The sequence below is a fragment of the Silene latifolia genome, chromosome 9 (assembly GCF_048544455.1).
Source record: "Silene latifolia isolate original U9 population chromosome 9, ASM4854445v1, whole genome shotgun sequence".
Lineage (NCBI taxonomy): Eukaryota > Viridiplantae > Streptophyta > Magnoliopsida > Caryophyllales > Caryophyllaceae > Silene > Silene latifolia.
In genome coordinates, this window is record NC_133534.1 from 218,357,988 (window position 1) to 218,430,076 (window position 72,089).

The following is a 72,089-nucleotide window of genomic DNA, read 5'->3' on the forward strand; positions in this document are numbered from 1 at the left end:
CTATGGGCGAATACAATGCTAATCCGCGTTCACTTTAACGGGGTTCAATTGTCTTTACAACCCGTTTGGATGTAACAAAGTATAATAAAAGAGTTTTGAAGTAAAAACTCGAACGACAAATGTGATTATCACATATGAATAGTCAATGCCTGATTACTATTTCATGTTCTATAATCTAATTTGATCTTGTATGTAGTTGCTCATTTCACTTCGATTGAAATGACATGGCTCATCATGTTAAGCCTATGAGAAGGCTTTGGATAGTAGGTTTTATCAATCTTCTTGTACCTTACTCAACCTTACTACATACTCGTTTTCCTTTGTAATGTATACATTTGCATTACAACACTTTCTGAGTACGTGTCGAGATCCAATCAAGACATAGGTCCTCTAGCCTAAGAATAGCTCCCACTGTTTTCGCAGTGTGCGGGACTCTTCCTTCTTGCACATCCCATGATTGCAAGTGTACTCAATTTCCGTTATAAATATCTCTCATTGTTATTAATTGCCTAGAACGATTCTAGAAAATCTACTTCTTAATTAACATTGCCACAATGGTATCTTAACCATCCTAATGTGTTTTGATTATGGTATTGTCGGAAACCATGCGCAATCTCAATTGTCAATTGTCACTTGTGTATCACCCTTACACAAAATTGCATCATAAACACTTTGCTTTACTTCCTTAATGCTTCTGCAAGCACTTAAGGGTAATCTTTACAGCTTACTTGGTAAAGATTACTTAAATTCGATTTTTTTGAAAACAATTCATCATACTCAAAGCATATGAAGTGTTATACATCATTTCTTTTTAATTGATTCGGCAGCGGAAGCAAATGAAATCAATCAAATATGTTCAATTTAATTGAACTAGTCATGAATCTTATCAACATAAGACTTCTTAACGACGCTAATATCATGTGGATTTATCTTCATAAATCCGGATATTCAAGATGTATTATAATACTCCAAAAGTCTTAAATCATTCTCAATGATCAATATGTCATCCACATATCGGACTAATTAAAACTTCCGTAACTCCCACTAAACTCCATGTATAAACACAACTTCTCGACTTATCGAGAAACGTTTTATAACATGATCAAATCATTGATTCCAACTCATTGATGTCCTACTTAAGATTCTCTCTTAAGTTTCACATAATCTTAGGATTGCAAGAATCTACAAAACTCAAGACATGTATTGAATACATTCCTTCTTTTGAAGAAGCGGGTTTTAGATTCACTTGCTACGTATTTCATAACCTCATAATGAAACACAATCCTTAAGAAGATCCAAATAGACTTAAGCATTTTAATTAGTGCAAAACCCTTTGCAACCAATCTTGCTTTGAAATATCTCTTTATTAGTGCAAAACCCTTTGTCACTAATCAAGCCTTTTTGTTTCGGATTTTCATGGCTCTAAGCCTTGTATTGAGTTGTGACTTTAAACACTCTTATGTAAGTCATATGTTCATTACTTTCTAGAAGTAATCAACTTGAATCAAACAATTTCTTTTGTAAGTTATAAGCTCTTTACTTTCTTAAAAGTAGCATGAATTCATCAGTTTTAACAAGTGACAAATTTAACCTCCTAGGTTTTGAAGAAACAACGTCTTACACAAAACGTCTCATGTAGCCAAGAAAGACCAGTTTCTTGCGACATAATATTCTTTGTGGCATTCTTTGTGGCTCTTGAAAAATTTCTCCCACTCTGTCTTCTAGAAATAAACTTGTATTTTAGAAAGACAGCTTCATGAGCCGCAAACCCGTCGTGCTCGTGATAATTGAAAAGGGAAAAATGAGCATTTGTTTCTTGTGAAAACTTACAACCATGGTACCCTTACCATTTCATATCTCATATGATTCGATTTAGTGGAAAAATAATTTAGACAAAAATGATAAAATCCCCAAAAGGATCAAGTAACTCAAAGTAACTTGATTGAAGTTCAAACCATATCGAATAGCGTTTGATTTCTTATCCAACCACACATTATTTCATAATGCGTGATAAGAGAGATTAACTTGTGATACTATATCACATTTCCTTTGGCTTATATCAAAATCTTCACTTTGATAATCCCATCACGACTAAATCGTGATTCCTTGAACTCTTTGAAATTCTTCAAAGATTTCTCTATTTACCTTATTAAGTGAACATATTAGCGTCAACTTAAATCGTTGATAAAAGAGAATGATCAACCTATTTTGGATCAATGATTTACAACCTCGGTCTCCTTTTCAACCAAAAGGCACGAGACATCTTGCTTTGAATACAAGATACGCATATACCATTAACAATCTAATGGTTTCAAGAGTACTCGATAACTCTTTACGTTCATCATTCCAAAATTTAAGGTTTAATCTTGGGTTACCAATTTGAATCTTACATCATCTACATGATATATCATTCTAGTTTGTTTTAGAATATAATCACCTTGATAATGGGCTAGCCATACATCAAATCGTGGTGTATAGGGTCACAAAAGTGAAAACCCTTTTTGTATCTTAACAAGTTTATATTCTTATTTAGAGTTTATGCACTTAATAGTCACAATTAAGTACAACTTTAAATCAAAAACTAGATTGAGTACACAATTACTCTATCTCTCGACATTATTGTTGCTAGTCGTCATATTCTAATCATCCTATGTATCAAGTACAATGATGAAAACCTCCACTGGTTTCTAATATTGACGAAGTGGTACTAGCAAAATTTATGTTTAATCAAATAAACATTTAAAGAAGAAGGTCCCATTAGATGTCCCACAACTAACTTGTTGATTCTTCAATAATTTGGGGCAGTTTCCTTTCTTGTGTCCAACATTTAAGACAATGGAAACTTTATTGGTCGGGATTGATAGGTTTAGTATCGTCATTCCTCAATGACTTTACTTTCAACATTACCTTGTATCAATTCCATTATTATCTTTACTTCTTGAACCTCATCCTCATCTTAACGGTTTAAGAGAATGCTCCCACTTATTTCAATGAGTCTTTGCTTTGAGAAGCAAAATTGAATTCATGAAGATTACTCTTCATTTGCTCGTTTTAGTCTTAAAACTTTCGTTGAAGTGGTTGCGTTATTTTGGTCAATTATGAATTCCAACAAATCTAATTACCAAAACAATTTATCATTTCAAGGTACTTAATTCAATTAAGTATATGAAACATAACAATCCATTGTAAGTAGATGTGTTAGTCAAGAATCAAAAACCTGTTTGATAATGAATAACCTTTATCTATACTCTTTACAAGAGATCCTTAGCAATGGTTCACTTGAGGTTTTAGAAGCAAATTCATATTTGTCTTTAGTTACGATGTTTTAATAGAGATTTGAATCAAAAACGAAATGATATCGTATATGAATTGTGGCAAAGAAATAGAACAATATAAAAACGGAATAGTGGAAAACTTTTACATTTATCGTTTTATTAATACTTGTAAATAACAAGTAAAGCATTTACATAGTGACCTCTACCCAACTATGATAAATGATTCCAAGACCCAAATTCATACTGACTTAGGCACGGGGTAGCCGATGCAACCTTTATCAATATAACTCGGTGGATTAACCTTTTAATCGATTCTACTTTTAGAACTCTTGGTCGATAAAATTACTCTAATGTTTATCTATAGCCCAAAACACATCAACAAGGGCACGGGGTAGCCGATACATCCCTTATCAATAACTTTTGTTGAGTTCAATCCAAATTTTGAATAAATGTGTCCATTATTGAAGCGTATACGGAGCGGAAGACTTTATTGTGGATTCAAGTGAGGCGAAAGATCCGAATGCACTAGGTGCAACCCGACCAGTTCGTGTCACTTGGCGTGATATGGGCGAAACGGAAGTCTTTTTTGTTTTGTTTTTGTGTTTATGTTGTGCAAGAATAAAAGGATATTTGCTTCGATTTCTTGTGAAGAGATCGAACCAATGGGATATTTGCTATCACTAGACCTATAGCGATAACAATGGGGAATTACTCGAAAACGCGTCAAGTAATTCAAAAATCTGCGAGCACGTCCTTAGTTCAAGGCAAGACTCGAAAGCATCGACTCTTTGAAAAAGATTGAAACACAAGTTTCTCTCTCTAAAAGGTTTTCTTAATTCTTGGATCATTTACAAATGAGGAGGCTAGGTCCTTTATATAGGACAAAAGCCTTGGCCTCCAAGCAAGCATTAAATGCTAGTTTGTAAGTTTCTAGGATGAATGAACATAGAACTCACAAACTAGACTATTTTGTCAACTTTTATTCTACCTAGTTTGAAAATGCAAAAAACTAAGAATAGGATTCTTCTCCCCTTGTTGGATGCCGCCACTTCCCTCTCCCCTTGCTTGATGCCGCCACTTCCATTGTTCCCACACGGTTTCAGCGTTCCCACGGCCTTGAGCTTTAATCGCACATATTTCCTATCTTTTATTTGAGCCCATCCAATTTTGTGTGCGAATATGCATTACTTGGGCGTGGTTTTGCTTAGTCCTCCAAATTGAGCACAACCTCTTTCATGTGGTCGATATCCGCATCAGGTCGTTTATTAATCGTCCCGCCATACGCATCAAATTCTCTCCCTTAAAAAAGAATTGTCCTCAATTCTTGCCTCAGTATGCCGGGATCAAAGATGAATATTATAAACCCGAACACCCCGAACACGTAGTCAAATCTTTGGTGCCACCGGGTTCAAAACAAATCTGGAAGTTAGATTCAAACTTGATTAAGAACATGAAGCGTTTACGCACCCCGTTGAACTTTTCTTCAGCTCATCATCTTCAATGTAGTCTTCACGTTTATCCATCTCCGGTGATTTGAATTTGTAATGAGTATTGTAAATCACAACCATTTTGTGCCATCTTTGCTTGTGCTTTACTTTCTTGTGATTTCCTTCCCACCACCTTCCATGCACAATTCTCCCAAAATCCAAATAATGGTTGCTCGAAGCAACAAGATCATCATGAGCTTCCATGAAAATTGACTTTAATAAGAAATTAGAGTTCCCACCAGGTAGCTTCTCGTCAATGTATTTGTCATTTGGTGATTGATACGGTTCTTTGACTTGATACGGTACCCACCTTCGTATCACATCCTGCACGTCTTTCTGCAGTTGGGGCCAATGAAAATGCTCTTTGAGAATATCTACAGTTTTGTTTACCCCGAAATGTCCTCCAAGTCCACCTTCATGAGCTTCTCGAATAAGGAGTTCCCGAGTTGGAAGTTTTGGAACACAAAGTCTATTATCCTTGACGAGGACACCATCTGGACTAACGAACTCATCATGAGTTCCGGACTTGCAAATCTCGAAGGTTTCTCCAAAGTCGGGATCATGCTCGTAGTAATCCTTCAATGTCTCAAATCCAAGTGATTGGACATCGAGCACGTTCAATAATGAGTACCGTCGTGAGAGAGCATCGGCCACCATATTACTCTTGCCACGTTTACACTTTGATGAAAAGTGAAAGGATTGTAGGAACTCCACCCACTTGGCATGCCGTGGATTTAACTTTTGTTGTCCATTGATGTGCTTCAGTGATTCGTGGTCCGAGTGGAGGATGAAATGACTCGGCCAAAGGTAGTGACCCCAATGTTGAAGAGCTCTCACGATAGCATAAAATTCTTTGTCGTACGTCGAGTAATTGAGCCTGGCTCCATTCAATCTCTAGGAGAAATAAACGATGGGTCGTTTTCCTTGTATTAGTACGGTTCCAATTCCAACACCGCTTGCGTCACATTCCATCTCGAATGGTTGAGTGAAATCTGGGAGTGCCAATAAATGTGCCTCGCAAAGTTTTTGAATAATCGTCTCGAACGCCCCTTGAGCAGCCGGGGTCCATACGAAGGTTCCCCTTTTCGTACACTCGGTGATAGGACTAGTAATGGTACTAAAGTCCCGAATGATCCTCCGATAGAATGATGCGAGTCCATGAAATGATCGGACCTCCGTGGTGGTCTCAGGAGTAGGCCATGCCTTGATTGCTTCAATTTTGATTTGTTCCACCGAAACCCTGTCTTTAGATACCATATAGTCGAGAAAGATGACACTCTTGACCCACAACGACCACTTCTCCTTCTCTCCATAGAGTTTCTGCCCTCGAAGTATGTCGAACACCTCTCGAAGGTGTATGAAATGTTCTTCCTCAGTTCGACTGTACCCCAAAATGTCATCCGAATAGACGACAACAAATCTGCTCAAGAAAGGTTTGAGTACCTCGTTCATGAGTCGCATAAAAGTACTCGGAGCATTGGTTAATCCGAATGGCATGACGGCCCACTCGTATAACCCATGTCTATTCTTGAACGCGGTTTTCCACCTATCCCTTTCTCTTATTCGCATTTGGTGATAACCACTTCTCAAGTCGGTCTTAGAAAAGGTTTTGGATCCATGTAACTCATCAAGCATGTCGTCAAGCCTTGGGATAGGAAGACGATACTTGATAGTTATGTTGTTCATGGCTCGACTATCAACGCACATTCGCCACGTCCCATCCTTCTTTGGGACAAGTAGAGTAGGGACGGCACATGGAATCAGGTTTTCACGAACATAGCCTCGATCCATTAGCTTCTCCATTTGTCATTGCAACTCTTTTGTCTCCATAGGATTGCATCGATAGGCCGCTTTGTTCGGTAAAGAAGTTTCGGGAATGAGATCAATTTGGCGTTCGATCCCTCTAATAGATGGTAAACCAGCGGGTAGTTCCTTGGGAAAGACATCCCTGAATTCCTCATCCGAGTTTGGCACAAGATTAAGATTATCTTGAGTTGCATCGTCATCACTTGTATGATCACCTTCTTCCATGAGAGTTTCATCATAAACTTCTTCCAATTCTTCATCAAAAACAATTGGTAGATTTGGATCAAATAAAGAAGTACCTCCCGCATGAGGTTCATCCAAGTTGGCAAATATGTCATCTTCAATCACATCTTTAATTTGATCATCGTCACTCAATGGCTCTATAATCTCGTCCTTTTCTCTTTCTTCGAAATTGAACACATCACCCAATAGTTCCTCCTCATCAAACAACTCATCCCGATAAGCAATAGCGTCTCTCAAGGTATTCAATCGTTCATTTGGACACGCGCTTTGATAGTGCCCAAACCCCGGACACTTTAAACATCGTACTTTGGGGAGACTTGTTTCCTTAGAATCGGGCGCTCTTGCCGTGGAACTAGGGGTGGCAGCCGACTTGGGTTCGCCAACACTATTCGTCGTGCTCCATTGTTTGAGATTGGCGATCTTTCGATAAGTCGTAAGCGTATAAGTTGCTGGAACATATTTCTTACGCAACTTGCGTTTAAGAGAATCCCAAGAAGATAATTTCCTTTTCCCGTCACGAGCACGCCTTGCTTTCAAACTCTCGTACCATAGTGAATCCCCTCCACTAAGTCTTTGAATAGCGTACTTGCAGCGTTTCGCGTCATCCAGAACTTCAAAATCAAACATTCGTTCGATTTTCTGTTCCCATTTGAGGTAGTCCTTTGGGTCCGTGCCTCCCGTGAACTCGGGTAGTTCACTCACTTCGAACTCTTCAACGGTTCGTTCTCGTCTAGGCAACCACTTGGAATCGTTTTCTTGTAACTTTTTCAAGGCTCTTTGAAGATTCTCAAGAAAGTTGGGATCGTCGAAGTTCATTTTGATGTGAGTTGTTTGAAATTTCGAAGCTCTTTTTTTTTTCTTTTTTTGATGGTGAACAGTACCGTGAACAGTACCGTGAATAGTTTTTTTTTTTTTTTTTTGTTCAAACCGTGCCTTTAAGATCCAATCGATTAAACCTCAACTACCTCGCCGAGTTTAATCTCTGAATACCAAGCGCGTTGGATATTCAACTATCAACTGATTGGGACCTCCTTAGGACCGTCTTGATTTTTTTGGGGTGATCAAGAGCCGAAGCTCTGATACCATTTGAAGCGTATACGGAGCGGAAGACTTTATTGTGGATTCAAGTGAGGTGAAAGATCCGAATGCACTAGGTGCAACCCGACCAATTCGTGTCACTTGGCGTGATATGGGCGAAACGGAAGTCTTTTTTGTTTTGTTTTTGTGTTTATGTTGTGCAAGAATAAAAGGATATTTGCTTCGATTTCTTGTGAAGAGATCGAACCAATGGGATATTTGTTATCACTAGACCTATAGCGATAACAATGGGGAATTACTCGAAAACGCGTCAAGTAATTCAACTTAAACTGCGGAGCACGTCCTTAGTTCAAGGCAAGACTCGAAAGCATCGACTCTTTGAAAAAGATTGAAACACAAGTTTCTCTCTCTAAAAGGTTTTCTTAATTCTTGGATGATTTACAAATGAGGAGGCTAGGTCCTTTATATAGGACAAAAGCCTTGGCCTCCAAGCAAGCATTAAATGCTAGTTTGTAAGTTTCTAGGATGAATGAACATAGAACTCACAAACTAGACTATTTTGTCAACTTTTATTCTACCTAGTTTGAAAATGCAAAAAACTAAGAATAGGATTCTTCTCCCCTTGTTGGATGCCGCCACTTCCCTCTCCCCTTGCTTGATGCCGCCACTTCCATTGTTCCCACACGGTTTCAGCGTTCCCACGGCCTTGAGCTTTAATCGCACATATTTCCTATCTTTTATTTGAGCCCATCCAATTTTTGTGTGCGAGTATGCATTACTTGGGCGTGGTTTTGCTTAGTCCTCCAAATTGAGCACAACCTCTTTCATGTGGTCGATATCCGCATCAGGTCGTTTATTAATCGTCCCGCCATACGCATCACCATTTGTCCTTGTTCATTAATCCTTGTGAGTCGTTGTGTTAAACAATTGTACTTGTTCATTAGTCCGTGTGACTCGTTGTTTAAACCATTTCTCCTTGTTCATTAATCCTTGTGACTCGTTGTGTTAAAACAATTGTACTTCTTCAATAGTCCACGTGACTCGTTGTGTGAATCATTTGTCCTTGTTCATTAGTCCTTGTGACTCGTTGTGTAAACCATTTATCCTTGTTCATTAGTCCTTATGACTCGTTGTGTTAAAACAATTGTACTTGTTAATTAGTCCATGTGACTCGTTGTCTGAACCATTTGTCCTTGTTCATTAGTCCTTTTGTCTTGTTGTCTTAAACAATTGTACTTGTTCATTAGTCCATGTGACTCGTTGTGTGAACCATTTGTCCTTGTTCGTTAGTTTTGTCACTCGTTGTGTAAACCATTTGTCCTTGTTCATTAATCCTTGTGTTAAAACAATTGTACTTGTTAATTAGTCCATGTGACTCGTTATGTGAACCATTTGTCCTTGTTCATTAGCCCTTGTGACTCGTTGTGTGAACCATTTGTCTTTGTTTATTAATAAATGTGACTCGTTGTGTGAACCATTTGTCCTTGTTCATTAGTCCATCTGACTCGTTGTGTAAACAGTTTATCCTTGTTCATTAGTCCTTGTGAGTCGTTGTGTTAAATAATTGTACTTGTTCATTAGTCCATGAGACTCGTTGTGTGAACCATTCATCCTTGTTCATTAGTCCTTGTGACTTGTTGTGTAAACCATTTGTCCTTGTTCATTAATCCTTGTGAGTCGTTGTCTTAAAACAATTGTACTTCTTCAATAGTCCATGTGACTCGTTGTGTGAACCATTTGTCCTTGTTCATTAGCACTTGTGACTCGTTGTGTTAAACAATTGTACTTGTTCATTAGTCCATGTGACTCGTTGTGTGAACCATCTGTCCTTTTTCATTAGTCCTTGTGACTCGTTGTGTAAACCATTTATCCTTGTTCATTAGTCCTTGTGAGTCGTTCTGTTAAACAATTGTACTTGTTCATTAGTCCATGTGACTCGTTGTGTCAACCAGTTGTCCTTGTTCATTAGTCCTTGTGACTTGTTGTGTAAACCATTTGTCCTTGTTCATTAATCCTTGTGAGTCGTTGTGTTAAATAATTGTACTTGTTCATTAGTCCATGTGACTCGTTGTGTGAACCATTTGTCCTTGTTCATTTGTCCTTGTGACTCGTTGTTTAAACCATTTGTCCTTGTTCATTAATCTATGAGCCGTTGTGTTAAACAATTGTACTTGTTCATTTGTCCTTGTGACTCGTTGTGTGAACCATTTGTCCTTGTTTGTTAGTCCTTGTGACTCGTTGTGTAAACCATTTGTCCTTGTTCATTAATCCTTGTGTTAAAATAATTGTACTTGTTAATTAGTCCATGTGACTCGTTGTGTGAACCATTTGTCCTTGTTCATTAGCCCTTGTGACTCGTTGTGTGAACCATTTATCCTTGTTTGTTAATAAATGTTACTCGTTGTGTGAACCATTTGTCCTTGTTCATTAGTCCTTGTGACTCGTTGTGTTAAACAATTGTACTTATTCATTAGTCCACGTGAATCGTTGTGTGAACCACTTGTCCTTGTTCATTAGTCCATATGACTCGTTGTGTAAACCATTTATCCTTGTTCATTAGTCCTTGTGAGTCGTTGTTTTAACTAATTGTACTTGTTCATTAGTCCATGTGACTCGTTGTGTGAACCATTTGTCCTTGTTCATTTGTCCTTGTGACTTGTTGTGTAAACCATTTGTCCTTGTTCATTAATCCTTGTGAGTCGTTGTGTTAAACAATTGTACTTGTTCATTAGTCCGTGTGAATCGTTGTTTAAACCATTTCTCGTTGTTCATTAATCCTTGTGACTCGTTGTGTTAAAACAATTGTACTTCTTCAATAGTCCATGTGACTCGTTGTGTGAATCATTTGTCCTTGTTCATTAGTCCTTGTGACTCGTTGTGTAAACCATTTATCCTTGTTCATTAGTCCTTGTGACTCGTTGTGTTAAAACAATTGTACTTGTTAATTAGTCCATGTGACTCGTTGTCTGAACCATTTGTCCTTGTTCATTAATCCTTTTGTCTAGTTGTCTTAAACAATTGTACTTGTTCATTAGTCCATGTGACTCGTTGTGTGAACCATTTGTCCTTGTTCGTTAGTCTTTGTCACTCGTTGTGTAAACCATTTGTCCTTGTTCATTAATCCTTGTGTTAAAACATTTGTACTTGTTAATTAGTCCATGTAACTCGTTATGTGAACCATTTATCCTTGTTCATTAGCCCTTGTGACTCGTTGTGTGAACCATTTGTCCTTGTTTATTAATAAATGTGACTCGTTGTGTGAACCATTTGTCCTTGTTCATTAGTCCATGTGACTCGTTGTGTAAACAGTTTATCCTTGTTCATTAGTCCTTGTGAGTCGTTGTGTTAAATAATTGTACTTGTTCGTTAGTCCATGTGACTCGTTGTGTGAACCATTCATCCTTGTTCATTAGTCCTTGTGACTTGTTGTGTAAACCATTTGTCCTTGTTCATTAATCCTTGTGAGTCGTTGTCTTAAAACAATTGTACTTCTTCAATAGTCCATGTGACTCGTTGTGTGAACCATTTGTCCTTGTTCATTAGCACTTGTGACTCGTTGTGTTAAACAATTGTACTTGTTCATTAGTCCATGTGACTCGTTGAGTGAACCATCTGTCCTTTTTCATTAGTCCTTGTGACTCGTTGTGTAAACCATTTATCCTTGTTCATTAGTCCTTGTGAGTCGTTCTGTTAAACAATTGTACTTGTTCATTAATCCATGTGACTCGTTGTGTGAACCATTTGTCTTGTTCATTAGTCCTTGTGATTCGTTATGAAAACCATTTGTCCTTGTTCATTAATACTTGTGACTCGTTGTGTTAAAACAATTGTACTTGTTCATTAGTTTATGTGATTCGTTGTGTGAACCATTTGTCCTTGTTCATTAGTCCTTGTGACTCGATGTGTAAACCATTTATCCTTGTTCATTAGTCCATGTGACTCGTTGTGTGAACCACTTGTCCTTGTTCATTAGTCCTTGTGAGTCGTTGTGTTAAACAATTGTACTTGTTCATTAGTCCATGTGACTCGTTGTGTGAACCATTTGTCCTTGGTCATTAGTCCTTGTGACTCGTTGTTTAAACCATTTGTTCTTATTCATTAATCCTTGTGACTCGTTATGTTAAAGCAATTGTACTTGTTCATTAGTCCATGTGACTCGTTGTGTGAACCATTTGTCCTTGTTCATTAGCACTTGTGACTCGTTGTGTTAAACCATTTATCCTTGTTCATTAGTCCTTGTGAGTCATTTTGTTAAACAATTGTACTTGTTCATTAGTTCATGTGACTCGTTGTGTCAACCATTTGTCCTTGTTCATTAGTCCTTGTGACTCGTTGTGTAAACCATTTGTCCTTGTTCATTAATCCTTGTGAGTCGTTGTGTTAAACAATTGTACTTGTTCATTAGTCCATGTGACTCGTTGTGTGAAACATTTGTCCTTGTTCATTTGTCCTTGTGACTCGTTGTGTTAAACAATTGTACTTATTCATTAGTCCTTGTGAATCGTTGTGTGAACCAGTTGTCCTTGTTCATTAGTCCATGTGACTCGTTGTGTAAACCATTTATCCTTGTTCATTAGTCCTTGTGAGTCGTTGTGTTAAATAATTGTACTTGTTCATTAGTCCATGTGACTCGTTGTGTGAACCATTTGTCCTTGTTCATTAGTCTTTGTGACTTGTTGTGTAAACCATTTGTCCTTGTTCATTAATCCTTGTGAGTCGTTGTGTTAAACAATTGTACTTGTTCATTAGTCCATGTGACGTGTGAACCATTTGTTCTTGTTCATTTGTCCTTGTGAATCGTTGTTTAAACCATTTGTCCTTGTTCATTAATCCTTGTGACTCGTTATGTTAAAACAATTGTACATGTTCAATAGTCCATGTGACTCGTTGTGTGAATCATTTGTCCTTGTTCATTAGTCCTTGTGACTCGTTGTGTTAAACAATTGTACTTATTCATTAGTCCACGTGAATCGTTGTGTGAACCACTTGTCCTTGTTCATTAGTCCATGTGACTCGTTGTGTAAACCATTTATCCTTGTTCATTAGTCCTTGTGAGTCGTTGTGTTAAATAATTGTACTTGTTCATTAGTCCATGTGACTCGTTGTGTGAACCATTTGTCCTTGTTCGTTAGTCCTTGTCACTCGTTGTGTAAACCATTTGTCCTTATTCATTAATCCTTGTGAGTCGTTGTGTTAAACAATTGTACTTGTTCATGATGTGTAAACACCCACCCCTTACAATATTTGACACTTTGTGAAATTGCAGGAAAAAGGACCAACTTCTAAAATTGGTTTGAGCACCCTATTGGACTCCTAAATTCGTGAAAATTTGCAGTAATTACTCTTGACACCTTAGCTCAATTCTGTGAAAATTATAAGATTTTAGGAGACTCAGAAGTAATTTAAATAAATTACTAAACCTGAACTGACAGAGAAGGAGCAGTCTGACAGTGTGGGTGTAATTGTGAAGTAAATGAAGTAAATTTGAGATATAATTGTTCAACTACCTTCCACAGCAAGCACATGAAGTTAACTAAACGATTTGGGATGTTTAACTCAAGAAAACCACAGCTTAACATAGGAGAACTCGAGTTGAAACAGACAATAAAGCTCAAACAATCCACAGCAAGCACAGGGATTTCTCACCCTATTACCAGGTTCTTATTCAATACTCACAAAGAAGCACAGAGTATCAATAAGCCTGACTCTACCCTATGTTTCTAACATAAGATTGAAGAGATTTGAATTGAGAGTAAACTCGGGTTTTCATTCATAAAATCAGTTTGCCTCTATAAATCGATGCAAGGGTCCTTATATAGGCCTTGCTTTTAGGTTAAACATGAAATAAAAGGTTTATCTAAGGGCCAGGATTGTCCCATAAGTCAGGACAAAAGTCTAGATAATATATTACAACGGCAAAAAGATCATAAATGTAAACTAGAGTGAAAACAAATTGAGTTTGCGAGAGGACAAAGATAGTGACATCTTTGTTGCCTTTCAAGCTTTTCTGTGGTAGTTGTTGCTTTTCCTGCTTTTGTGAGGACGAGTGGTCTCCTTGGTCTTGACTTAGTGTCCAAGCACCCTCAGATATATGGAAACTTAAGTTAAAGAAGCCTCACACACAGCTTTTCCTTGGTTTGTCCAGAAATGGCAATGTACTTTTTGGAATCTCTCCTTTCCTGCAACTTGCTTTCAGACTGGTTTTTCAATACTTTGCAATGAGAATTTGACCTGGCTCCCTAGGACTTTTTGATGCTCATATGAGTGTTTTATCAGTGGCCATGGTGGCGGTGATGATTTGCCTTGTCTTGGTACTTAGGAGCCTGCAAAGTAGACGATCGGTGGCTAGGTAGGAGTGGTTATGGCCTGTTGTTGCCTGAGTTGCTTGACTATGGAATAGTTGGTTGTCCTGGTTACTAGCTCCTGCATCAACCCCTCCTGGTTGAACAGGGTTTGTCCTCAAGATTGTAACCTCCTCATCTCCTGAATCTGCATAGTATGGACTGAGATCACCCACATTAAAAGTCCCATGCACCCCATAGTCACATGGCAGATCAATCTTGTATGCATTTGGCCCAATCTTTTCAACAACTTCAAATGGACCATCTGATCTTGGCATGAGTTTATTTTTCCTTTTTGCTGGAAACCTTTCCTTCCTCAGATGTATCCATACTAGATCTCCTGGTTCAAACTCCTTCTTTCCCTTAGACACCTTAAGATGTTTCTGATATTGCTCATTTGTTCTTTCAATCTGTCTTTTTACTGTCTCATGTAGTTTCAGCAGTTGCTCAGCTCTTTTCTTGGCATCTAGGTTGATGTTTTCCTTGGGTACAGAAGATAAATCCAGGGGCATAAGTGGATTGACCCCATAGACTACCTCAAAAGGACTGTGCCCAGTTGCAGTTGATGGTGCTCTGTTGAATGCAAACTCTGCTGCTGCTAGCTTTAGGTCCCAATCTTTTAGGCTCTTGCTGACAAGACACCTTAAAATCCTTCCCAATGTTCTGTTAGTGACCTCAGTTTGGCCATCTGTTTGTGGGTGGTGAGAGGTGCTGAACAAGAGCTTGGTTTTAAGCAACTTCCATAGAGTCTTCCAAAAATATCCCATGAATTTTGTGTCCCTGTCTGATACAATGGTTTTTGGAACTCCATGGAGTCTCACAATCTCCTTCAAGAATAGCTCAGCAACACTTGCTGCATCCTCTGTCTTTTTGCAAGCTACAAAGTGAGCCATCTTACTGAACCTGTCCACCACAACCATCACAGAATCTTTACCTCTCTGTGTTCTTGGTAGGGCCACAATGAAGTCCATGCTTAAGTCTTCCCATGGTTTGCTTGGCACTGGTAGGGGAGTGTATGGGCCAGGTTGGAAAGAACTCTTGGAGAGCTGGCATTTTGAGCACCTTCTGATGATAATCTGAACATCACCCATCATTCTTAGCCAATAGAATTGGTCCTGTAATATCTCCAAGGTCTTTTGGACACCAAAGTGCCCTCCCATTCCCCCTGAGTGGACTTCCCTGATCAAGAGATCTCTGTAAGACCCCCTTGGAACACATAGTTTGTTGCCCTGGAATAGGAAACCTTCCTGTAGTAGATACTTGTTTCCTTGGTTCTTATGCCCTTCAGTCTGAGTAATCCACTCTTCTGAGAAGTCAGGATCTTCCTTATACAATTCTTTCATGAATTCAAACCCAAGAACCCTGTTGGACATAACTGAAAGCAAGGAATGCCTTCTTGACAATGCATCTGCCACCACATTTTTCTTACCTTCTTTGTATTTGCTGGAAAAGGTAAAGGATTGCAAGAACTCCACCCATTTGGCATGCCTGAAATTTAACTTGTGCTGGCCATTGATGTACTTCAAGGCTTCATGATCAGAGTGTAGTACAAATGGCTTAGGTTTAAGGTAATGATTCCAATGCATCAAGGCTCTGATGATTGCATAGAACTCTTTATCATAGGTGGAATATTTCAGTTTGGCCCCATTTAACTTCTCACTGAAATATGCCACAGGCTTCTGGCTTTGAATCAGTACTGCTCCAATTCCTACCCCACTAGCATCACATTCCACTTCAAATAGCAGATCAAAATCAGGTAGCTTTAGGATAGGAGTGTTACACATGAGTTGCTTGATTTTTTCAAAGGACTGCTGAGCTTGTTCAGTCCATTGAAACTCCCCTTTTCTCATACATTCAGTGATGGGTGCCACCACTATGCTGAATTTCTTGATAAATCTCCTGTAGAAGGATGCTAACCCATGAAAACTCCTTACTTCAGTGACTGTAGTAGGGGTTGGCCAAGATTGCATTGCTGCAATTTTCTCTTGGTCAACTGAAATGCCTCTTCCTGATATCAGGTAACCCAGGAATGCAACCTCCTCAACCATAAAGGTGCATTTCTCCAGCTTGCCATACAGCTTCTGCTCTCTGAGGATTTTAAACACCACTTCCAGATGTCTAAGGTGTTCTCCCTTGCTCTTGCTATACACCAGTATGTCATCAAAGTAGACAACAACAAACTTGCCTAGACAGGGCCTCAGCACTTCAGTCATCAATCTCATGAAGGTACTGGGTGCATTTGACAGTCCAAAAGGCATTACAAGCCACTCATACAGGCCATGTTTTGTTTTGAAAGCAGTCTTCCATTCATCCCCTTCCCTAATCCTCACTTGATGGTATCCTTGCCTTAGATCAATCTTAGAAAATATGCTGGCACCACTCAACTCATCAAGCATATCATCTAATCTGGGGATTGGGAACCTATACTTGACTGTAATGTTGTTTATAGCTCTGCTATCTGTGCACATCCTCCAGGTGCCATCTTTTTTTGGTACTAGGAGTGCAGGGACTGCACAAGGACTAAGAGATTCCCTCACAAATCCCTTTGTCATTAGCTCCTCAATCTGATGTTGTAATTCCTTTGTAGCATTTGGATCACACCTATAAGCTGGTTTGTTTGGGAGCACTGAACCAGGAACAAGATCAATGTGGTGTTCAATGCCCCTTAATGGAGGTAATCCACCAGGCAGCTCATCTGGAAACACTTCCTGGAACCTTTGAATCAAAGGGGCAACAACTGTGGGCACAACAGTGTTCTCCTCTTGGTTTACTTCCCTGGATAACAAAGATAAGAATTGGTTTTCTTGCTCGATCTCCTAATCATGGCTGCCTCAGATAAGAACAGCACACCACTCACTTCTTCTGGGACATTAGGACTGCCATAGTCCCTCTGGTTTGGTGGCAATGGGGTCAAGGTGACCTTCTTGCCTTGATGCTTGAATATGTATACATTGTCCTTCCCTTGGTGTGTGGTATTCCTGTCATATTCCCAAGGTCTTCCAAGTAACAGGTGACAGGCATCCATGGGTACCACATCACACAACACTTCATCCTTGTATATTTTCCCAATGGAGAAGGAAATAATGCACTGCTTGTCAACTCTCACTCCTGAATCCTTACTTAGCCATCTCAATTTGTAAGGGTTAGGGTGTTCTTGTGTTGGTAAACCCAGTTTGCTAACCATGGTGGTGGAGGCAACATTAGTGCAGCTACCCCCATCAATAATGAGGTTACAAACTCTTCCCTGGACAGTACACCTACTCCTGAATATCATAGATCTCTGGTCAGCTTCTAAGGGGGCTTGCTGAGAGTGCATGACCCTCCAAAGGAACAAACTGTGCCCTGTATCAGGATGAGCAACAATCTGGTCTGGACTGGCTTCTTTCTCAGGCTCCACCTCCTCTAAAACAAGAGCCTCATCCTCCTCATACTCTACCAAACCTTCCCTTTCCCATTCTGCAACCTCTATTGCAGTGAGTGTCCTAGCAGAAGGACAATCCTTCCTGAAATGGCCAAATCCCTGGCACTGGAAGCACTTAATCTTGTCTCTGGATAAGGGTGGGTTGATTTTGGGGTTCATGGGTGCCTTCCCTTTATCCACAGTGGGTTGGGGGGTTGTTCTGGGTGGGTCATTGATTTTGACACCAGAATAAGGTCTGAAAACAGGTTTGGGTCTGGTTGCAACTGGTTTGGTTTTCCCCATTTTCTCCACTCTTAGTGATAGGTTAACCACATCATCATAAGACCATAAAGGTTGCATTCTAACCTCTGCAGCAATATTTTTGTCAAGACCCTCTAAGAACCTAGCAATTCTTTGTTCAGGTTTTTCATTGATTTCACATTGAAGTGTTAATTGCTCAAATTCTCTTAAATAGGCTTCAACAGTTTTCTCTTTCTGTTTAAGGTTAGACAGTTTGATGAATAAATCCTGAGTATAGTCTTTGGTGACAAACTTAGCCAACATTTTCTTTTTAAGTTTGGACCAAGACCTAAGAGGATCCTTACCCTCCTTTAACCTTTGATGCTTAAGGTTATCATACCACAGTGAAGCATAACCTTTCAATTTCAAGACTGCAACTTTACAAGCCTTAGCATCATTATAATTTTTATACTCAAAGATTTTTTCAACATCTCTAATCCATTCTAGTAGGTCATCAGGGTTCAAACTACCAAAAAATTCAGGGATATCTACCTTTATGTGCCTGTCTGTCTGCTCAAGATGTTCTTCTTGTGTCCTGTTGCTTTCATCAGAGTCTGATCCATATTCTTCCTCTGGTTGTGGGTACCTTCTTCCTGCTCCCATGGCAAAACCTCTCCCTCTACCCCTTCCTCTGGCAGGTTGCCTCCTAGGGTCTGGGTTTGGGATTCTCTCCATGACAGCATGCATAGCATTCACCAGTGTATCCACATTTCTGGCTAGATTTCCAACTGTGGCTTCAATGCCAGCTAGCCTCTCTTCACTCATGGTTATTTTTGTGTTTTTAATGTAGGTAGGTTGATGAACTCACTATTCTCTCAATTCCCAAGACAAACACAAGATGGAATTGTGTTTAGCCTGGCTCTGATATACCAAGTTGATGTGTAAACACCCACCCCTTACAATATTTGACACTTTGTGAAATTGCAGGAAAAAGGACCAACTTCTAAAATTGGTTTGAGCACCCTATTGGACTCCTAAATTCGTGAAAATTTGCAGTAATTACTCTTGACACCTTAGCTCAATTCTGTGAAAATTATAAGATTTTAGGAGACTCAGAAGTAATTTAAATAAATTACTAAACCTGAATCGACAGAGAAGGAGCAAGCGATCGAAAGTGTGGGGTGTAATTGTGAAGTAAAGGAAGTAAATTTGAGATATAATTGTTCAACTACCTTCCACAGCAAGCACAGGAAGTTAACTAAACGATTTGGGATGTTTAACTCAAGAAAACCACAGCTTAACACATGAGAACTCGAGTTGAAACAGACAATAAAGCTCAAACAATCCACAAAGAAGCACATGACTGTTCTCACCCTATTACTGGTTCTTATTCAATACTCACAAAGAAGCACAGAGTATCAATAAGCCTGACTCTACCCTATGTTTCTAACATAAGATTTAAGAGATTTGAATTGAGAGTAAACTCAGTTTTCATTCATAAAATCAGCCGCCTCTAATATCCGATGCAAGGGTCCTTATATAGGCCTTGCTTTTAGGTTAAACATGAAATAAAAGGTTTGTCTAAGGGCCAGGATTGTCCCATAAGTCAGGACAAAAGTCTAGATAATATATTACAACGGCAAAAAGATCATAAATGTAAACTGGAGTGAAAACAAATTGAGTTTGCAGAGGACAGTCAGGTGATAGTGACATCTTTGTTGCCTTTCAAGCTTTTCTGTGGTAGTTGTTGCTTTTCCTGCTTATGTGAGGACGAGTGGTCTCCTTGGTCTTGACTTAGTGTCCAAGCACCCTCAGATATATGGAAACTTAAGTTAAAGAAGCCTCACACACAGCTTTTCCTTGGTTTGTCCAGAAATGGCAATGTACTTTTTGGAATCTCTCCTTTCCTGCAACTTGCTTTCGGACTGGTTTTTCAATACTTTGCAATGAGAATTTGAACTGGCTCCCTAGGACTTTTTGATGCTCATATGAGTGTTTTATCAGCTGGCCATGGTGGCAGCTGATGATTTGCCTTGTACTGGTACTTAGGAGCCTGCAAAGTAGACTGATCAGTGGCTAGGTAGGAGTGGTTATGGCCTGTTGTTGCCTGAGTTGCTTGACTATGGAATAGTTGGTTGTCCTGGTTACTAGCTCCTGCATCAGATCATTAGTCCATGTGACTCGTTGTGTGAACCATTTGTCCTTGTTCATTTGTCCTTGTGACTCGTTGTTTAAACTATTTGTCCTTGTTCATTAATCCTTGTGACTCGTTGTGTTAAAACAATTGTACTTGTTCAATAGTCCATGTGACTCGTTCTGTGAATCATTTGTCCTTGTTCATTAGTCCTAGTGACTCGTTGTGTAAACCATTTATCCTTGTTCATTAGTCCTTGTGACTCGTTGTGTTAAAACATGTAACGCCCCGTAATTTCGAACCATTATTATTTTGCGGAAGTAATTTATTAATCAAGTAAAATTTGATATTAATGCATTTGAAGTAATAATAATTCAAAGAAATATAATTTTATTATATTTTGAAGAAAAGTATTTATTTTGATAGTTTCGAAATGTTTAAAAATAGTTTAAACCGTGTAAAAACTTTTTATTTTGAAATAAGGGCATATCGGGAAAAATGACAACTCTTTTGAAAATTGGGCAAACGATTTTGGAAATGGGTCATATGAATACTCAATTTTCTTGTAATCTCGTGTTTAAGAACTTTGGTCTTGTCGGAATTTGTATTTGACAAACGGTTCTAATTATTGTCGAAACGAGCCAAAACCGACTCATAAAATTTCCGTCTCATCCCGCTCCTCCTCTCCCTTTTCCGCGGCACACCCCCTTCCCCCTTTCCTTTTCATTTTTCTTTTTCCAACTTCATCTTCCTTAATGTTCTAAAGCTTTCCAAATCAAAAACCACCATTTTTATACAAAATCCAAGCTAATTTCACCATAACTCACTCGTTTCTAGTCCGATTTTCACAAAATTTATATTTTCGGAATCCTCTCTTCAAGATCTACATCCTAGTATGTTTTAATTTCAGTTTTCTTGATGTTGATTTAAGACGAATTTGGGCATATTTCGATTTTTGTGCTTATTGTTGTGTTTTTATTGTTTATTTAGGTGAAGATTTGGAAGACGAGTTTGGGGACTCGTATATTGTTGAAGATAGTGGTTAGTTGGCAGATTAGGGTTTGGGTTCAAGGTGCTAATTGCTCATTTTGTTGCTAAAGGTAACATATTTCGAGTTACTCGACGAATAATCGTCACATTCTTTGCTTTTTGTATGATTTTGGTGATTTTTATTTGAGTAGTGATAATATGGGTTAAATGCATGTCTAATTCATGTCTTTTGCTAGTTTAAGTTAACATATTAGTATAGGAATGATTAATTGATGCTTCAGACGATGTTAAACTGAACAAAAATGGAGAAATGGAGGATTGGGGGTGGCGGCCAGCAGACCCGGCAGGCCCGTGCAGGTCCACGGCAGGCCCACGGCAGGCCCGGGTCAGCCCGTTGCTTGTTTCGCGGTTTTTCATGCATTATTTGTCATTTCGGGTTTATTAATGTTATAATTAGTATAAGTAATAAATGGGTAATCTCTTGAAATGAATCATATTAGTAGTAAAAATTATGTTGATGGTAAAAATTATGTTTATTTTGGTAGTTGACACATGTTAGAATAGGTTATAAAATGAAATTGTAATGAATAAGCTCAAAATGAATTTTATAGCGATAATTGTAATGCTTGGATGATTATGCCGAAAATCGAGCCTTGGTCCCTTTGATCAATCGATGTCACATCAATTGTGTGATTGGTCACCATAATTTAACCCGCACTGCCGCAGATCAAGGGTTGCGGGTAAAAATTCGGTTGGATGAAATTTTATATGAATTGGATAATCGGCCTTTTTCTTTTTTTAGGCCATTTATTAAGTTTTAGTTCACATGTGTTGTTGGTTGAATTTAATAATTTCTTAATTGTACTTGTTAATTAGTCCATGTGACTCGTTGTCTGAACCATTTGCCCTTGTTCAGTAGTCCTTGTGTCTTGTTGTGTTAAAAAATTGTACTTGTTCATTAGTCCATTTGACTCGTTGTGTGAACCAATTGTCCTTGTTCGTTAGTCCTTGTCACTCGTTGTGTAAACCATTTGTCCTTGTTCATTGATCCTTGTGTTAAAACAATTGTACTTGTTAATTAGTCCATGTGAATCGTTGTGTGAACCATTTGTCCTTGTTCATTAGCACTTGTGACTCGTTGTGTTAAACCATTTATCCTTGTTCGTTAGTCCTTGTGAGTCGTTCTGTTAAATAATTGTACTTGTTCATTAGTCCATGTGACTCATTGTGTCAACCATTTGTCCTTGTTCATTAGTCCTTGTGACTCGTTGTGTAAACCATTTGTCCTTGTTCATTAATCCTTGTGAGTCGTTGTGTTAAACAATTGTACTTGTTCATTAGTCCATGTGACTCGTTGTGTGAACCATTTGTCCTTGTTCATTTGTCCTTGTGACTCGTTGTTTAAACCATTTGTCCTTGTTCATTAATCAATGAGCCGTTGTGTTAAAAAATTGTACTTGTTCATTAGTCCATGTGACTCGTTGTGTGAACCATTTGTCCTTGTTCGTTAGTCCTTGTGACTCGTTGTGTAAACCATTTGTCCTTGTTCATTAATCCTTGTGTTAAAATAATTGTACTTGTTAATTAGTCCATGTGACTCGTTGTGTGAACCATTTGTCCTTGTTCATTAGCCCTTGTGACTCGTTGTGTGAACCATTTATCCTTGTTTGTTAATAAATGTGACTCGTTGTGTGAACCATTTGTCCTTGTTCATTTGTCCTTCTGACTCGTTGTTTAAACCATTTCTCCTTGTTCATTAATCCTTGTGACTCGTTGTGTTAAAACAATTGTACTTCTTCAATAGTCCATGTGACTCGTTGTGTGAATCATTTGTCCCTGTTCATTAGTCCTTGTGACTCGTTGTGTAAACCATTTATCCTTGTTCATTAGTCCTTGTGACTCGTTGTGTTATAACAATTGTACTTGTTAATTAGTCCAGGTGACTCGTTGTCTGAACCATTTGTCCTTGTTCATTAGTCCTTTTGTCTTGTTGTCTTAAACAATTGTACTTGTTCATTAGTCCATGTGACTCGTTGTGTGAACCATTTGTCCTTGTTCGTTAGTCTTTGTCACTCGTTGTGTAAACCATTTGTCCTTGTTCATTAATCCTTGTGTTAAAACAATTGTACTTGTTAATTAGTCCATGTGACTCGTTATGTGAACCATTTGTCCTTGTTCATTAGCCCTTGTGACTCGTTGTGTGAACCATTTGTCCTTGTTTATTAATAAATGTGACTCGTTGTGTGAACCATTTGTCCTTGTTCATTAGTACTTGTGACTTGTTGTGTTAAACAGTTGTACTTATTCATTAGTCCACGTGAATCGTTGTGTGAACCACTTGTCCTTGTTCATTAGTCCATGTGACTCGTTGTGTAAACCATTTATCGTTGTTCATTAGTGTACTTGTTCATTAGTCCATCTGACTCGTTGTGTGAACCATTTGTCCTTGTTCATTAGTCCTTGTGACTCGTTGTTTAAACCATTTGTCCTTATTTATTAATCCTTTTGACTCGTTATGTTAAAACAATTGTACTTGTTCATTAGTTCATGTGACTCGTTGTGTGAACCTTTGTCCTTGTTCATTAGCACTTGTGACTCGTTGTGTTAAACAATTGTACTTGTTCATTAGTCCATGTGACTCGTTATGTGAACCATTTGTCCTTGTTCATTAGTCCTTGTTACTCATTGTGTAAACCATTTATCCTTGTTCATTAGTCCTTGTGAGTCGTTATGTTAAACAATTGTACTTGTTCATTAATCCATGTGACTCGTTGTGTGAACCATTTGTCCTTGTTCATTAATACTTGTGACTCGTTGTGTTAAAACAATTGTACTTGTTCATTAGTTTATGTGATTCGTTGTGTGAACCATTTGTCCTTGTTCATTAGTCCTTGTGACTCGTTGTGTAAACCATTTATCCTTGTTCATTAGTCCATGTGACTCGTTGTGTGAACCACTTGTCCTTGTTCATTAGTCCTTGTGAGTCGTTGTGTTAAACAATTGTACTTGTTCATTAGTCCATGTGACTTGTTGTGTGAACCATTTGTCCTTGGTCATTAGTCCTTGTGGCTCGTTGTTTAAACCATTTGTCCTTATTCATTAGTCCTTGTGACTCCTTATGTTAAAACAATTGTACTTGTTCATTAGTCCATGTGACTCATTGTGTGAACCATTTGTCCTTGTTCATTAGCACTTGTGACTCGTTGTGTTAAACCATTTATCCTTGTTCATTAGTCCTTGTGTGTCATTTTGTTAAACAATTGTACTTGTTCATTAGTTCATGTGACTCGTTGTGTCAACCATTTATCCTAGTTCATTAGCTCTTGTGACTCGTTGTGTAAACCATTTGTCCTTGTTCATTAATCCTTGTGAGTCGTTGTGTTAAACAATTGTACTTGTTCATTAGTCCATGTGACTCGTTGTGTGAAGCATTTGTCCGTGTTCATTTGCCCTTGTGACTCGTTGTGTTAAACAATTGTACTTATTCATTAGTCCACGTGTATCGTTGTGTGAACCACTTGTCCTTGTTCATTAGTTCATGTGACTCGTTGTGTAAACCATTTATCCTTTTTCATTAGTCCTTGTGAGTCGTTGTGTTAAATAATTGTACTTGTTCATTAGTCCATGTGACTCGTTGTGTGAACCATTTGTCCTTGTTCATTAGTCCTTGTGACTTGTTGTGTAAACCATTTGTCCTTGTTCATTAATCCTTGTGAGTCGTTGTGTTAAACAATTATACTTGTTCATTAGTCCATGTGACTCGTTGTGTGAAAAATTTGTCCTTGTTCATTTGTCCTTGTGACTCGTTGTTTAAACCATTTGTCGTTGTTCATTAATCCTTGTGACTCGTTGTGTTATAACAATTGTACTTGTTCAATAGTCCATGTGACTCGTTGTGTGAATCATTTGTCCTTGTTCATTAGTCCTTGTGACTCGTTGTGTAAACCATTTATCCTTGTTCATTAGTCCTTGTGACTCGTTGTGTTAAAACAATTGTACTTGTTAATTAGTCCATGTGACTCGTTGTCTGAACCATTTGTCCTTGTTCATTAGTCCTTGTGTCTTGTTGTGTTAAACAATTGTACTTGTTCATTAGTCCATGTGACTCGTTGTGTGAACCAATTGTCCTTGTTCGTTAGTTCTTGTCACTCGTTATGTAAACCATTTGTCCTTGTTCATTAATCCTTGTGTTAAAACAATTGTACTTGTTAATTAGTCCATGTGACTCGTTGTGTGGACCATTTGTCTTTGTTCATTAGCACTTGTGACTCGTTGTGTTAAAGCATTTATCCTTGTTCGTTAGTCCTTGTGAGTAGTTCTGTTAAACAATTGTACTTGTTCATTAGTCCATGTGACTCGTTGTGTCAACCATTTCTCCTTGTTCATTAGTCCTTGTGACTCGTTGTGTAAATCCTTTGTCCTTGTTCATTAATCCTTGTGAGTCGTTGGAGTGTAATGTCCAAGGGTTTAGACAAAAACAACAATCAAACCAGCAGAAATAAAACAAGTTCTCAGGAATGCAATAAACTTGTGCTAATTAATAAAATTATGAATCGACCTCCTAAAATCATGAAACTTGGCAGTAAATTACTTTGATATAAGAACTACTTCTGAGCAAAAGACCAAGATTTTTAGAGGACTCAAAGTATTTTTAAGACTCAACTGAACTGACTGACAGACACAAAGGACTGTAATTGAGACAGTTCTGAGACAAAGCTTGAAAGGAGGGAACTTGGATATAATTATCAACTGAAAAACCCACAGAATACTCACAGGGAATTAAGCTAATAATTTGGGGTGTTAGAGTTAAGAAATTCCACAGATTAACACAGAAAGTCTCAATCAAAACAAATGAAAGAAAGCTAAACTAACCACAGCCTCAAAGACAGAAAGTTTATACTCTACTAACAGGTACTTAATCAATAACCACAGTCTAAGCACAGGTTATTATCAAGCCCGACTCTAATCTACAGACTAAGCACAAGATTAAGAGGTTTAAATTTGAGAGAAATCTCGTGTTTCATTCATAAATCACCGTGTTACAACAATGCCGAGCTAAGGTCCTTATATAGGCCTTTTTAGGTTACAATCTTGAAAGAAAAGCTACATCCAAGGGTCAGGATCTCTTCTCACATGCTGGTAAGAGTCCAAGTACAATATTACAACGGTTTAAAAGCTCTTAATTGTAAATCGAATGAAAACAAAAGAGAAATGCAGACAAAGTGACATGTTGTGGTCCTTTCTTTGCATTGCTTTGGCTTTTCTCTGCTGAGTGTAGGCACTTGAGGACAAAATGATTGAGTCCTTGGCATTAAAATTGGCTCTAGGTTGTATCTGGTTTATGGGAAGACAAGCCAAAAGTTCCTTGCATGCTTTTTCCTCATGGTTTAGCCAAAATGGAAAGATTGCTTTTGTTATTTGTCAAATCTTTGCAGCCTGTTCAGCTTAGTTTTCTATGACTTGCATTGTGATTCTTCCTTGGACCCCTAGGACTTTTCTGAGCTTAGTTTAATGGCCAACCAGCTGGCCATGGTGGCAGGTGGTGGTTGGGCTTGTACTGTATTTATTAGCCACTAAACCTAGCCCACTCTGGTTGCTTCCTCGAAGTGGTTGTGGTGTTTGTTTTGCCTGCTTGCATTTGTGGAGTGTCCCGGTCGGTAGCTCCGCTGTAACCTCCCCGGTTGAACAGGGCTTGTCCTCAAGCCTGGTGACTCCTCCCCCTCAAAGATCCTCATAATATGGACTTAGGTCACCTACATTGAAAGTGCCATGCACCTCATACTCTCCCCGGTAGATCCACCTTGTAGGCATTTGGACCAATCCTCTCAATAATTTCAAAGGGGCCATCAGCTCTTGGCATTAACTTGTTCTTTCTTCTTGAGGGAAACCTCTCTTTTCTTAAATGAACCCACTAAATCCCCGAACAAATTCTTTCTTTTTTAGGTACCTGGATCGTTTCTGTACTTCTCATTGGTCTTCTCAATCTCTCTTTTCACAGTTTCATGGAGTTTCAACAAAATTGCTCGCCTGGCCTTAGCATCATGATTCATCTCATTTCTTGGTACAGATGATAAGTTTATGGGCATTAGGGGGTTAATCCCATAGACAACCTCAAAAGGACTATGACCAAAGATGAGCAGTTGATGGTGATCTGTTGAAGGCAAATTTTGCTGCTGCTAACTTGATGTCCCAATCTTTTAGACTCTTGCTTACAATACATCTCTAAATCCTACCCAAGGTTTTGTTGGTGACCTCAGTTTGGCCATCTGTTTGAGGGTGGTGAGAAGTACTTGAACAACAGCTTTGTTTTGAGCGACTTCCATAGAGTTTTCCAAAAGTAACTCATGAACTTTGTATCTCTATCTGAAACAATTGTCTTTGGAACTCCATGAAGCCTCACAATTTCCTTTAGGTATAGCTCAGCAACACTTTTAGCATCTTCTGTTTTCTTACAAGCTATAAAATGGGCCATCTTACTCAACCCAACAACAACCATGATTGAATCCTTTCCTCTCTGTGTCCTTGGCAATGCAACAATAAAATCCATGCTCACATCCTCCCATGGCTTACTTGGTACTGGTAATGGGATATATGGACCAGTTTGGAAGGAACTCTTAGCCATTTGACACACTGAACATCTCCTGAGAATATTTTGGACATCCCCCATCATCTTTGGCCAATAGAACTGTTCTTGTAGTATGTCCAGTGTCTTTTGAACACCAAAATGCCCTCCTAAGCCTCCTGAATGGACTTCCCTGATTAGGAGGTCCCTGTAGGAACCCCTTGGAACACAGAGCTTGTTCCCTTGGAATAGAAACCCATCTTGCAAAGAAGTATTTGTTCCCTGGAACCCTATGTCCTTCAAACTGTGTGATCCACTCCTCAGAGAAGTCAGGGTCTTCCTTGTACATCTCTTTCATGAACTCAAAACCAAGGACCCTGGTTCCCATAGTTGACAGTAAGGAGTGCCTCCTTGATAGTGCATCTGCCACTACATTTTGTTTTCCTTCTTTATACTTGCTGGAAAAGGTGAATGATTGCAAGTACTCCACCCATTTAGCATGTCTGTGGCTCAATTTGTGTTGACCATTGATATATTTCAAAGCTTCATGATCAGAGTGTAACACAAATGGCTTTGGCTTCAAATAGTGACTCCAATGCATGACTGCCCTGATAATTGCATAAAATTCCTTGTCATAGGTAGAATACTTCAACTTAGCTCCATTCAATTTTTCACTGAAATAAGCTACAGGTTTCTGAGCTTGGATTAGGACTGCACCAATGCCTACTCCACTGGCATCACACTCTACTTCAAAGAGTTGATCAAAGTCTGCAATTTCAAATAGGAGTTTCACACATCAACTTCTTAATTTTCTCAAAGGATCTGTTGAGCATTCTCACCCAAAGGAACTCTCCTTTCTTCATGCACTCGTAATTGAGCAACAACCGAATCAAGTTCTTGATAAATCTCCTATAAAATGAGGCCAATCCATGGAACCCTCTCACCTCAGTGATTGTTTTGGGAGTTGGCCAGGATTGAATGGCTGCAACTTTGTCCTGATCAACTGTAATCCCTCTCCCAGAGACAATGTACCCAAGGAATGCCACTTCTTCAACCATAAAAGTGCATTTTTCCAGTTTACCAAATAGCTTTTGTTCCTTGAGAATCCTGAACACAGCTTCAAGATGTTTCGGTGTTCTCTTTCACCGCTTTAATAAACCAAGATATCATCAAAGTAGACCACTGCAAATTTGCCTAAACATGGCCTTAGCACCTCAGTCATCAGTCTCATAAAGGTGCTTGGTGCATTAGAAAGACCAAATGGCATCACAAGCCACTCATACAGTCCATGTTTAGTTTTGAAGGCGCCTTCCACTCATCTCCTTCCCTTATCCTGACTTGATGGTACCCTTGCCTGAGATCAATTTTAGAAAATATCATGGTACCAGTGAGCTCATCTAACATGTCATCCAACCTTGGTATTGGGAACCCGTACTTGACAAAGTGATGTTGTTAATGGCCTGCTGTCAAGACACATCCTCCATGTTCCATCTTTCTTTGGAACAAGTAGAGCAGGGGACGCACAAGGATCGAGAGATTCCCCGACAAATCCTTTGCTCATAAGCTCCTCAATCTGGCTTTGCAATTCTTTGGTGGCAGCTGGATCACTTCTATAAGTGGCCTGTTAGGAAGCACCGAGCCCGGAATAAGGTCTATGTGATGCTCAATGCCCCTCAATGGTGGCAACCCACTAGGCGACTCTTTTGGAAACACCTCCTTATACCTCTGAATTAATGGCCTAACTTCAGCAGGCATCTCAGGGCTCCCCTCTTTGCTCACTTCTTTGGATAGTAACATCCGATAGGTTGTTCCCGCTTTATCTCTTTGATCATGGCTCGCTTCAGAAAGAAATAGCACACCATTGCTCTCTTCTTCGGCATGTTGGGACTTCCATAGTTTTTCTCGTTGGGTGGCAATGGGGTCGTGGTGACCTTCTTGCCTTCATGCTTGAAGCTATAGATGTTATCTTTCCCATGGTGAGTGGTATTCCTGTCATATTCCCATGGTCTTCCTAAGAGTAGGTGGCAGGCATCCATTGGGACAATATCACACAAGACTTCATCTTTGCACACCTTCCCAATAGAAAATGGAACCAAGCATTGCTTGTCCACCCTTACTTCTGCTCCCTTGTTCAACCATCTCAACTTGTAAGGGTTTGGCTGCTCTTGAGTTGTCGTTTGAGTTTACTAACCATGGCATTTGATGCCACATTTGTACAACTTCCCCATCTATGATTAGGTTACAAACCCTCCCCTGGACCGTGCATCCGTTCTGAATATCGTGGATCTTTGATCGCTTCCGGAGGTGAGTGTTGGGAATGCATGACCCTCCACAAGACTAAGCCGTGACCTGTATCGGGGGGCCACAACCGCATCTTGTTCTGGTTCTCCTTCGCCTCTACTTCCTCCATTATCGTGTCTCATCTTCTTCATACTGAACCAACCCTTCCCTCTCCCATTGTTCTACTTCCATTGTTTGTCAGGTTCTCTTAGAAGGACAGTCCTTCCTAAAATGGCCATACCCTTGGCACTCGGAAGCATTTAACTCTCCCATCGATTCTGATTGTGTTGGTTCTAGGGTTCACATGACTCTTCCCCTTGTCCGGTGTTGGTTGGGTTGTAGTTTTGGGACTTCTCCAATCCTAACCCCAGAAAAAGGTTTGAAAGTGGGTCCGTAAGGGGTTTGGAAGCAGTGACCTTGGCTTTTCCCATCTTTTCAATCCTCAATGCCAGGTTGACGGCCTCATCAAAGGACCAGACTTGTTGCATTCTAACTCTTATAGCAATCTTAGGATCTAATCCTCAACAAACCTAGCAATTTTCTCGCTCGTGCTTTTCAAAGATCTCACATTGCAGGGTAAGTTGTTCAAAGCTCCTAAGATAAGACTCAACAGATTGTTGGTCTTGTTTCAGCTGGGTTAACTGTTGGGAAATGTGTCCTCAACAATAGTGCGATCACATGATTTAAATATCATCATTAAAATCTCATTTTAAGAATACATGTGGGATGTAATATTTTACAGTCAACTGGTCCACACATATCGGTAATGATTGGCTGACTAGAGTTTGACATTACTGTCGTGCGACGGTGGTGATCAGTTGATCCCCTTAGGTCATACCTATAGGGAAATACTCTTAATTGATTATTTAATTAATCGTATACTGATACGAGTTAATTAAATTGCTTAAAATTGACGGATGATTTTGTGAGTATAATTTACGTATCTTATTGTAGATATGATTAAATAAGACGCGGTCTAAGTAATCGAATTATTTTATTACTTGGATGAAATTATTGTTTACAGAAACAAATGAAACGGAATGAATAAATTATTATAAATACAGAATGTTGTAGTTTATAATTTGGAAACATTTTTGGTACGAGTAATTACGAATTACTAGTCAATTTTGTAAATGACATATTTTATGAGTATGTTGATTTTTAATATGATAAAAATACATTACATTGTAACATGTCATGTAACATGTTACATGTGACAAATTTGACAAATGACAAAATAAAATGGTTTCTCCATTTTATACTTAAAACCGAAAATATGGGTGGGTATATAGTTTATATTGTGTTATTTATTTTAAATGGAAACACAATCATGAAACTAGGTAGTAGGCTTTGCATGCTTGGTCTCTTGTGAAGAGCAAAAATGAAAGCTATTGGGCAACCTACCCAAGGCCATTTTTTCGGCCATAATGAAGAGAAAAGAAAGAGTTTTCTTTTCCTAATCAATTCATTCATTCATCATCTTATTTTTCTAGTGTAAGAAAATCCATAAAAAACTCTCTACAATTTATGAGAATTCTAGAGAAATAAACTCACAAATATTACCACCTCTTGACCGAAATTTCAAGAGTAAAAATACAATTTATATTGTATCAATTTTATTGTAAAACCATTGTTATTACTAGATCTAAATAGTTTTGGTTTATTAAGATGTATTCCTTGGGTATATGCTTTTGGGAGGGATTCTACACTTGAATCCTTGTTCTTCCATTTGGAAAGCTCAAGAACAAAAGAGAAGGAGATCTCTTTTGTGCCCATAAAACCGAAACATCCATTGCAAGAATACGATTTCTTCTCTTTTTGTTTATTTGTTTGCATGCATAAAATCCGTAATTAATTTTATGACAAATTATTTCGACATATAAGAGTATGTTTGTATGTATATGAATCTACATTTCCTTCAATCGGTATCATGAGCCACGGTTGTTTGCATGCAAATTGGTTAAAAGTTTTTCCGAGTTATATGAATAACAAAATAAAACTTGTAAAATTTGTGTTATTATGATATATCACGAAATAATTACATGCATGCTAATATTTCTGGTCCTAAAGTGTTTTAGGATATTTTGGTTAATTTTTCGGATTTTTATTGTTCATAATTTACTATAATGGCATTTAAATGTGATTTTATGAGTAAAAATGTCATTTTTGGTCTAAAAATAGCTATACTTCGAATTTTCACTTGGTTTTTGGATATGTTGTGATACATATTATTTTGAGATAACCTGTAAATTTTCATAATTTTTGGACTTGTTATGCTCGAAAAATGAATTTTTCATTATTAAATTCGGATTTAAGATAAAAATAGGTTAATATGAGTTGAATTTCGAATCTGGTCATAGAAAATTAATATGTTGTCACATGCAATTTTACAAGATGTGTGTAAAATAATTGGCTATAAAGAAGTCTTTTTGCATGATTTATGAATTTTTGAAGAAAAATAGCATAAATAGTGACATTATTAGTGGAAAATTAATAAAAACATAATCTATGACTTAGGAAAAACGTCTAATGTTGCATTTTATTATATTTTTCAGATCTAAAATTGAAAACTAAATGAAAATAATTTTTCCATGTTTTTATGATTATTTTATTAAAAATCGATAAACCGCAACATTGTTTTTCTGGTAAATTTTCGAAATTTTTAACCTAAGATTTTGAACATTATGAGTGTCATGGAATTTTTCCAGAATGTTCATGAATTTAAATTTCAAATTTTGAATTTATTTGAAATTTTGGATTTATTTGAAGTTTAATAGCTTATTTTTGTAATTTTTGGTCCATTTATGAACAATTTTGTAAATAAAGGTTAATTATGGTCAAATTATTAGTGAAGACTATATTTTGAGTCCTAAGAGGTTAGGGTAATTAACTTATACATAAATATGAGTTTATGTATTTTTGTGATTATAAAATGTTGAAATCACGCAAATCCGTAAAAACCGAGTAATATACGATATTGGCTAATTAAAGGCGATTTAGCATAAAACTGAGCATGTTCATACATATTATAATGCTGCATTTTCTTTATGATTGTCATAATTTTAATTTATGTAATTTTGAATTATGTAATTTTACTTAGTATGGCCTTAGATTTAATTGGTATTTCCCGAAATGTATGGGAATATCGATTCGGTTGTAATTTTTTAATTGTGATCTCGTATCACCGTTTTGTAATTTAATAGATTTATTTTATTTTAGTTACTAATGTATAATAGGAAATTATGTAATTTATTATGTAATTTTATTCATTCCGGAGTTCCAAAAGACGGATTTCTTCAAGAATGACGATACATAAAGACGGTGTTACCTCGAGATGCGTGCCACAACCGAAGTTCAAGGGACCAATGGAGTTGGTTTCCGAATATGTAATAGATTAAGAGTTTTTCTATTTTAGGAAAGGCCATACTAGGATTTATTTATTTTTATGCTTGCATTTTATTTTATGTCACATGCATCGCTAAATCGCCATAACTAAAACATGCATTGTTATTTTATCGAGTTTATCGACCGTGTCAATTATAATTATCGTAGTTCACCGCTTTAGTTCACTTAAAACGTGATAGATAATAAATTGGCATGACCTCTCGCTAAAACAATTAATTGAGACATAGCCTTACCAAATAGTAGAAACCATGAAAACCTATTTCGCGAGGGAGTGCGCTCGGCTACCCCGGGGTACAAACCTTGTTACGTAGGGGAAGTGGGTGATGAATGTTAATCCACCGAATTCATGTTGATAAGGGATGTATCGGCTACCCCGTGCCCAAGTTGATGTGGGTTTGGATAATGGACACATTTATTCGAAATTTGGATTGAACTCAACAAAAGTTATTGATAAGGGATGTATCGGCTACCCCGTGCCCTTGTTGATGTGTTTTGGGCTATAGATAAACATTAGAGTAATTTTATCGACCAAGAGTTCTAAAAGTAGAATCGATTAAAAGGTTAATCCACCGAGTTATATTGATAAAGGTTGAATCGGCTACCCCGTGCCTAAGTCGATATGAATTTGGGTCTTGGAATCATTTATCATAGTTGGGTAGAGGTCACTATGTAAATGCTTTACTTGTTATTTACAAGTATTAATATAACGATAAATGTTTTGTTTTCACTATTCCGTTATTATATTGTTCTATTTCTTAACCACAATTCATATACGATATCATTTCGTTTTTGATTCAAATCTCCATTAAAATATCGTAACTAAAGACAAATATGAGTTTGCTTCTAAAACCTCAAATGAACCATTGCTAAGGATCTCTTGTAAAGAGTATAGATAAAGGTTATTCATTATCAAACAGGTTTTTGATTCTTGACTAACACATCTACTTACAATGGATTGTTATGTTTCATATACTTAATTGAATTAAGTACCTTGAAATGATAAATTGTTTTGGTAATTAGTTTTGTCAAGAATTCGTAATTGACCAAAATAACGCAACCACTTCAATGAAAGTTTTTAAGACTAAAACGAACAAATGAAGAGTAATCTTCATGAATTCAATTTTGCTTCTCAAAGCAAAGACTCATTGAAATAAGTGGGAGCATTCTCTTAAACCGTTAAGATGAGGACGAGGTTCAAGAAGTAAAGATTATAATGGAATTGATACAAGGTAATGTTAAAGGTAAAGTTGTTGAGAATGACGATACTAAACCTGTCAATCCCAACCGATAAAGTTTCCATTGTCTTAAATGTTGGACACGAGAAAGGAAACTACCCCAAATTATTGAAGAATCAGCAAGTTAGTTGTGGGACATCTAATGGGACCTTCTTCTTTAAAAGTGTTTATTTGATTAAACATAAATTTTGCTAGTGCCACTTCACAATATTAGAAACCAGTGGAGGTTTTCATCATTGTATTCGACACATAAGATGATTAGAATATGACGAGTAGCAACAATAATGTTGAGAGATAGAGTAATTGTGTACTCAATCTAGTTTTTGGATTTAAAGTTGTACTTAATTGTGACTATTAAGTGCATAAACTCTAAATAAGAATGTAAACTTGTTAAGATACAAAAGAGGTTTTCATTTTTGTGACCCTATACACCACGATTTGATGTATGGCTAGCCCATTATCAAGGTGATTATATTCTAAAACAAACTAGAATGATATATCATGTAGATGATGTAAGATTCAAATTGGTAACCCAAGATTAAACCTTAAATTTTGGAATGATGAACGCAAAGAGTTATCGAGTACTCTTGAAACCATTAGATTGTTAATGGTATATGCGTATCTTGTATTCAAAGCAAGATGTCTCGTGCCTTTTTGGTTGAAAAGGAGATCGAGTTTATAAATCATCAATCCAAAATAGGTTGATCATTTTCTTTTACCGACGATTTAAGTTGACGCTAATATGTTCACTTAATAAGGTAAATAGAGAAATCTTTGAAGAATTTCAAAGAGTTCAAGGAATCACGATTTAGTCGTGATGGGATTATCAAAGTGAAGACTTTGATATAAGCCAAAGGAAATGTGATATAGTATCACAAATTAATCTCTCTTAACACGCATTATGGCATAATGTGTGGTTGGATGTGAATTCAAACGCTATTCGATATGGTTTGGACTTCAATCAAGTTACTTTGAGTTACTTGATCCTTTTGGGGAATTTATCATTTTGTCTAAATTATTTTTTCACTAAATCGAATCATATGAGATATGAAATGGTAAGGGTACCATGGTTGTAAGTTTTCACAAGAAACAAATGTTCATTTTTCCCTTACAATTATCACGAGTACGACGGGTTTGCGGCTCGTGAAGCCGTCTTTCTAAAATACAAGTTTATTTCTAGAAGACAGAGTGTGAGAAATTATTCATGAGCCACAAAGAATGGTATGTCGCAAGAAACTGGTCTTTCTTGGCTACATGAGACGTTTTGTGTAAGATGTTGTTTCTTTAAAACCTAGGAGGTTAAATTCGTCACTTGTTGAAAATGATGAATTCATGATACTTTTAAGAAAGTAAAGAGCTTATAACTTACAAAAGAAATTGTTTGATTCAAATTGATTACTTCTAGAAAGTAATGAACATATGACTTACATAAGAGTGTTTAAGTCACAACTCAATACAAGGCTTAGAGCCATGAAAATCCGAAATAAAAGGCTTGATTAGTGACAAAGGGTTTTGCTCTAATAAAGAGATATTTCAAAGCAAGATTGGTTGCAAAGAGTTTTGCACTAATTGAAATGCTTAAGTATATTTGGATCTTCTTAGGAATTGTGTTTCAATATTATGAAATACATAGCGAATGAATCTAAAACCCACTTCTTCAATAGAAGGAATGTATTCAATACATATCATGAGTTTAGTAGATTCTTGCAATCCTAAGATAATGTGAAACTTAAGAGAGAGTCTTAAGTAGGACATCAATGAGTTAGAATCAACATTTTGATCATGTGATAAAACATTTCTCGATAAGTCGAGAAGTTGTGTTTATACATGAAGTTTAGTGGGAGTTACGGAAATTTTAATTAGTCCGATATGTGGATGACATATTGATCATTGAGAATGATTTAAGACTTTTGGAATATTATAATACATCTTGAATATCCGGATTTATGAAGATAAATCCACATGATATTAGCGTCAAAGAAGAAGTCTTATGTTGATAAGATTCATGACTAGTTCAATTAAATTGAACATATTTGATTGATTCCATTCGCTCACGCGGATCAATTAAATGAATAATGATGTATAACACTTCATATACTTTGAGTATGATGAATTGTTTTCAAAATCGAATTTAAGTAATCTTTGCCAAGTACGCCATAAAGATTGTCCTTAAGTGCTTGCGACATTAAGGCTATAATGCAAAGTGTTTATGATGCAATTTTGTGTAAGGGTGTTACACAAGTGACAATTGACAATTGAGGTTGCGCATGGTTTCCGACAAAACCATAATCAAAACACATTAAGATGGTTAAGATACCATTGTGGTTATGATGGTTAAGATACCATTGTGGTTATGATAATTAAGAAGTAGATTTTCTAGAATCGTTCTAGGCAATAAAGAACAATGAGAGATATTTATAACGGAAATTGAGTACACTTGCGATCATGAGATGTGCAAGAAGGATGAGTCCCGCACACCGTGAAAAAAAGTGGGAGCTATTCTTAGGCTAGAGGGCCTATGTCTTGATTGGATCTCGACACGTACTCAGAAAGTTTTGTGATGCAAATGTATACATTACAAAGGAAAACGAGTATGTAGTGAGGTTGAGTAAGGTGCAAGAAATTGATAAAACCTACTAACCAAAGCATTCTCAAAGGCTAAACATGATGAGTCATGTCATTTCAATTGAATTGAAATGAACAACTACGTACAAGATCTAATTAGATTATAGAACATGAAATAGTAATCAGGCATTGACTATTCATGTGTGATAATCGCATTTGTCGTTCGAGTTTTATTTTTAAAAAACTCTTTTATTATACTTTGTTACATCCAAACGGGTTGTGGAGACAATTGAACCCCGTTAAAGTGAACACGGATTAACATTGTATTTGCCCATAGTTACTTGCATGAGGTGACGTCTCGAAGTGACTAGAGTGTGAGGCGATTGATGGCAAGTTCAAGTGCCATAGAGTCATGTGAGATGACTAGTCGATCACATAGGCAGACTGTTAGGAACATTTTGTCGGGCCTTATGACCGCTTATAGAGTTCTGGCAATTTATATATAGCCTGGTCGTGGCGAGAGCTACTATAGTATTCTAATGAGTCGATTCTTTTGACTAAAGACTGTTCACCTAAGATGGCACAGTTTTCGATTAACTTTGATTTGTGTTACTACGACCTTCGTAAATGGGGTCAAATGGGCATATTTTGGGTTATGATGGCTGTGGCTAGTCGAAGGAATGAGTGCGATAGGAATTGTCCATCCCCTTGTCATGGTTAAAACAATATCTCAGGGCCACTCGAGGAGTAATGAATCGAAATGCGTGGCACGCTCGGAAGGTATCCAGAGTGGATAAATCCGGTCAATCAGTTATTCTCCAGATCGAGGAAACCATTCTTGATATGATCACTTGCAAGTACGACCCAAAGACACCTTGCATTGAGTGGGAGATAGTAATAGGACAAGAGAATTGGTGGACGACACTTGTCGAGGACAAGTGGGAGATTGTTGGGAAATGTGTCCTCAACAATAGTGCGATCACATGATTTAAATATCATCATTAAAATCTCATTTTAAGAATATATGTGGGATGTAATATTTTACACCAACTGTCCACACATATCGGTAATGATTGGCTGACTAGAGTTTGACATTACTTTGTATGATTTGGCGGTGGTGATCGATTGATCCCCTTAGGTCATACCTATAGGGAAATACTCTTAATTGATTATTTAATTAATCGTATACTGATACGAGTTAATTAAATTGCTTAAAATTGACGGATGATTTTGTGAGTATAATTTACGTATCTTATTGTAGATATGATTAAATAAGACGCGGTCTAAGTAATCGAATTATTTTATTACTTGGATGATATTATTGTTTACGTAAAACAAATGAAACGGAATGAATAAATTATTATAAATACAGAATGTTGTAGTTTATAATTTGGAAACATTTTTGGTACGAGTAATTACGAATTACTAGTCAATTTTGTAAATGACATATTTTATGAGTATGTTGATTTTTAATATGATAAAAATACATTACATTGTAACATGTCATGTAACATGTTACATGTGACAAATTTGACAAATGACAAAATAAAATGGTTTCTCCATTTTATACTTAAAACCGAAAATATGGGTGGGTATATAGTTTATATTGTGTTATTTATTTTAAATGGAAACACAATCATGAAACTAGGTAGTAGGCTTTGCATGCTTGGTCTCTTGTGAAGAGCAAAAATGAAAGCTATTGGGCAACCTACCCAAGGCCATTTTTTCGGCCATAATGAAGAGAAAAGAAAGAGTTTTCTTTTCCTAATCAATTCATTCATTCATCATCTTATTTTTCTAGTGTAAGAAAATCCATAAAAAACTCTCTACAATTTATGAGAATTCTAGAGAAATAAACTCACAAATATTACCACCTCTTGACCGAAATTTCAAGAGTAAAAATACAATTTATATTGTATCAATTTTATTGTAAAACCATTGTTATTACTAGATCTAAATAGTTTTGGTTTATTAAGATGTATTCCTTGGGTATATGCTTTTGGGAGGGATTCTACACTTGAATCCTTGTTCTTCCATTTGGAAAGCTCAAGAACAAAAGAGAAGGAGATCTCTTTTGTGCCCATAAAACCGAAACATCCATTGTAAGAATACGATTTCTTCTCTTTTTGTTTATTTGTTTGCATGCATAAAATCCGTAATTAATTTTATGACAAATTATTTCGACATATAAGAGTATGTTTGTATGTATATGAATCTACATTTCCTTCATTAACTTGATAAACATATCCTGTGTGTAATCTTTAGCTATAAACTTATCCTTCAATTTCTTCTTAAGTTTTAGCCAAGATTTAATGGGTTCCTTGCCTTCTCTCATTCTCTCGGCTTTTCGGGTTTCATACCACAAAGTGAGGCATAACCTTTGAATTTAAGGATAGAAACTTTGAAAGCTTTCCCAAGATATCCCTTAAATTCAAAGACTCTCTCAACAGTTCTAATCCAGTCTAACAAATCTTCAGGGTTTAAACTACCATGGAAATCAGGAATTTCTACCTTTATATCTTTGTCTCTTTCCATGTAGATGCCCTCTGCCATAGATTCATCAAGATCCACATGTCTTCTCCATGTTCCTGGTGGTATGGTTGTCCTCTTCCCCGCTCCAAAGAAAGCCTCTACCCCCGCCTCTCGCTCTCTGTAGGGTGGCCTGTTAGGAACTCCTTCTGCAAGAGTGTTGACAATATTTACCAGTTCATTGATTCTTCCCGCTATCTCGATCCACCCCGGTCTCAATACCAGTAAATCTCTCTTCACTCATGGGTTATTTTTTGTAGTTTTGTTGTAGTTAGGGTAAAAATGAACTCACTTTCCTTCCCAAGACTAACACAAGATGGAATCGTGTTAAAACCTTGCTCTGATATACCAATTTGGAGTGTAATGTCCAAGGGTTTAGACAAAAACAACAATCAAACCAACAGAAATAAAACAAGTTCTCAGGAATGCAATAAACTTGTGCTAATTAATAAAATTATGAATCGACCTCCTAAAATCATGAAACTTGGCAGTAAATTACTTTGATATAAGAACTACTTCTGAGCAAAAGACCAAGATTTTTAGAGGACTCAAAGTATTTTTAAGACTCAACTGAACTGACTGACAGACACAAAGGACTGTAATTGAGACAGTTCTGAGACAAAGCTTGAAAGGAGGGAACTTGGATATAATTATCAACTGAAAAACCCACAGAATACTCACAGGGAATTAAGCTAATAATTTGGGGTGTTAGAGTTAAGAAATTCCACAGATTAACACAGAAAGTCTCAATCAAACAAACAAAGAAAGCTAAACTAACCACAGTCTCAAAGACAGAAAGTTTATACTCTACTAACAAGTACTTAATCAATAACCACAGTCTAAGCACAAGTTATTATCAAGCCTGACTCTAATCTACAGACTAAGCACAAGATTAAGAGGTTTAAATTTGAGAGAAATCTCAGGTTTCATTCATAAATCACTGTGTTACAACAAATGAGCTAAGGTCCTTATATAGGCCTTTTTAGGTTACAATCTTGAAAGAAAAGCTACATCCAAGGGTCAGGATCTCTCCTCACATGCTGGTAAGAGTCCAAGTACAATATTACAACGGTTTAAAAGCTCTTAATTGTAAACTGAATGAAAACAAAAGAGAAATGCAGTGTGACAAGTGACATGTTGTGGTCCTTTGCTGCATTGCTGGCTTTTCTGTTGAGTGTAGGCACTTGAGGACGAAATGATTGAGTCCTTGGCATTAAAATTGGCTCTAGGTTGTATCTGGTTTATGGGAAGACAAGCCAAAAGTTCCTTGCATGCTTTTTCCTCATGGTTTAGCCAGAAATGGAAAGATTGCTTTTGTTATTTGTCAAATGTCAGCAGCTGCTCCGACTTAGTTTTCTATGACTTGCATTGTGATTCTTCCTTGGACCCCTAGGACTTTTCTGAGCTTAGTTTAATGGCCAACCAGCTGGCCATGGTGGCAGCTGGTGGTTGGGCTTGTACTCGTACTTATTAGCCACTAAACCTAGCCCACTCTGGTTGCTTCCTGAAGTGGTTGTGGTGCTGTTTTGGCCTGCTTGCATTTGTGGAGTGTCCTGGTCAGTAGCTCCTGCTGTAGTCGTTGTGTTAAACAATTGTACTTGTTCAGCAGTCCATGTGACTCGTTGTGTGAACCCGTCCTTGTTCATTTGTCCTTTTGACTCGTTGTTTAAACCATTTGTCCTTGTTCATTAATCTATGAGCCGTTGTGTTAAACAATTGTACTTATTCATTAGTCCATGTGACTCGTTGTGTGAACCATTTGTCCTTGTTCGTTAGTCCTTGTGACTCGTTGTGTAAACCATTTGTCCTTGTTCATTAATCCTTGTGTTAAAATAATTGTATTTGTTAATTAGTCCATGTGACTCGTTGTGTGAACCATTTGTCCTTTATCATTAGCCCTTGTGACTCGTTGTGTGAACCATTTGTCCTTGTTTATTAATAAATGTGACTCGTTGTGTGAACCATTTGTCCTTGTTCATTAGTCCTTGTGACTCATTGTGTTAAACAATTGTACTTATTCATTAGTCCACGTGAATCGTTGTGTGAACCACTTGTCCTTGTTCATTAGTCCATGTGACTCGTTGTGTAAACCATTTATCTTTGTTCATTAGTCCTTGTGAGTCGTTGTGTTAAATAATTGTACTTGTTCATTAGTCCATGTGACTCGTTGTGTGAACCATTTGTCCTTGTTCATTAGTCCTTGTGACTCGTTGTGTAAACCATTTATCCTTGTTCATTAGTCCATGTGACTCGTTGTGTGAACCACTTGTCCTTGTTCATTAGTCCTTGGGAGTCGTTGTGTTAAACAATTGTACTTGTTCATTAGTCCATGTGACTTGTTGTGTGAACCATTTGTCCTTGGTCATTAGTCCTTGTGGCTCGTTGTTTAAACCATTTGTCCTTATTCATTAGTCCTTGTGACTCCTTATGTTAAAACAATTGTACTTGTTCATTAGTCCATGTGACTCGTTGTGTGAACCATTTGTCCTTGTTCATTAGCACTTGTGACTCGTTGTGTTAAACCATTTATCCCTGTTCATTAGTCCTTGTGAGTCATTTTGTTAAACAATTGTACTTGTTCATTAGTTCATGTGACTCGTTGTGTCAACCATTTATCCTTGTTCATTAGTCCTTGTGACTCGTTGTGTAAACCATTTGTCCTTGTTCATTAATCCTTGTGAGTCGTTGTGTAAAACAATTGTACTTGTTCATTAGTCCATGTGACTCGTTGTGTGAACCATTTGTCCTTGTTCATTTGTCCTTGTGACTCATTGTGTTAAACAATTGTACTTATTCATTAGTCCACGTGAATCGTTATGTGAACCACTTGTCCTTGTTCATTAGTCCATGTGACTCGTTGTGTAAACCATTTATCCTTGTTCATTAGTCCTTGTGAGTCGTTGTGTTAAATAAATGTACTTGTTCATTAGTCCATGTGACTCGTTGTGTCAACCATTTGTCCTTGTTCATTAGTCCTTGTGACTTGTTGTGTAAACCATTTGTCCTTGTTCATTAATCCTTGTGAGTCGTTGTGTTAATCAATTGTACTTGTTCATTAGTCCATGTGACTCGTTGTGTGAACCATTTATCCTTGTTCATTTGTCCTTGTGACTCGTTGTTTAAACCATTTGTCCTTGTTCATTAATCCTTGTGACTCGTTGTGTTAAAACAATTGTATTTGTTCAATAGTCCATGTGACTCGTTGTGTGAATCATTTGTCCTTGTTCATTAGTCCTTGTGACTCATTGTGTAAACCATTTATCCTTGTTCATTAGTCCTTGTGACTCGTTGTGTTAAAACAATTGTACTTGTTAATTAGTCCATGTGACTCGTTGTCTGAACCATTTGTCCTTGTTCATTAGTTTTTGTGTCTTGTTGTGTTAAACAATTGTACTTGTTCATTAGTCCATGTGACTCGTTGTGTGAACCAATTGTCCTTGTTCATTAGTCCTTGTCACTCGTTGTGTAAACAATTTGTCCTTGTTCATTAATCCTTGTGTTAAACCAATTGTACTTGTTAATTAGTCCATGTGACTCGTTGTGTGAACCATTTGTCCTTGTTCATTAGCACTTGTGACTCGTTGTGTTAAACCATTTATCCTTGTTCGTTAGTCCTTGTGAGTCGTTCTGTTAAACAATTGTACTTGTTCATTAGTCCATGTGACTCGTTGAGTCAACCATTTCTCCTTGTTCATTAGTCCTTGTGACTCGTTGTGTAAACCATTTGTCCTTGTTCATTAATCCTTGTGACTCGTTGTGTAAACCATTTCTCCTTGTTCATTTGTCCTTGTGACTGGTTGTTTAAACCATTTGTCCTTGTTCGTTAATCTATTTGCCGTTGTGTTAAACAATTGTACTTGTTCATTAGTCCATGTGACTCGTTGTGTGAACCATTTGTCCTTGTTCGTTAGTCCTTGTGACTCGTTGTGTAAACCATTTATCCTTGTTCATTAATCCTTGTTTTAAAATAATTTTACTTGTTAATTAGTCCATGTGACTCATTGTGTGAACCATTTGTCCTTGTTCATTAGCCCTTGTGACTCGTTGTGTGAACCATTTGTCCTTGTTTATTAATAAATGTGACTCGTTGTGTGAACCATTTATCCTTGTTCATTAGTCCTCGTGACTCGTTGTGTTAAACAATTGTAGTTATTCATTAGTCCACGTGAATCGTTGTGTGAACCACTTGTCCTTGTTCATTAGTCCATGTGACTCGTTGTGTAAACCATTTATCCTTGTTCATTAGTCCTTGTGAGTCGTTGTGTTAAATAATTGTACTTGTTCATTAGTCCATCTGACTCGTTGTGTGAACCATTTGTCCTTGTTCATTTGTCCTTGTGACTTGTTGTGTAAACCATTTGTCCTTGTTCATTAATCCTTGTGAGTCGTTGTGTTAAACAATTTTACTTGTTCATTAGTCCATGTGACTCGTTGTGTGAACCATTTATCCTTGTTCATTTGTCCTTGTGACTCATTGTGTTAAACAATTGTGCTTATTCATTAGTCCACGTGAATCGTTGTGTGAACCACTTGTCCTTGTTCATTAGTCCATGTGACTCGTTGTGTAAACCATTTATCCTTGTTCATTAGTCCTTGTGAGTCGTTGTGTTAAATAAATGTACTTGTTCATTAGTCCATGTGACTCGTTGTGTCAACCATTTGTCCTTGTTCATTAGTCCTTGTGACTTGTTGTGTAAACCATTTGTCCTTGTTCATTAATCCTTGTGAGTCGTTGTGTTAATCAATTGTACTTGTTCATTAGTCCATGTGACTCGTTGTGTGAACCATTTATCCTTGTTCATTTGTCCTTGTGACTCGTTGTTTAAACCATTTGTCCTTGTTCATTAATCCTTGTGACTCGTTGTGTTAAAACAATTGTACTTGTTCAATAGTCCATGTGACTCGTTGTGTGAATCATTTGTCCTTGTTCATTAGTCCTTGTGACTCATTGTGTAAACCATTTATCCTTGTTCGTTAGTCCTTGTGACTCGTTGTGTTAAAACAACTGTACTTGTTAATTAGTCCATGTGACTCGTTGTCTGAACCATTTGTCCTTGTTCATTAGTCCTTGTGTCTTGTTGTGTTAAACAATTGTACTTGTTCATTAGTCCATGTGACTCGTTGTGTGAACCAATTGTCCTTGTTCGTTAGTCCTTGTCACTCGTTGTGTAAACAATTTGTCCTTGTTCATTAATCCTTGTGTTAAACCAATTGTACTTGTTAATTAGTCCATGTGACTCGTTGTGTGAACCATTTGTCCTTGTTCATTAGCACTTGTGACTCGTTGTGTTAAACCATTTATCCTTGTTCGTTAGTCCTTGTGAGTCGCTTCTTTAAACAATTGTACTTGTTCATTAGTCCATGTGACTCGTTGAGTCAACCATTTCTCCTTGTTCATTAGTCCTTGTGACTCGTTGTGTAAACCATTTGTCCTTGTTCATTAATCCTTGTGAGTCGTTGTGTTAAACAATTGTACTTGTTCATTAGTCCATGTGACTCGTTGTGTGAACCATTTGTCCTTGTTCATTTGTCCTTGTGACTCGTTGTTTAAACCATTTGTCCTTGTTCATTAATCTATGTGTCGTTGTGTTAAACAATTGTACTTGTTCATTAGTCCATGTGACTCGTTGTGTGAACCATTTGTCCTTGTTCGTTAGTCCTTGTGACTCGTTGTGTAAACCATTTGTCCTTGTTCATTAATCCTTGTTTTAAAATAATTGTACTTGTTAATTAGTCCATGTGACTCATTGTGTGAACCATTTGTCCTTGTTCATTAGCCCTTGTGACTCGTTGTGTGAACCATTTGTCCTTGTTTATTAATAAATGTGACTCGTTGTGTGAACCATTTGTCCTTGTTCATTAGTTCTCGTGACTCGTTGTGTTAAACAATTGTAGTTATTCATTAGTCCACGTGAATCGTTGTGTGAACCACTTGTCCTTGTTCATTAGTCCATGTGACTCGTTGTGTAAACCATTTATCCTTGGTCATTAGTCCTTGTGAGTCGTTGTGTTAAATAATTGTACTTGTTCATTAGTCCATCTGACTCGTTGTGTGAACCATTTGTCCTTGTTCATTTGTCCTTGTGACTTGTTGTGTAAACCATTTGTCCTTGTTCATTAATCCTTGTGAGTCGTTGTGTTAAACAATTGTACTTGTTCATTAGTCCATGTGACTCGTTGTGTGAACCATTTATCCTTGTTCATTTGTCCTTGTGACTCGTTGTTTAAACCATTTCTCCTTGTTCATTAATCCTTGTGACTCGTTGTGTTAAAACAATTGTACTTCTTCAATAGTCCCTGTGACTCGTTATGTGAATCATTTGTCCTTGTTCATTAGTCCTTGTGACTCGTTGTGTAAACCATTTATCCTTGTTCATTAGTCCTTGTGACTCGTTGTGTTAAAACAATTGTACTTGTTAATTAGTCCATGTGTCTCGTTATCCAACCATTTGTCCTTGTTCATTAGTCCTTGTGTCTTGTTGTGTTAAACAATTGTACTTGTTCATTAGTCCATGTGACTCGTTGTGTGAACCAATTGTCCTTGTTCGTTAGTCCTTGTCACTCGTTGTGTAAACCATTTGTCCTTGTTCATTAATCCTTGTGTTAAAACAATTGTACTTGTTAATTAGTCCATGTGACTCGTTATGTGAACCATTTGTCCTTGTTTATTAGCCCTTGTGACTCGTTGTGTGAACCATTTATCCTTGTTTATTAATAAATGTGACTCGTTGGGTGAACCATTTGTCCTTGTTCATTTGTCCTTGTGACTCGTTGTGTTAAACAGTTGTACTTATTCATTAGTCCACGTGAATCGTTATGTGAACCACTTGTCCTTGTTCATTAGTCCATGTGACTCGTTGTGTAAACCATTTATCCTTATTCATTAGTTCTTGTGAGTCGTTGGGTTAAACAATTGTACTTGTTCATTAGTCCATCTGACTCGTTGTGTGAACCATTTGTCCTTGTTCATTAGTCCTTGTGACTCATGGTTTAAACCATTTGTCCTTATTCATTAATCCTTTTGACTCGTTATGTTAAAACAATTGTACTTGTTCATTAGTCCATGTGACTTGTTGTAGGAACCATTTGTCCTTGTTCATTAGTCCTTATGACTCGTTGTCTAAACCATTTGTCCTTATTCATTAATCCTTGTGACTCGTTATGTTAAAACAATTGTACTTGTTCATTAGTCCATGTGACTCGTTGTGTGAACCATTTGTCCTTGTTCAAAAGCACTTCTGACTCGTTGTGTTAAACCATTTATCCTTGTTCATTAGTCCTTGTGAGCCATTTTGTTAAACAATTGTACTTGTTCATTAGTTCATGTGACTCGTTGTGTCAACCATTTATCCTTGTTCATTAGTCCTTGTGACTCGTTGTGTGAACCATTTGTCCTTGTTCATTAGTTCTCGTGACTCGTTGTGTTAAACAATTGTAGTTATTCATTAGTCCACGTGAATCGTTGTGTGAACCACTTGTCCTTGTTCATTAGTCCATGTGACTCGTTGTGTAAACCATTTATCCTTGGTCATTAGTCCTTGTGAGTCGTTGTGTTAAATAATTGTACTTGTTCATTAGTCCATCTAACTCGTTGTGTGAACCATTTGTCCTTGTTCATTTGTCCTTGTGACTTGTTGTGTAAACCATTTGTCCTTGTTCATTAATCCTTGTGAGTCGTTGTGTTAAACAATTGTACTTGTTCATTAGTCCATGTGACTCGTTGTGTGAACCATTTATCCTTGTTCATTTGTCCTTGTGACTCGTTGTTTAAACCATTTCTCCTTGTTCATTAATCCTTGTGACTCGTTGTGTTAAAACAATTGTACTTCTTCAATAGTCCCTGTGACTCGTTATGTGAATCATTTGTCCTTGTTCATTAGTCCTTGTGACTCGTTGTGTAAACCATTTATCCTTGTTCATTAGTCCTTGTGACTCGTTGTGTTAAAACAATTGTACTTGTTAATTAGTCCATGTGTCTCGTTGTCTGAACCATTTGTCCTTGTTCATTAGTCCTTGTGTCTTGTTGTGTTAAACAATTGTACTTGTTCATTAGTCCATGTGACTCGTTGTGTGAACCAATTGTCCTTGTTCGTTAGTCCTTGTCACTCGTTGTGTAAACCATTTGTCCTTGTTCATTAATCCTTGTGTTAAAACAATTGTACTTGTTAATTAGTCCATGTGACTCGTTATGTGAACCATTTGTCCTTGTTTATTAGCCCTTGTGACTCGTTGTGTGAACCATTTATCCTTGTTTATTAATAAATGTGACTCGTTGGGTGAACCATTTGTCCTTGTTCATTTGTCCTTGTGACTCGTTGTGTTAAACAGTTATACTTATTCATTAATCCACGTGAATCGTTGTGTGAACCACTTGTCCTTGTTCATTAGTCCATGTGACTCGTTGTGTAAACCATTTATCCTTATTCATTAGTTCTTGTGAGTCGTTGGGTTAAACAATTGTACTTGTTCATTAGTCCATCTGACTCGTTGTGTGAACCATTTGTCCTTGTTCATTAGTCCTTGTGACTCATGGTTTAAACCATTTGTCCTTATTCATTAATCCTTTTGACTCGTTATGTTAAAACAATTGTACTTGTTCATTAGTCCATGTGACGTGTTGTGGGAACCATTTGTCCTTGTTCATTAGTCCTTATGACTCGTTGTCTAAACCATTTGTCCTTATTCATTAATCCTTGTGACTCGTTATGTTAAAACAATTGTACTTGTTCATTAGTCCATGTGACTCGTTGTGTGAACCATTTGTCCTTGTTCAAAAGCACTTCTGACTCGTTGTGTTAAACCATTTATCCTTGTTCATTAGTCCTTGTGAGCCATTTTGTTAAACAATTGTACTTGTTCATTAGTTCATGTGACTCGTTGTGTCAACCATTTATCCTTGTTCATTAGTCCTTGTGACTCGTTGTGTAAACCATTTGTCCTTGTTCATTAGTTCTCGTGACTCGTTGTGTTAAACAATTGTAGTTATTCATTAGTCCACGTGAATCGTTGTGTGAACCACTTGTCCTTGTTCATTAGTCCATGTGACTCGTTGTGTAAACCATTTATCCTTGGTCATTAGTCCTTGTGAGTCGTTGTGTTAAATAATTGTACTTGTTCATTAGTCCATCTGACTCGTTGTGTGAACCATTTGTCCTTGTTCATTTGTCCTTGTGACTTGTTGTGTAAACCATTTGTCCTTGTTCATTAATCCTTGTGAGTCGTTGTGTTAAACAATTGTACTTGTTCATTAGTCCATGTGACTCGTTGTGTGAACCATTTATCCTTGTTCATTTGTCCTTGTGACTCGTTGTTTAAACCATTTCTCCTTGTTCATTAATCCTTGTGACTCGTTGTGTTAAAACAATTGTACTTCTTCAATAGTCCCTGTGACTCGTTATGTGAATCATTTGTCCTTGTTCATTAGTCCTTGTGACTCGTTGTGTAAACCATTTATCCTTGTTCATTAGTCCTTGTGACTCGTTGTGTTAAAACAATTGTACTTGTTAATTAGTCCATGTGTCTCGTTGTCTGAACCATTTGTCCTTGTTCATTAGTCCTTGTGTCTTGTTGTGTTAAACAATTGTACTTGTTCATTAGTCCATGTGACTCGTTGTGTGAACCAATTGTCCTTGTTCGTTAGTCCTTGTCACTCGTTGTGTAAACCATTTGTCCTTGTTCATTAATCCTTGTGTTAAAACAATTGTACTTGTTAATTAGTCCATGTGACTCGTTATGTGAACCATTTGTCCTTGTTTATTAGCCCTTGTGACTCGTTGTGTGAACCATTTATCCTTGTTTATTAATAAATGTGACTCGTTGGGTGAACCATTTGTCCTTGTTCATTTGTCCTTGTGACTCGTTGTGTTAAACAGTTATACTTATTCATTAATCCACGTGAATCGTTGTGTGAACCACTTGTCCTTGTTCATTAGTCCATGTGACTCGTTGTGTAAACCATTTATCCTTATTCATTAGTTCTTGTGAGTCGTTGGGTTAAACAATTGTACTTGTTCATTAGTCCATCTGACTCGTTGTGTGAACCATTTGTCCTTGTTCATTAGTCCTTGTGACTCATGGTTTAAACCATTTGTCCTTATTCATTAATCCTTTTGACTCGTTATGTTAAAACAATTGTACTTGTTCATTAGTCCATGTGACTTGTTGTAGGAACCATTTGTCCTTGTTCATTAGTCCTTATGACTCGTTGTCTAAACCATTTGTCCTTATTCATTAATCCTTGTGACTCGTTATGTTAAAACAATTGTACTTGTTCATTAGTCCATGTGACTCGTTGTGTGAACCATTTGTCCTTGTTCAAAAGCACTTCTGACTCGTTGTGTTAAACCATTTATCCTTGTTCATTAGTCCTTGTGAGCCATTTTGTTAAACAATTGTACTTGTTCATTAGTTCATGTGACTCGTTGTGTCAACCATTTATCCTTGTTCATTAGTCCTTGTGACTCGTTGTGTGAACCATTTGTCCTTGTTCATTAGTTCTCGTGACTCGTTGTGTTAAACAATTGTAGTTATTCATTAGTCCACGTGAATCGTTGTGTGAACCACTTGTCCTTGTTCATTAGTCCATGTGACTCGTTGTGTAAACCATTTATCCTTGGTCATTAGTCCTTGTGAGTCGTTGTGTTAAATAATTGTACTTGTTCATTAGTCCATCTGACTCGTTGTGTGAACCATTTGTCCTTGTTCATTTGTCCTTGTGACTTGTTGTGTAAACCATTTGTCCTTGTTCATTAATCCTTGTGAGTCGTTGTGTTAAACAATTGTACTTGTTCATTAGTCCATGTGACTCGTTGTGTGAACCATTTATCCTTGTTCATTTGTCCTTGTGACTCGTTGTTTAAACCATTTCTCCTTGTTCATTAATCCTTGTGACTCGTTGTGTTAAAACAATTGTACTTCTTCAATAGTCCCTGTGACTCGTTATGTGAATCATTTGTCCTTGTTCATTAGTCCTTGTGACTCGTTGTGTAAACCATTTATCCTTGTTCATTAGTCCTTGTGACTCGTTGTGTTAAAACAATTGTACTTGTTAATTAGTCCATGTGTCTCGTTGTCTGAACCATTTGTCCTTGTTCATTAGTCCTTGTGTCTTGTTGTGTTAAACAATTGTACTTGTTCATTAGTCCATGTGACTCGTTGTGTGAACCAATTGTCCTTGTTCGTTAGTCCTTGTCACTCGTTGTGTAAACCATTTGTCCTTGTTCATTAATCCTTGTGTTAAAACAATTGTACTTGTTAATTAGTCCATGTGACTCGTTATGTGAACCATTTGTCCTTGTTTATTAGCCCTTGTGACTCGTTGTGTGAACCATTTATCCTTGTTTATTAATAAATGTGACACGTTGGGTGAACCATTTGTCCTTGTTCATTTGTCCTTGTGACTCGTTGTGTTAAACAGTTATACTTATTCATTAATCCACGTGAATCGTTGTGTGAACCACTTGTCCTTGTTCATTAGTCCATGTGACTCGTTGTGTAAACCATTTATCCTTATTCATTAGTTCTTGTGAGTCGTTGGGTTAAACAATTGTACTTGTTCATTAGTCCATCTGACTCGTTGTGTGAACCATTTGTCCTTGTTCATTAGTCCTTGTGACTCATGGTTTAAACCATTTGTCCTTATTCATTAATCCTTTTGACTCGTTATGTTAAAACAATTGTACTTGTTCATTAGTCCATGTGACGTGTTGTGGGAACCATTTGTCCTTGTTCATTAGTCCTTATGACTCGTTGTCTAAACCATTTGTCCTTATTCATTAATCCTTGTGACTCGTTATGTTAAAACAATTGTACTTGTTCATTAGTCCATGTGACTCGTTGTGTGAACCATTTGTCCTTGTTCAAAAGCACTTCTGACTCGTTGTGTTAAACCATTTATCCTTGTTCATTAGTCCTTGTGAGCCATTTTGTTAAACAATTGTACTTGTTCATTAGTTCATGTGACTCGTTGTGTCAACCATTTATCCTTGTTCATTAGTCCTTGTGACTCGTTGTGTAAACCATTTGTCCTTGTTCATTAGTTCTCGTGACTCGTTGTGTTAAACAATTGTAGTTATTCATTAGTCCACGTGAATCGTTGTGTGAACCACTTGTCCTTGTTCATTAGTCCATGTGACTCGTTGTGTAAACCATTTATCCTTGGTCATTAGTCCTTGTGAGTCGTTGTGTTAAATAATTGTACTTGTTCATTAGTCCATCTGACTCGTTGTGTGAACCATTTGTCCTTGTTCATTTGTCCTTGTGACTTGTTGTGTAAACCATTTGTCCTTGTTCATTAATCCTTGTGAGTCGTTGTGTTAAACAATTGTACTTGTTCATTAGTCCATGTGACTCGTTGTGTGAACCATTTATCCTTGTTCATTTGTCCTTGTGACTCGTTGTTTAAACCATTTCTCCTTGTTCATTAATCCTTGTGACTCGTTGTGTTAAAACAATTGTACTTCTTCAATAGTCCCTGTGACTCGTTATGTGAATCATTTGTCCTTGTTCATTAGTCCTTGTGACTCGTTGTGTAAACCATTTATCCTTGTTCATTAGTCCTTGTGACTCGTTGTGTTAAAACAATTGTACTTGTTAATTAGTCCATGTGTCTCGTTGTCTGAACCATTTGTCCTTGTTCATTAGTCCTTGTGTCTTGTTGTGTTAAACAATTGTACTTGTTCATTAGTCCATGTGACTCGTTGTGTGAACCAATTGTCCTTGTTCGTTAGTCCTTGTCACTCGTTGTGTAAACCATTTGTCCTTGTTCATTAATCCTTGTGTTAAAACAATTGTACTTGTTAATTAGTCCATGTGACTCGTTATGTGAACCATTTGTCCTTGTTTATTAGCCCTTGTGACTCGTTGTGTGAACCATTTATCCTTGTTTATTAATAAATGTGACTCGTTGGGTGAACCATTTGTCCTTGTTCATTTGTCCTTGTGACTCGTTGTGTTAAACAGTTATACTTATTCATTAATCCACGTGAATCGTTGTGTGAACCACTTGTCCTTGTTCATTAGTCCATGTGACTCGTTGTGTAAACCATTTATCCTTATTCATTAGTTCTTGTGAGTCGTTGGGTTAAACAATTGTACTTGTTCATTAGTCCATCTGACTCGTTGTGTGAACCATTTGTCCTTGTTCATTAGTCCTTGTGACTCATGGTTTAAACCATTTGTCCTTATTCATTAATCCTTTTGACTCGTTATGTTAAAACAATTGTACTTGTTCATTAGTCCATGTGACTTGTTGTAGGAACCATTTGTCCTTGTTCATTAGTCCTTATGACTCGTTGTCTAAACCATTTGTCCTTATTCATTAATCCTTGTGACTCGTTATGTTAAAACAATTGTACTTGTTCATTAGTCCATGTGACTCGTTGTGTGAACCATTTGTCCTTGTTCAAAAGCACTTCTGACTCGTTGTGTTAAACCATTTATCCTTGTTCATTAGTCCTTGTGAGCCATTTTGTTAAACAATTGTACTTGTTCATTAGTTCATGTGACTCGTTGTGTCAACCATTTATCCTTGTTCATTAGTCCTTGTGACTCGTTGTGTGAACCATTTGTCCTTGTTCATTAGTTCTCGTGACTCGTTGTGTTAAACAATTGTAGTTATTCATTAGTCCACGTGAATCGTTGTGTGAACCACTTGTCCTTGTTCATTAGTCCATGTGACTCGTTGTGTAAACCATTTATCCTTGGTCATTAGTCCTTGTGAGTCGTTGTGTTAAATAATTGTACTTGTTCATTAGTCCATCTGACTCGTTGTGTGAACCATTTGTCCTTGTTCATTTGTCCTTGTGACTTGTTGTGTAAACCATTTGTCCTTGTTCATTAATCCTTGTGAGTCGTTGTGTTAAACAATTGTACTTGTTCATTAGTCCATGTGACTCGTTGTGTGAACCATTTATCCTTGTTCATTTGTCCTTGTGACTCGTTGTTTAAACCATTTCTCCTTGTTCATTAATCCTTGTGACTCGTTGTGTTAAAACAATTGTACTTCTTCAATAGTCCCTGTGACTCGTTATGTGAATCATTTGTCCTTGTTCATTAGTCCTTGTGACTCGTTGTGTAAACCATTTATCCTTGTTCATTAGTCCTTGTGACTCGTTGTGTTAAAACAATTGTACTTGTTAATTAGTCCATGTGTCTCGTTGTCCAACCATTTGTCCTTGTTCATTAGTCCTTGTGTCTTGTTGTGTTAAACAATTGTACTTGTTCATTAGTCCATGTGACTCGTTGTGTGAACCAATTGTCCTTGTTCGTTAGTCCTTGTCACTCGTTGTGTAAACCATTTGTCCTTGTTCATTAATCCTTGTGTTAAAACAATTGTACTTGTTAATTAGTCCATGTGACTCGTTATGTGAACCATTTGTCCTTGTTTATTAGCCCTTGTGACTCGTTGTGTGAACCATTTATCCTTGTTTATTAATAAATGTGACACGTTGGGTGAACCATTTGTCCTTGTTCATTTGTCCTTGTGACTCGTTGTGTTAAACAGTTATACTTATTCATTAATCCACGTGAATCGTTGTGTGAACCACTTGTCCTTGTTCATTAGTCCATGTGACTCGTTGTGTAAACCATTTATCCTTATTCATTAGTTCTTGTGAGTCGTTGGGTTAAACAATTGTACTTGTTCATTAGTCCATCTGACTCGTTGTGTGAACCATTTGTCCTTGTTCATTAGTCCTTGTGACTCATGGTTTAAACCATTTGTCCTTATTCATTAATCCTTTTGACTCGTTATGTTAAAACAATTGTACTTGTTCATTAGTCCATGTGACGTGTTGTGGGAACCATTTGTCCTTGTTCATTAGTCCTTATGACTCGTTGTCTAAACCATTTGTCCTTATTCATTAATCCTTGTGACTCGTTATGTTAAAACAATTGTACTTGTTCATTAGTCCATGTGACTCGTTGTGTGAACCATTTGTCCTTGTTCAAAAGCACTTCCACTCGTTGTGTTAAACCATTTATCCTTGTTCATTAGTCCTTGTGAGCCATTTTGTTAAACAATTGTACTTGTTCATTAGTTCATGTGACTCGTTGTGTCAACCATTTATCCTTGTTCATTAGTCCTTGTGACTCGTTGTGTAAACCATTTGTCCTTGTTCATTAGTTCTCGTGACTCGTTGTGTTAAACAATTGTAGTTATTCATTAGTCCACGTGAATCGTTGTGTGAACCACTTGTCCTTGTTCATTAGTCCATGTGACTCGTTGTGTAAACCATTTATCCTTGGTCATTAGTCCTTGTGAGTCGTTGTGTTAAATAATTGTACTTGTTCATTAGTCCATCTGACTCGTTGTGTGAACCATTTGTCCTTGTTCATTTGTCCTTGTGACTTGTTGTGTAAACCATTTGTCCTTGTTCATTAATCCTTGTGAGTCGTTGTGTTAAACAATTGTACTTGTTCATTAGTCCATGTGACTCGTTGTGTGAACCATTTATCCTTGTTCATTTGTCCTTGTGACTCGTTGTTTAAACCATTTCTCCTTGTTCATTAATCCTTGTGACTCGTTGTGTTAAAACAATTGTACTTCTTCAATAGTCCCTGTGACTCGTTATGTGAATCATTTGTCCTTGTTCATTAGTCCTTGTGACTCGTTGTGTAAACCATTTATCCTTGTTCATTAGTCCTTGTGACTCGTTGTGTTAAAACAATTGTACTTGTTAATTAGTCCATGTGTCTCGTTGTCTGAACCATTTGTCCTTGTTCATTAGTCCTTGTGTCTTGTTGTGTTAAACAATTGTACTTGTTCATTAGTCCATGTGACTCGTTGTGTGAACCAATTGTCCTTGTTCGTTAGTCCTTGTCACTCGTTGTGTAAACCATTTGTCCTTGTTCATTAATCCTTGTGTTAAAACAATTGTACTTGTTAATTAGTCCATGTGACTCGTTATGTGAACCATTTGTCCTTGTTTATTAGCCCTTGTGACTCGTTGTGTGAACCATTTATCCTTGTTTATTAATAAATGTGACTCGTTGGGTGAACCATTTGTCCTTGTTCATTTGTCCTTGTGACTCGTTGTGTTAAACAGTTATACTTATTCATTAATCCACGTGAATCGTTGTGTGAACCACTTGTCCTTGTTCATTAGTCCATGTGACTCGTTGTGTAAACCATTTATCCTTATTCATTAGTTCTTGTGAGTCGTTGGGTTAAACAATTGTACTTGTTCATTAGTCCATCTGACTCGTTGTGTGAACCATTTGTCCTTGTTCATTAGTCCTTGTGACTCATGGTTTAAACCATTTGTCCTTATTCATTAATCCTTTTGACTCGTTATGTTAAAACAATTGTACTTGTTCATTAGTCCATGTGACTTGTTGTAGGAACCATTTGTCCTTGTTCATTAGTCCTTATGACTCGTTGTCTAAACCATTTGTCCTTATTCATTAATCCTTGTGACTCGTTATGTTAAAACAATTGTACTTGTTCATTAGTCCATGTGACTCGTTGTGTGAACCATTTGTCCTTGTTCAAAAGCACTTCTGACTCGTTGTGTTAAACCATTTATCCTTGTTCATTAGTCCTTGTGAGCCATTTTGTTAAACAATTGTACTTGTTCATTAGTTCATGTGACTCGTTGTGTCAACCATTTATCCTTGTTCATTAGTCCTTGTGACTCGTTGTGTGAACCATTTGTCCTTGTTCATTAGTTCTCGTGACTCGTTGTGTTAAACAATTGTAGTTATTCATTAGTCCACGTGAATCGTTGTGTGAACCACTTGTCCTTGTTCATTAGTCCATGTGACTCGTTGTGTAAACCATTTATCCTTGGTCATTAGTCCTTGTGAGTCGTTGTGTTAAATAATTGTACTTGTTCATTAGTCCATCTGACTCGTTGTGTGAACCATTTATCCTTGTTCATTTGTCCTTGTGACTTGTTGTGTAAACCATTTGTCCTTGTTCATTAATCCTTGTGAGTCGTTGTGTTAAACAATTGTACTTGTTCATTAGTCCATGTGACTCGTTGTGTGAACCATTTATCCTTGTTCATTTGTCCTTGTGACTCGTTGTTTAAACCATTTCTCCTTGTTCATTAATCCTTGTGACTCGTTGTGTTAAAACAATTGTACTTCTTCAATAGTCCCTGTGACTCGTTATGTGAATCATTTGTCCTTGTTCATTAGTCCTTGTGACTCGTTGTGTAAACCATTTATCCTTGTTCATTAGTCCTTGTGACTCGTTGTGTTAAAACAATTGTACTTGTTAATTAGTCCATGTGTCTCGTTGTCCAACCATTTGTCCTTGTTCATTAGTCCTTGTGTCTTGTTGTGTTAAACAATTGTACTTGTTCATTAGTCCATGTGACTCGTTGTGTGAACCAATTGTCCTTGTTCGTTAGTCCTTGTCACTCGTTGTGTAAACCATTTGTCCTTGTTCATTAATCCTTGTGTTAAAACAATTGTACTTGTTAATTAGTCCATGTGACTCGTTATGTGAACCATTTGTCCTTGTTTATTAGCCCTTGTGACTCGTTGTGTGAACCATTTATCCTTGTTTATTAATAAATGTGACTCGTTGGGTGAACCATTTGTCCTTGTTCATTTGTCCTTGTGACTCGTTGTGTTAAACAGTTATACTTATTCATTAATCCACGTGAATCGTTGTGTGAACCACTTGTCCTTGTTCATTAGTCCATGTGACTCGTTGTGTAAACCATTTATCCTTATTCATTAGTTCTTGTGAGTCGTTGGGTTAAACAATTGTACTTGTTCATTAGTCCATCTGACTCGTTGTGTGAACCATTTGTCCTTGTTCATTAGTCCTTGTGACTCATGGTTTAAACCATTTGTCCTTATTCATTAATCCTTTTGACTCGTTATGTTAAAACAATTGTACTTGTTCATTAGTCCATGTGACGTGTTGTGGGAACCATTTGTCCTTGTTCATTAGTCCTTATGACTCGTTGTCTAAACCATTTGTCCTTATTCATTAATCCTTGTGACTCGTTATGTTAAAACAATTGTACTTGTTCATTAGTCCATGTGACTCGTTGTGTGAACCATTTGTCCTTGTTCAAAAGCACTTCTGACTCGTTGTGTTTAACCATTTATCCTTGTTCATTAGTCCTTGTGAGCCATTTTGTTAAACAATTGTACTTGTTCATTAGTTCATGTGACTCGTTGTGTCAACCATTTATCCTTGTTCATTAGTCCTTGTGACTCGTTGTGTAAACCATTTGTCCTTGTTCATTAATCCTTGTGAGTCGTTGTGTTAAATAATTGTACTTTTTCATTAGTCCATGTGACTCGTTGTGTGAACCATTTGTCCTTGTTCATTAGTCCTTGTGACTCATTGTGTAAACCATTTATCCTTGTTCATTAGTCCTTGTGACTCGTTGTGTTAAAACAATTGTACTTGTTAATTAGTCCATGTGACTCGTTGTCTGAACCATTTGTCCTTGTTCATTAGTCCTTGTGTCTTGTTGTGTTAAACAATTGTACTTGTTCATTAGTCCATGTGACTCGTTGTGTGAACCAATTGTCCTTGTTCGTTAGTCCTTGTCACTCGTTGTGTAAACAATTTGTCCTTGTTCATTAATCCTTGTGTTAAACCACTTGTACTTGTTAATTTGTCCATGTGACTCGTTGTGTGAACCATTTGTCCTTGTTCATTAGCACTTGTGATTCGTTGTGTTAAACCATTTATCCTTGTTCGTTAGTCCTTGTGAGTCGTTCTGTTAAACAATTGTACTTGTTCATTAGTCCATGTGACTCGTTGAGTCAACCATTTCTCCTTGTTCATTAGTCCTTGTGACTCGTTGTGTAAACCATTTGTCCTTGTTCATTAATCCTTGTGAGTCGTTGTGTTAAACAATTGTACTTGTTCATTCGTCCATGTGACTCGTTGTGTGAACCATTTGTCCTTGTGACTCGTTGTTTAAACCATTTGTCCTTGTTCATTAATCTATGTGCCGTTGTGTTAAACAATTGTACTTGTTCATTAGTCCATGTGACTCGTTGTGTGAACCATTTGTCCTTGTTCGTTAGTCCTTGTGACTCGTTGTGTAAACCATTTGTCCTTGTTCATTAATCCTTGCTTTTAAATAATTGTACTTGTTAATTAGTCCATGTGACTCATTGTGTGAACCATTTGTCCTTGTTCATTAGCCCATGTGACTCGTTGTGTGAACCATTTGTCCTTGTTTATTAATAAATGTGACTCGTTGTGTGAACCATTTGTCCTTGTTCATTAGTCCTCGTGACTCGTTGTGTTAAACAATTGTAGTTATTCATTAGTCCACGTGAATCGTTGTGTGAACCACTTGTCCTTGTTCATTAGTCCATGTGACTCGTTGTGTAAACCATTTATCCTTGTTCATTAGTCCTTGCGAGTCGTTGTGGTAAATAATTGTACTTGTTCATTAGTCCATCTGACTCGTTGTGTGAACCATTTGTCCTTGTTCATTTGTCCTTGTGACTCGTTGTTTAAACCATTTGTCCTTGTTCATTAATCTATGTGTCGTTGTGTTAAACAATTGTACTTGTTCATTAGTCCATGTGACTCGTTGTGTGAACCAATTGTCCTTGTTCGTTAGTACTTGTCACTCGTTGTGTAAACAATTTGTCCTTGTTCATTAATCCTTGTGTTAAACCAATTGTACTTGTTAATTAGTCCATGTGACTCGTTGTGTGAACCATTTGTCCTTGTTCATTAGCACTTGTGACTCGTTGTGTTAAACCATTTATCCTTGTTCGTTAGTCCTTGTGAGTCGTTCTGTTAAACAATTGTACTTGTTCATTAGTCCATGTGACTCGTTGAGTCAACCATTTCTCCTTGTTCATTAGTCCTTGTGACTCGTTGTGTAAACCATTTGTCCTTGTTCATTAATCCTTGTGAGTCGTTGTGTTAAACAATTGTACTTGTTCATTAGTCCATGTGACTCGTTGTGTGAACCATTTGTCCTTGTTCATTAGTCCTTGTGACTCATGGTTTAAACCATTTGTCCTTATTCATTAATCCTTTTGACTCGTTATGTTAAAACAATTGTACTTGTTCATTAGTCTATGTGACTTGTTGTGTGAACCATTTGTCCTTGTTCATTAGTCCTTATGACTCGTTGTCTAAACCATTTGTCCTTATTCATTAATCCTTGTGACTCGTTATGTTAAAACAATTGTACTTGTTCATTAGTCCATGTGACTCGTTGTGTGAACCATTTGTCCTTGTTCAAAAGCACTTCTGACTCGTTGTGTTAAACCATTTATCCTTGTTCATTAGTCCTTGTGAGCCATTTTGTTAAACAATTGTACTTGTTCATTAGTTCATGTGACTCGTTGTGTCAACCATTTATCCTTGTTCATTAGTCCTTGTGACTCGTTGTGTAAACCATTTGTCCTTGTTCATTAATCCTTGTGAGTCGTTGTGTTAAATAATTGTACTTGTTCATTAGTCCATGTGACTCGTTGTGTGAACCATTTGTCCTTGTTCATTAGTCCTTGTGACTCATTGTGTAAACCATTTATCCTTGTTCATTAGTCCTTGTGACTCGTTGTGTTAAAACAATTGTACTTGTTAATTAGTCCATGTGACTCGTTGTCTGAACCATTTGTCCTTGTTCATTAGTCCTTGTGTCTTGTTGTGTTAAACAATTGTACTTGTTCATTAGTCCATGTGACTCGTTGTGTGAACCAATTGTCCTTGTTCGTTAGTCCTTGTCACTCGTTGTGTAAACAATTTGTCCTTGTTCATTAACTCGTTTTAATTTTATGACAAATTAGTTTAGACATATATGAGTATGTTAATATGTTTATGAATCTACATTTCTTTCAATTGGTATCAAGAGCCACGGTTGTTTGCATGCAAATTGGTTAAAAGTTTTTCCGAGTTATATGAATAACAAATAAAACTTGTAAAATTTGTGTTATTATGATATATCACGAAATTATTACATGCATGTTAATATTTCTGGTCCTAAAGTGTTTTAGGATATTTTGGTTAATTTTTCGGATTTTTATTGTTCATAATTTACAATAATGACATTTAAATGTGATTTTATGAGTAAAAATGTCATTTTTGGTCGAAAATTAGCTATACTTCGAATTTTAAGTTGGTTTTTGGATATGTTGTTACATATATTATTTTGAGATAACCTGCAAATTTTCATAATTTTTGGACTTGTTATGCTCGAAAAATGAATTTTTCATTATTAAATTCGGATTTAAGAGAAAAATAGGTTAATATGAGTTAAATTTCGAATCTAGTCATAGAAAATTAATATGTTGTCACATGCAATTTTACAAGATGTGTGTAAAATAATTGGCTATAAAGAAGTCTTTTAGCATGATTTATGATTTTTTGAAGAAAAATAGCATAAATAGTGACATTATTAGTGAAAAATTAATAAAACATAATCTATGACTTAGGAAAAACGTCTAATGTTGCATTTTATTATATTTTTCAGATCTAAAATTGAAAAGTTAATGAAAATAATTTTTCCATATTTTTATGATTATTTTAATTAAAAATCGATAAACCGCAACATTGTTTTTCCGGAAAAATTTCGAAATTTTTAACCTAAGATTTTGAACATTATGAGTGTCATGGATTTTTTTTTTCCAGAATGTTCATGAATTTAAATTTCAAATTTTGAATTTATTTGAAATTTTGTTATTTATTTGAAGTCTAATAGCTTATTTTTGTAATTTTTGGTCCATTTATGAACAATTTTGTAAATAAAAGTTAATTATGGTCAAATTATTAGTGAAGACTATATTTTGAGTCCTAAGAGGTTAGGGTAATTAAATTATGCATAAATATGAGTTTATGTATTTTTGTGATTATAAAATGTTGAAATCACGCAAATCCGTAAAAACCGAGTAATATACGATATTGGCTAATTAAAGGCGATTTAGCATAAAATTGAGAATGTTCATACATATTATAATGCTGCATTTTTCTTTATGATTGTCATAATTTTAATTTATGTAATTTTGAATTATGTAATTTTACTTAGTATGGCCTTAGATTTTAATTGATATTTCCCGAAATGTATGGGAATATCGATTCGGTTGTAATTTTTATTGTGATCTCGTATCACCGTTTTGTAATTTAATAGATTTATTTTATTTTAGTTACAAATGTATAAATAGGAAATTATGTAATTTATTATGTAATTTTATTCATTCCGGAGTTCCAAAAGACGGATTTCTTCAAGAATGGCGATACATAAAGACGATGTTACCTCGAGATGTGTGCCACAACCGAAGTTCAAGGGACCAATGGAGTTGGTTTCCGAATATGTAATAGATTAATAGTTTTTCTATTTTAGGAAAGGCCATACTAGGATTTATTTATCTTTATGCTTGCATTTTATTTTATGTCACATGCATCGCTAAATCGCCATAACTAAACATGCATTGTTATTTTATCGAGTTTTTTCGACCGTGTCAATTCGAATTATCGTAGTTCACCGCTTTAGTTCACTTAAAACGTGATAGATAATAAATTGACATGACCTCTCGCTAAAACAACTAATTGAGACATAGCCTTACCAAATAGTAGAAACCATGAAAACCTATTTCGCGAGGGAGTGCACTCGGCTACCCCGGGGTACAAACCTTGTTACGTAGGGGAAGTGGGTGATAAATGTCTAATCCACCGAATTCATGTTGATGAGGGTTTCATCGGCTACCCCGTGCCTAAATTAATATGGGTTTGGATAATGGACACATTTATTCGAAATTTGGATTGAACTCAACAAAAGTAATTGATAAGGGTTTCATCGGCTACCCCGTGCCCTTGTTGATGTGTTTTGGGCTATAGATAAATATTAGAGTAATTTTATCGACCAAGAGTTCTAAAAGTAGAATCGATTAAAAGGTTAATCCACCGAGTTATATTGATGAGGGTTTCATCGGCTACCCCGTGCCTAAGTCGATATGAATTTGGGTCTTGGAATCATTTATTCTAGTTGGGTAGAGGTCACTAGAAAAATGCATATAACTTGTTTAAGTCATACTTTTTACGAGTATTATTAAAACGACAAATGTTTTACTCCTTATATTTTGTTTTGTAGACCACTTCTTATTCATAACAAATGGCAACACCAACTCCTAATGCTACACCACTCGCTACTTCATCTTGGCTCCGATCCTTTATGGATCGATGTAAACTTGAAAAGAATGGGTTAAATTTCTCCGAGTGGGATGCCCAACTCAAATTAGCCGCCGAGGGTGACGACAAGCTTCGTTACCTTACCGAGGCCTCTCCACCCGAACCCTCCACTAGGTCCACCGCGGCCACTAGGGAAGCCTATGAGGCTTACCAAAAGGAGTCCGCCGCAATGAAAAATGTATTAATATTTGCGATGGAGGCGGAACTCCAAAGGAGAGCCTTCAAAATGGGCAATGCTAATGAGATTTACTCCAAACTTGTGACCATGTTTTCACAAACTCCGCGGATCGTCCAATATGAGGCGGCCGCGGCATTCTTTGATCTCGACTTCAAAGAGGGCCAAAAGGTTAGCCCTCATGTGCTCAAACTCATGGAGCTTGTCGAGACCTTGAAAATTCAAAAGGTTGAAATCCCCAAAGAACTCATCGTAGATAGGATTCTACACTCCTTGTCCAAAGTCAAGGCATATGTGCAATTCCGGGTGAATTTCAACATGCAAGACAAGGACGTATCTCTTGAGGAGTTGCACAAGTTACTTGTGCAAGCCGAGAGGGACATGGGGTTAAATGTGAACCCTCCCAAGGATGTGCTTAACATAAGCACAAAGAGTAAGGGGAAGTTCAAGAAGAATGGGAGAAAGGGCAAGAAGCAAGCTCCCACATTCACCAAAGCTAAGTCTTGTGAAGCTAGCACCTCCAAAGTCAAGAAGGGTCCTCTTGATAAATGCCATTATTGTAATGGCATGGGTCATTGGAAAAGAAATTGTTCCAAATACCTTGGTGATATCAAAGTCTGAAAGATCACTCCAGGAGGTAAATGACTAACCTTCTTTTATGTTTCTAAATTCAACTATGGTATTATGATGCAAAGTTGTGATAATGTATCTCCCTTTTTATTGTAAATAGGGCCGCCACCAAGCAAAGACAAAGGAAAAGAAAAGCAAGCATAAGAAACCATGAAGAAGCTAAGGATAGCTTTTATGGAGCTTTGTTTTTCATTGTCTTATTTTAAGTTATGTTTTGAATTTTTAGAACTTTAAGTTTCCGTGTTCGACATGGAAAGGTATTTTGGATAATGGTTTGTATTTTGGATGATAGTGACTTGGTTTGCAACCCAAGTCACCCGTTTTATCATTTATCCTTTATGTTCTAAAATTTCATCTTTAAATGCTTGCGTTTTGAAACATAAGATTATTCACTTAAACGTGATCCAATAGACAATTATAATGACGGGTTTCATTATATGTCCACATGCTTAAGGCTTGTGTATGATCATTTATAAAGTAATTTTGAGTCTATGAACTCTCTTAAGGTATGTCAATCACCAAGTACACATATGAATTAAATGACAATTAGTCTACCTATGAGGTAGTTCTCCTTATAATTCAACATCATTAATTTGTGTCTCATATGCTATCTTTGAATGATTAGTGTATTTATTCTAAAGATAGAGTGGGAGAAAAATGAGGAACACAACACACAAGACAAGATTAAAATTGTGTACTTGTGTAAATGAAGATCTACGCAAGAGAGAATGATTTGAATGAAGGTATATCTAATTACATAGTATACCGAATAGATGAGATCTATGGTCTCAAGTTAGTTCTATATGACTAAAGAGACCAAGTGTAGTAATCATAAGAGAATTTTCTTAAGATAACTACACGAGGAGACCAAAAGAAAGTTTTGGAAGAAAAATGACTAATGAAAAGTCTTAACGAGTTTTTGACTATGTTTATGAAGCATTTGACAAATAGTTTCAATCATGAGTTTTACTTAAGAGCCTAAATGAATCAAAGTAACATACTAGTTATAATCAAGATTAAGTTGCAAAGATTTGATATACCGATATCCTCAATTGCTAAAAGTTAAACCATACAAATGTCATTGCTTAACCTCCCTATGAAATGGTTAAATTTCCTTCCAAAAGGGTATTTGTGAAGGACGTGTTCTAAATATTGTTTATATTCAAAAATGACATTACTACACATCATTATGACATGAGTGTGTTGGAGATTTAAAATCTCTTTCCGTAAGGTTGAGATAAGACCACTTCAAAATAGGCATTTTGAAAGGATATGATGGGAACATATATGGTTTTATCCTAGTAACTTGGCAAAGCAATTTATATTTATATTCTTGACAAATTTCGATTGAGAAGTCAATTTCGAAATGTGTAGAATTGAGTGGGAGTTAGGAAATTCTCATGTGAAGACATGGAATTTAGTGGGAGCTATCATCCTTTGAATTTTTACAACTCATCACTCATTAAAGAATGACGAGCTAATACCTTCTTTCATGAAGAAGCTTTTGAGTTTTCAATTCTGGATGAAAATGGACAATGATGAATCCAATTACATCAAGAGATGTTGGATTAGTATTAAGAAATACACATCACATCAACATTCACATAGGTTATTCATATGAATGAAAATGGGATTACCATTAGCAGTCATGGTAGTTCATTGAACCTGAGAACGGTTGATCTCATGATTATTAGTAACTAATGTTTCCGCCATTAGAATAATCATGTACATGTCCAATTTTGAATCATTTGCATAAGAGCATGATGATTGGTTGGTGAGCCATAAGAGAAACGTCATGAATTCTCGAGTAGAATCCGATGAGCGATTTCGGTGATTGACGGAATGTTCCATTGTGTGTTAAGAGGTTGCACATACTGTAGAAAATCCGAGCACATATGAGGATTTATGAGAATCCTAAAACTTTCGAGCTAGAAAGAGAAATGAGAAGTTTTGGAAAGATGGTTGGTTGAATAAGAAGTTATTCAAAGATAATCTTTCCTAGTTAAGCTAGGACTTGTGAGAAGTACTAAGCTAATAATCTTGTCAACTATTACAAGATTCTACAAAACATATACCTAGTGCATTGTGTGTGGATGGAATACTTGATCGGTACAAGTTGTATTATTCATCGCAAATTCGTTCGTTATGAGATGATCGATAAGAAAGTTCTTTCAAGTTAAAGAACCAAAACCAAGGTCGAGAACCTTGATGTGTACTTGGTAAAATTCATGGTATGAGAACATGAATGTGAAGGAAATTGCAAGTGTAAGAAGTTTGAGCACGTGGACACATGGGATGTTAAACTTCTATTGCAATCAATAAGTGTTTACACTTATGATAAACATCACAAGGTTGTAATATGATATTGACTACCCGGGTGTGATGTCGACACTTGTCGTTTGAGTTATTATTAACTCACCTTGAACATTGTTATATCCAAACGGGTTGTAGAGACAATTGAACCCCGTTAAAGTGAACATGGATTAACATTGTTTTTGCCCATAGTTACTTATATGAGGTGACGTCTCGAAGTGACTAAAGTGTGAGGCGATTGATGGCAAGTTCAAGTGCCATACAGTCATGTGAGATGACTAGTTGATCACATAGGCAGACTGTTAGGAACATTTTGTCGGGCCTAATGACCGCTTATAGAGTTCTGGCAAATTTATATAGCCTGGTCGTGGCGAGAGCTACTATAGTATTCAAATGAGTCGATTCTTTTGACTAAAGACTATTCGCCTAAGATGGCACAGTTTCAGATTAACTTTGATTTGTGTTACTACGACTTTCGTAAATGGGGTCAAATGGGCATATTTTGGGTTATGATGGTTGTGGCTAGTCGAAGGGAATGAGTGCGATAGGAATTGTCCACCCCTAGTCAGGGTTATAACAATATCTCAGGGCCACTTGAGGAGTAATGAACTGGAAATGCATGGCCACGCTCGGAAAGTATCCGAGTGGATAAATCCGGTCAATCGCTTATTCTCCGATCGAGGAAACCACTCTCGATATGATCACTTGCAAGTACGACCTGAAAGACACCTTGCATTGAGTGGGGGATAGTAATAGGACAAGAGAATTGGTGACGCACACTTGTCGAGGACAAGTGGGAGATTGTTGGAATATGTGTCCTCCGACAATAATGCGATCACGACTGTTGATCATGATGATCACATGTTTAAGTCTCATTAAAATGAATACAATTGGGAAGTAATATTGTTACTGTCAACTGGTCAACATATATCGGTAATGATTGGCTGACTAGAGTTTGACATTCTTGTCGTGTGACGGTGGTGATCAGTTGACCCCTAGGTCATACCTAAAGGGCAACACTCTTAATTGATTATTTAATTAATCGTATAATGTTACGAGTTAATTAAATTACTTGAAAATTGACGGACAATTTTGGAAGTAAAATTTACGTATCATATTGAAATGTGATTAAATGAGATACGGTCTGAGTAATTAAATTGTATAATTACTCGGATGAAATAATTGTTTAATGTAACAATTAAATTGAATGAATTGTTATAAATACAATCAATTGTGATTTATAAATTGGTAAAATTTTTGGCATAAGTAATTATGAAATTACTAAGTCAATTTTTGTATGTGACGTATTTTTATTAATACGTTGATTTTTAATATGTTAAAAATACATAACAAATATATGTGACATGTGACATGTAACATATAGACAATTGACAAAAAAAAATAATATGGAATCCATATTATAGAGTGGGCCGAAAATAAGAAGGATTTAAGCTAATTATAAGTTGTTTGTAATTAGTGGAAAACACAATGATTAAAAGCAAACCTAGCCATGCAAGCCTATTGTTCCTTGTGAAGAACAATTTCTCCATGCATTGGCTCCCCTATTGCCCTCCTCTTACACGGTTTTGGGGAAGCAAAAATGATCATTGTTTTTCTATAATTTTACCCAATAATATACAAAATGTTGTAGATTATTATTCATTCTAATTCACTCATCCAAAATAGAGTTCTAGTGAGAAGAAAATCCTCTCTTCTTCTCTCTTAAAAACCGAAACAAATAAGTGTTTTATAAAAGTTTTGGTTCAATTTTCTACCTTTGATTAATATTATAACTAGTATTTGTAATATTAATTATATTAAGAGGAGCCTTGGGTATAATACATAGGGAGAGATCTTACACTTAGATCTTTATTCTTCCATTGGAAAAGCTCAAGAACAAGAAGAGAAAGGTGATCTCTCTTGTGCCTTAATAGCCGAAATCTACTATGTAAGGACATGATTTCTCCTCTATTTATATTATTGTTTGCATGCATAAGATCCGTTTTAATTTTATGACAAATTAGTTTAGACATATATGAGTATGTTAATATGTTTATGAATCTACATTTCTTTCAGTTGGGTTAAACAATTGTACTTGTTCATTAGTCCATCTGACTCGTTGTGTGAACCATTTGTCCTTGTTCATTAGTCCTTGTGACTCATGGTTTAAACCATTTGTCCTTGTTCATTAGTCCTTATGACTCGTTGTCTAAACCATTTGTCCTTATTCATTAATCCTTGTGACTCGTTATGTTAAAACAATTGTACTTGTTCATTAGTCCATGTGACTCGTTGTGTGAACCATTTGTCCTTGTTCATTAGCACTTGTGACTCGTTGTGTTAAACCATTTATCCTTGTTCGTTAGTCCTTGTGAGTCGTTCTGTTAAACAATTGTACTTGTTCATTAGTCCATGTGACTCGTTGAGTCAACCATTTCTCCTTGTTCATTAGTCCTTGTGACTCGTTGTGTAAACCATTTGTCCTTGTTCATTAATCCTTGTGAGTCGTTGTGTTAAATAATTGTACTTGTTCATTAGTCCATGTGACTCGTTGTGTGAACCATTTGTCCTTGTTCATTAGTCCTTGTGACTCATTGTGTAAACCATATATCCTTGTTCATTAGTCCTTGTGACTCGTTGTGTTAAAACAATTGTACTTGTTAATTAGTTCATGTGACTCGTTGTCTGAACCATTTGTCCTTGTTCATTAGTCCTTGTGTCTTGTTGTGTTAAACAATTGTACTTGTTCATTAGTCCATGTGACTCGTTGTGTGAACCAATTGTCCTTGTTCGTTAGTCTTTGTCACTCGTTGAGTAAACAATTTGTCCTTGTTCATTAATCCTTGTGTTAAACCAATTGTACTTGTTAATTAGTCCATGTGACTCGTTGTGTGAACCATTTGTCCTTGTTCATTAGCACTTGTGACTCGTTGTGTTAAACCATTTATCCTTGTTCGTTAGTCCTTGTGAGTCGTTCTGTTAAACAATTGTACTTGTTCATTAGTCCATGTGACTCGTTGAGTCAACCATTTCTCCTTGTTCATTAGTCCTTGTGACTCGTTGTGTAAACCATTTGTCCTTGTTCATTAATCCTTGTGAGTCGTTGTGTTAAACAATTGTACTTGTTCATTAGTCCATGTGACTCGTTGTGTGAACCATTTGTCCTTGTTCATTTGTCCTTGTGACTCGTTGTTTAAACCATTTGTCCTTGTTCATTAATCTATGTGCCGTTGTGTTAAACAAATGTACTTGTTCATTAGTCCATGTGACTCGTTGTGTGAACCATTTGTCCTTGTTCGTTAGTCCTTGTGACTCGTTGTGTAAACCATTTGTCCTTGTTCATTAATCCTTGTTTTAAAATAATTGTACTTGTTAATTAGTCCATCTGACTCATTGTGTGAACCATTTGTCCTTGTTCATTAGCCCTTGTGACTCGTTGTGTGAACCATTTGTCCTTGTTTATTAATAAATGTGACTCGTTGTGTGAACCATTTGTCCTTCTTCATTAGTCCTCGTGACTCGTTGTGTTAAACAATTGTAGTTATTCATTAGTCCACGTGAATCGTTGTGTGAACCACTTGTCCTTGTTCATTAGTCCATGTGACTTGTTGTGTGAACCATTTATCCTTGTTCATTAGTCCTTGTGAGTCGTTGTGTTAAATAATTGTACTTGTTCATTAGTCCATCTGACTCGTTGTGTGAACCATTTGTCCTTGTTCATTTGTCCTTGTGACTTGTTGTGTAAACCATTTGTCCTTGTTCATTAACCCTTGTGAGTCGTTGTGTTAAACAATTGTACTTGTTCATTAGTCCATGTGACTCGTTGTGTGAACCATTTATCCTTGTTCATTTGTCCTTGTGACTCGTTGTTTAAACCATTTCTCCTTGTTCATTAATCCTTGTGACTCGTTGTGTTAAAACAATTGTACTTCTTCAATAGTCCCTGTGACTCGTTATGTGAATCATTTGTCCTTGTTCATTAGTCCTTGTGACTCGTTGTGTAAACCATTTATCCTTGTTCATTAGTCCTTGTGACTCATTGTGTTAAAACAATTGTACTTGTTAATTAGTCCATGTGACTCGTTGTCTGAACCATTTGTCCTTGTTCATTAGTCCTTGTGTCTTGTTGTGTTAAACAATTGTACTTGTTCATTAGTCCATGTGACTCGTTGTGTGAACCAATTGTCCTTGTTCGTTAGTCCTTGTCACTCGTTGTGTAAACCATTTGTCCTTGTTCATTAATTCTTGTGTTAAAACAATTGTACTTGTTAATTAGTCTATGTGACTCGTTATGTGAACCATTTGTCCTTGTTTATTAGCCCTTGTGACTCGTTGTGTGAACCATTTATCCTTATTTATTAATAAATGTGACTCGTTGGGTGAACCATTTGTCCTTGTTCATTTGTCCTTGTTACTCGTTGTGTTAAACAGTTATACTTATTCATTAATCCACGTGAATCGTTGTGTGAACCACTTGTCCTTGTTCATTAGTCCATGTGACTCGTTGTGTAAACCATTTATCCTTGTTCATTAGTTCTTGTGAGTCGTTGGGTTAAACAATTGTACTTGTTCATTAGTCCATCTGACTCGTTGTGTTAACCATTTGTCCTTGTTCATTAGTCCTTGTGACTCATGGTTTAAACCATTTGTCCTTATTCATTAATCCTATTGACTCGTTATGTTAAAACAATTGTACTTGTTCATTAGTCCATGTGACTTGTTGTGTGAACCATTTGTCCTTGTTCATTAGTCCTTATGACTCGTTGTCTAAACCATTTGTCCTTATTCATTAATCCTTGTGACTCGTTATGTTAAAACAATTGTACTTGTTCATTAGTCCATGTGACTCGTTGTGTGAACCATTTGTCCTTGTTCAAAAGCACTTCTGACTCGTTGTGTTAAACCATTTATCCTTGTTCATTAGTCCTTGTGAGCCATTTTGTTAAACAATTGTACTTGTTCATTAGTTCATGTGACTCGTTGTGTCAACCATTTATCCTTGTTCATTAGTCCTTGTGACTAGTTGTGTAAACCATTTGTCCTTGTTCATTAATCCTTGTGAGTCGTTGTGTTAAATAATTGTACTTGTTCATTAGTCCATGTGACTCGTTGTGTGAACCATTTGTCCTTGTTCATTAGTCCTTGTGATTCGTTGTGTAAACCATTTATCCTTGTTCATTAGTCCATGTGACTCGTTGTGTAAACCACTTGTCCTTGTTCATTAGTCCTTGGGAGTCGTTGTGTTAAACAATTGTACTTGTTCATTAGTCCATGTGACTTGTTGTGTGAACCATTTGTCCTTGGTCATTAGTCCTTGTGACTCGTTGTTTAAACCATTTGTCCTTATTCATTAGTCCTTGTGACTCGTTATGTTAAAACAATTGTACTTGTTCATTAGTCCATGTGACTCGTTGTGTGAACCATTTGTCCTTGTTCATTAGCACTTGTGACTCGTTGTGTTAAACCATTTATCCTTGTTCATTAGTCCTTGTGAGTCATTTTGTTAAACAATTGTACTTGTTCATTAGTTCATGTGACTCGTTGTGTGAACCATTTATCCTTGTTCATTTGCCCTTGTGACTCGTTGTTTAAACCATTTCTCCTTGTTCATTAATCCTTGTGACTCGTTGTCTTAAAACAATTGTACTTCTTCAATAGTCCATGTGACTCGTTGTGTGAACCATTTGTCCTTGTTCATTAGCACTTGTGACTCGTTGTGTTAAACAATTGTACTTGTTCATTAGTCCATGTGACTCGTTGTGTGAACCATTTGTCCTTTTTCATTAGTCCTTGTGACTCGTTGTGTAAACCATTTATCCTTGTTCATTAGTCCTTGTGAGTCGTTCTGTTAAACAATTGTACTTGTTCATTAATCCATGTGACTCGTTGTGTAAACCATTTATCCTTGTTCATTAGTCCTTGTGAGTCGTTGTGTTAAATAATTGTACTTGTTCATTAGTCCATGTGACTCGTTGTGTGAACCATTTGTCCTTCTTCATTAGTCCTTGTGACTTGTTGTGTAAACCATTTGTCCTTGTTCATTAATCCTTGTGAGTCATTGTGTTAAACAATTGTACTTGTTCATTAGTCCATGTGACTCGTTGTGTGAACCATTTGTCCTTCTTCATTAGCACTTGTGACTCGTTGTGTTAAACAATTGTACTTGTTCATTAGTCCATGTGACTCGTTGTGTGAACCATTTGTCCTTTTTCATTAGTCCTTGTGACTCGTTGTGTAAACCATTTATCCTTGTTCATTAGTCCTTGTGAGTCGTTCTGTTAAACAATTTTACTTGTTCATTAGTCCATGT